The 70363-nt window shown below is 39.9% G+C and overlaps 9 protein-coding genes, 1 long non-coding RNA gene and 1 other non-coding gene across 18 annotated transcripts; 5 read left to right on the top strand and 6 right to left on the bottom strand.

Moving 5' to 3' along the window:
* Window positions 1-9838: 9838 nt before the first annotated feature.
* Window positions 9839-20898, bottom strand: LOC108657066 (uncharacterized). Of its 2 annotated transcripts, XR_016197492.1 has the most exons (4): window positions 20465-20898; window positions 14023-14084; window positions 12328-13060; window positions 9839-12146 (listed from the first exon to the last, which is right to left on the bottom strand). It is a non-coding gene; the product is annotated as an uncharacterized LOC108657066 (long non-coding RNA). The 2 variants fall into 2 exon arrangements; XR_016197491.1 differs by having other exon boundaries at window positions 9839-13060; window positions 20465-20883.
* A 369-nt stretch (window positions 20899-21267) lies between these two features.
* TRNAR-CCU (transfer RNA arginine (anticodon CCU)) lies at window positions 21268-21340 on the bottom strand. The gene has a single exon. It is a non-coding gene; the product is annotated as a tRNA-Arg (tRNA).
* Window positions 21341-21472: 132 nt separating this feature from the next.
* On the bottom strand, window positions 21473-24512 carry APC7 (anaphase-promoting complex subunit 7). Its single transcript, XM_018109370.3, has 4 exons — window positions 24283-24512; window positions 23617-24112; window positions 22023-22968; window positions 21473-21950 (listed from the first exon to the last, which is right to left on the bottom strand). Exons 1-4 carry the CDS (start codon window positions 24352-24354, stop codon window positions 21611-21613), a joined length of 1854 nt encoding a protein of 617 aa, XP_017964859.1. The 5' UTR covers window positions 24355-24512; the 3' UTR covers window positions 21473-21610.
* Window positions 24513-24579: 67 nt separating this feature from the next.
* Window positions 24580-26155, top strand: LOC108656977 (required for meiotic nuclear division protein 1 homolog). Its single transcript, XM_018109411.3, has one exon. The coding sequence runs from the start codon at window positions 24799-24801 to the stop codon at window positions 26080-26082; it is 1284 nt and encodes a 427-aa protein (XP_017964900.1). The 5' UTR covers window positions 24580-24798; the 3' UTR covers window positions 26083-26155.
* Window positions 26156-26273: 118 nt separating this feature from the next.
* LOC108657040 (large ribosomal subunit protein mL63) lies at window positions 26274-26857 on the top strand. The gene is made up of 2 exons (XM_018109489.3): window positions 26274-26560; window positions 26626-26857. The coding sequence occupies exons 1-2, from the start codon at window positions 26390-26392 to the stop codon at window positions 26773-26775; spliced, it is 321 nt and encodes a 106-aa protein (XP_017964978.1). The 5' UTR covers window positions 26274-26389; the 3' UTR covers window positions 26776-26857.
* A 785-nt stretch (window positions 26858-27642) lies between these two features.
* Vps26 (vacuolar protein sorting 26) lies at window positions 27643-30644 on the bottom strand. Its single transcript, XM_018109382.3, has 2 exons — window positions 30112-30644; window positions 27643-29812 (listed from the first exon to the last, which is right to left on the bottom strand). Exons 1-2 carry the CDS (start codon window positions 30256-30258, stop codon window positions 28349-28351), a joined length of 1611 nt encoding a protein of 536 aa, XP_017964871.1. The 5' UTR covers window positions 30259-30644; the 3' UTR covers window positions 27643-28348.
* A 230-nt stretch (window positions 30645-30874) lies between these two features.
* Window positions 30875-32069, bottom strand: LOC108657006 (uncharacterized). Its single transcript, XM_018109450.3, has 4 exons — window positions 31804-32069; window positions 31388-31744; window positions 31194-31327; window positions 30875-31135 (listed from the first exon to the last, which is right to left on the bottom strand). The coding sequence occupies exons 1-4, from the start codon at window positions 31918-31920 to the stop codon at window positions 30916-30918; spliced, it is 828 nt and encodes a 275-aa protein (XP_017964939.2). The 5' UTR covers window positions 31921-32069; the 3' UTR covers window positions 30875-30915.
* Window positions 32070-32528: 459 nt separating this feature from the next.
* LOC108656951 (apoptosis-inducing factor 3) lies at window positions 32529-41429 on the bottom strand. Of its 4 annotated transcripts, none has more exons than XM_030388572.2 (4): window positions 41303-41429; window positions 39596-39664; window positions 39393-39526; window positions 32529-34607 (listed from the first exon to the last, which is right to left on the bottom strand). In XM_030388572.2, coding segments are annotated over exons 1-4 (1899 nt in total). In that variant the 5' UTR covers window positions 41305-41429; the 3' UTR covers window positions 32529-32913. The 4 variants fall into 4 exon arrangements, with proteins under 4 accessions (XP_030244432.1, XP_089121104.1, XP_030244431.1 ...); XM_089264978.1 differs by lacking the exon at window positions 41303-41429 and adding an exon at window positions 40104-40337; XM_030388571.2 differs by lacking the exons at window positions 39393-39526; window positions 39596-39664; window positions 41303-41429 and adding an exon at window positions 38588-38734.
* Window positions 34632-36144, top strand: LOC115564349 (uncharacterized). Its single transcript, XM_089264980.1, has one exon. The coding sequence runs from the start codon at window positions 34960-34962 to the stop codon at window positions 36040-36042; it is 1083 nt and encodes a 360-aa protein (XP_089121106.1). The 5' UTR covers window positions 34632-34959; the 3' UTR covers window positions 36043-36144.
* A 6917-nt stretch (window positions 41430-48346) lies between the features above and the next one.
* Window positions 48347-53121, top strand: Ilp6 (Insulin-like peptide 6). Of its 3 annotated transcripts, none has more exons than XM_089264711.1 (4): window positions 48351-48609; window positions 50166-50358; window positions 52449-52653; window positions 52743-53121. In XM_089264711.1, the coding sequence occupies exons 3-4, from the start codon at window positions 52449-52451 to the stop codon at window positions 52880-52882; spliced, it is 345 nt and encodes a 114-aa protein (XP_089120837.1). In that variant the 5' UTR covers window positions 48351-48609; window positions 50166-50358; the 3' UTR covers window positions 52883-53121. The 3 variants fall into 3 exon arrangements, with proteins under 3 accessions (XP_089120839.1, XP_089120837.1, XP_089120838.1); XM_089264712.1 differs by having other exon boundaries at window positions 48351-48615; XM_089264713.1 differs by lacking the exon at window positions 50166-50358 and having other exon boundaries at window positions 48347-48609.
* An 8326-nt stretch (window positions 53122-61447) lies between these two features.
* On the top strand, window positions 61448-63016 carry LOC115565668 (uncharacterized). 2 transcript variants are annotated; one of them, XM_089263465.1, is made up of 3 exons: window positions 61448-61950; window positions 62096-62137; window positions 62569-63016. In XM_089263465.1, the coding sequence occupies exons 1-3, from the start codon at window positions 61666-61668 to the stop codon at window positions 62977-62979; spliced, it is 738 nt and encodes a 245-aa protein (XP_089119591.1). In that variant the 5' UTR covers window positions 61448-61665; the 3' UTR covers window positions 62980-63016. The 2 variants fall into 2 exon arrangements, with proteins under 2 accessions (XP_089119591.1, XP_089119592.1); XM_089263466.1 differs by lacking the exon at window positions 62096-62137 and having other exon boundaries at window positions 61467-61950; window positions 62569-63011.
* Window positions 63017-70363: the final 7347 nt, after the last annotated feature.

Genomic DNA, 70363 nt, shown 5'->3' with positions numbered 1-70363 from the left:
TTGTTGTTCGCTTGTTAATTAATGCAAAGGCAATACGAAAACAACAAATAAAAAACGCACCACGACAAGTTTCAGTCACTAAATTAAACTTTTCAAATGATTTAAGCCAAATGCCACTTTGCATTCAGGGCCATCGACTTGGCCACACACGCACACACAAACGGACAGACAGAGAGAGAGCGAGAGAGAGAGCGAGAGAGAGAGAGAGAGAGAGAGAGAGACATGTGAGCTGCAGACATGGAAATGGGCGTCTGGGCCCAGATATATCTGTAGCTGTAGCTGTAGCTGTAGCTGTATCTGTATCTGCGTCTCGCTGCTGCGATGCCTTGACAAGTCAATTTTAGTTTTGTCTCTAACGGTAACAAGCTGTTGACAGAGCCAGCCAAACGATGGATGGGGAGCCAAGGGGATGCAGCACGTACATATGTGTCTGCTGCAGTTGCAGATGTTTAAATAATCTTTTAGACATCATTGACTGCCCGCCTAGAAGCCCAAACTCAATCAACGGGCGGTCCATCTCAAGAACTGCAGCTGTAGAGCAGCAAAACTCTAATTTAATGAGCCCCGAGATCTCTGAATCTACCAAACATGGATGATTGATGCATTTAATGATAGAATATAGAATATAGAATATAGAATATAGAATATAGAATATAGAATATAGAATATAGAATATAGAATATAGAATATAGAATATAGAATATAGAATATAGAATATAGAATATAGAATATAGAATATAGAATATAGAATATAGAATATAGTATTATCACTTTTAATAATATATATGCATATAGAACTTAACTGAACAAGTTCAGATACAGAATCCCAGCTTCTGCTTGAACTAGATCAGCTTTATGAACAGCTTTATAAAACTCGTCTGTTCAGTAAAGTTTACTATATTTCAGATAACACTAAAGAGATTATACAAATGAACAAATTTAGAGCAACAAGCAAGTCTATATACTAGAATGAGTTTGACCAAGAAATACCCTAACTGTATTTACTATGAAGGCTTTACTTGCATCAACACAATTTTGGTTTTGATGAATCAATTTGTATGCATTTCAGGTAAATTGATCAATGGTCAATCATTGTGATTTTAATACTACTAGCAACATCTGAGTAGACCTAGATCTTACGACTGTTGAGATTGACGCATTCAACGAACTGTATAAGCTATGCCTTGTGCTAGCTGCGTGCTACTTAAATGGACAATATCCGGCGACTGAAACTATACGTTCTGGATATTACAATGAGAGACAGAGAGAGAGAGAGAGAGAGAGAGAGAGCGAGAGAGAGACAGAGAGAGAGAGAGAGGAAAAGGGGTCTATTAAACACCCCAGAACTCGGGCATTGCGAGCTTAAATAAAATAAATGCAATCGCAAATTGGAATTGAAAATTGTAAACGTAATTGAAATTACGAAGGCCATTGCAATGCGACACTAAGACTAACTACGCAAAAACGGGTCGCTCGCACGCACACTTCAGTGGATGCTGGGGTGACAACACGTGAGTCTCTGCGCCCTGGTGGAAAACCAATAAACTGCATGCTCATCTGGCAGCCAGCATCAAATGGGATATACACTTTTTCCACTGAAATGATTTTCACCAAATTTTCCGCCCTTTTTCACAGACCTGCCGGCGATTTTGGGGTTGGCCATAAAGCTGTCACCTTTTAACAAAGTTTTCGCCACAAATGCGTTGAAGATTTTTACAGACGCTGCCCAAACATGGGCTCAACATGTCTTACATTAGAAACACATTTATACCCATGACAATTGACCAAATGGAATGCAGGGTATATGTGAGCAGGCATCTTAGGTAAAGAAACTTGAATACCGATTTCTGTTGTAAATCGACATATATATCGATGTAGTCTTGTACATAAATGCCTTAATGTACATTTTCATCGATAATAATCGATAACACTCATTAAATATATATCGATAATAGAACAATTTAATAAATATATATAAAACTAATAGCCTAAAATCATACAGAATTGATTAAATGTTAATATATCGATTATTATCGATACAAAGACTGGTATTTGTCGTATTTTTAATAGTTTAAAGAAGGTTCATCGATTCAAGCCCGTCACAGTTGAAATCATTTGATCGATCATTCCGTTTTTAATGCCTTTTCGATATTTATCGAAGCGTCAAGGAAGTTAATACAAGTGTATTACTGAGAACTAAAAGAGAGTTTCACTTAGCAGCAATTCCAAGGGAATCTGTCAGCCTGGCATACCCGAATGAAGAGCTTTTGTTTTCCGTTTCGTTTCGTGAAAAATCATAAAAACGAAAGCAAAGAATTTTCTTCTTTTTTTTTTTGACGGTGCTGAAAGGTAATAAATAAGCGCTAGATGCGCACACGTGTGCTGTTAATCCAACGCACCCCAGTCTGCAGGCTGCAGCATGCACTCGACTCCCCACACCCCCCATTCCACTGCCCCAACACTTTCCCTGCCTTTGCCACATCGAATGAATGGCGAATGCCCCCGCAAGCGATCCACAGCAGCAGCAGCAGCCACGCATGGTACGACGCGTCGTTCCAATTAACGGCACAGCAAAAAAGAGCCGAAAGACGTAGCAGCAACAGAAAGAACCCGAGCCAGAACTGAAAAGAACCATATCGGAACAGAGCAGAGCAGAGCGGATCCAACCCGACCATACCATATCGTAGCATACCATATCTTAACATACCATGCCATAATCAGGCCCTACCGCACCATGCAGCCGAAGGAAAGTGAAAGAGTCGGTTGGAAATCCCAACAAAAGATGAAAGCAACAGGATGGAGGGGGTGGACGGGCTTAGGGGCAGCTACAGCTGCAGATACTTCATCTCTCTCTCTACCTCTCTCTATACATATATATATAAGGTATGCAGACACACACACACTTACAGCAAATGCGTGCTTTGTATTGCAAAATTTACACAAGAAAATGTTTAGTGGGGGTACCACAATTTTAGGGGTAGCAACACACTCCGAGAGAGGGAGAGAGGAAGAGCTAGAGGATGGCTTCATAGAGTCGAGAGGTCCCTGACAGCAATTGACATTCCGTTGGCCGCATTACGTCTTCAATTAGGGGTTCGTTGCGAGTCAAAACAAATGCAATTTCCATTACGAACCAGAGCAATTCAAAACACTTCACCAACTCCAGCCAAAGGCGAACGCCAATGAGGGGAGACCACCAATACTGGAAAGGATGGAGCACTAAAGTACTTCCAGCAGTAAATTTACAGCATGTTCACATTGATTTGTATGCGCGGCATGATCTTTGGAATAGAATAACGTTGCCTCAACATGACAAAGCAAATAAATATTGTCATACAATCGGTTCAAAGACCTCGTGTAAGCTCTCTAGCAAATATTTACTCTCTTTGCTTTCATACTACTATTTGAGCTGGACTAACAAAGTGATCTTTGCTGATCTTTCAACTACTAAGTTTTCAGTGTATTCAACTAGTCACTTCATGTTTGAATGCGTTCAGAGCCGCTTTGACTAAGCGATCTCTTAAGATATCTTTCCAGATACCATCACTGACTGATCATGATCTGCCCTAATTACATTTAGGCATGTAGCCACGATCGTTGTCCTAGTTTAGACTGCATGTACTCCACAATCAACTTAGCCTAATTTGTAGCCGATCTCGTGGCACTCAATTACGGGCAAATGCATTGGCCTAGCCCATAGCTGGAGTGCCTCAACAAGCACGAAGACTGAGACGACGTGTGACGATTGACGATTGATGATCGAGAGTTTAGATGGAGTCTATTCAAGTGGAGTCTGTTTATGAATAGTGCAAGAATCACGCCCTTAAACACACGCAGAGATGCTGTTCGATCTGGGTGTGGGATCTACAAATTGGGCTGGGCCGGGTAGCCTTGACCCAAATCGTTATGTGCTGAAAGCGTGCTAATTGCTAAAAACAAGAGAAAAAGGAACGAAAGAAATCACATTTCAACGATCGCTAACCCTCTCCACAAGAGCTATTAGTGTAAACATAATAAAAACAAAACAATGCCAGAGACCAGACAACTCTATGGCCGTTCCCAAAGATTGGGTAAGCCGAAAGCACGTCTACAATATATAGGTATAGCTACTATATGCTAATGTGCGTATACCCCAAGAGATATTCGTTGATATTTATGTGCTTGAGGTGCATGAAAGGTGAGAAAAGTTGAACTCAATAAACAGACCAGAGACAAAAACACTTTTTTACCATTCGCTTTTTCTTCTTCTGCTCTCGCTCTCTCCCTATTGTTGCGTCTATTGGGTGTTACCATATGGATAAATGCACGTAGAGAGAGAGAAACTGAGTGTGAGCGAGTGTAGAAGTATATGGTCTGACTTACCACATACGTTAGATAAGATAAGAATGAAGCCATGCGGCATTACTATTGACATTCGGTTCAAATACCAATTGTTGTTTGCCTTGTGGCTTGATTGATACGACCAAAATGATTAGTTATTGGATATATGGGCTAACCGGCTATCTATCTATCAATGCTACCTACCACGCACTGTCACACACATGGAGAAAACAATACACCCGACAAAATGAACTCTCAGCCCCATAGACTTTACATAACTGTGATCTATTTGCACTTAACATATGCTATGTTAACAGCAGCTGTTAATATTTAACATTTTTCATATTTATATTTATATTCCAAGAAACTTTAACTCTAGTAGAGCACCAATCTCATTCATATTTGTAGATAATATGTCTATCTCAGCAATATGTCTAGAGTTTTCCATACCTAAACATATGATGTAATAACTTCCAAGTTTGCCCTACTTCTTCAAGCAAAACAACTTCTAGAAATTCAAAGTTTCAAAATGCTTTGATTAGAATTTTCATCATATCAAATAACCGTATAAAATAAAATTAATATTTCATAGACTTCAAGTGAAAACAAACAAAACCGTTAAAAACTTTTAATTGTGATATTTTATAACAGATTCGCTTACGTTTTTGTAAAATAGAAAGTGGGCTAAAAAAAATACAGTCAATCGATCGCCTTCTATGCAAATCTCATTTGCAGCCCTTTTCCATTCCAATTATATATCGGGGTACTAAAAAGAGGCCCATAAATGCCTAAATGAAATGCTCTATCTACACACATATCGCGCATATGCAAATCTGCTCAATTAAGAGTGTCTGAAACAGTGGGCAAAATTCAAACTAATTGCAAAAAAAAAATAAAAAAATAAAATAAAATAAATAAATTCAATGAAACAGCGCAAATAAGGTTAATAATTTAATCAACTTTATTAGTATTAATTTAACTCTATTACATTTTTAGTATTTTCGTATTTTCATTTAGGTATTAAATTAAACAAGATTTTACCATTAAATTGTTTGCTTTGCTCCCATTGTATAACATTGCGTTCCGTTTGGCTACCGTATTGAAGACGCCCAGTCGACACATTAAAACTACCCATAAAAACTGCCCAAAGTGGGCGTGGCACACGTTAGGCAGCCGCACGCTTCGACTTTTATGGGCCCATCATAAGAAATGTGGAAAACAACAACAACAACAAGAAGCGAAGGCAACGAAAAAGAAGAAGAAGAAGCAACAAGACCTGTCCATGTTGGCCCATAAGAAAGGCATCAAGTAATATAACCACACAAACAAAGCGTGGGAGAAGGAGACGCCACATCCTTAAAGGATTATCAATCGAGTTCCAGCTAGTAAATCCGCTAGGGAATTGAAATTCAATTATGTACGCAGGTAATTCTCACAAATTGAAGCCATCTATTGATGGATTAGTTTGGCTGGAATTCAGGCTATGCGAGACTCTAGGGGACAAGTCATTGCAATCGGGTGTAACCGACTGCTGATGATGACGCAGCTCCATAGATATGGATAGGACTATGGCCAGATAGAGGAAGTATATCTATGTATGTATATCTAAAGTTTTACGGTCAGAGAACGAGCATCGGCATGCTAATATACCCTTTGCTATTCAAATGTAAGACTTTGTCTAGAGCCTTTTATGCGTTCTTGAGTTTCGAACAAGATCTCATTTTGTTGGTCATCTCAGTTTATTGTTGTTGTTGTTGTTGTTGTTGTAGCTGTCAGGGTTGCACTTGACATTCAAAAGATGCCGGAAAATTGGCGCAAAACTATGAAAAATGAATGCGAACAGGCACAACAATAAGCTGAATGAAACTTTAGATTGCAAAATATCCAAGAATAGAATGGAAGTTGACTTTGAAGCAAGTCCAACTCACACACACAACAATGTGCTGTGTTAAGTGCAGCGCTGTGTTGTGTTCTGTCTATTCAAATATATGTATATACATATACATTCATATTTACATACATATATATCTTTATACACGTATGAGGTAATTTCAAACACAACAAATTAGATAAATACAGCGCTGAAGAGGTGTGAGAAGCGCAGAGAGCGGCAATGTGTGGAACAGAGGGAGACTACCCAAAAGACCCGCATCGCAAACATGGCAAACTAACAACAATAACAACAACAACAACAATACGAGATGACATTGACATAATGATTCTTAGTTAACGTTTACGATTTCAAAGTTTCTCTGGTTGTTGTTGCTGTCTTTCAATGTGACTGGGTTCCGGCGTGCGTCGCTTGCGAGACTTTTGACAAGTTTTTTGTTTTGTTGTTGTTATTATACCCTGTAGCCATAGGTAAACCTAAACACAAGGTATTCCAGTTGAAATTCAAGTCTAAGAGAAGCTCATCGAGCTAGCTGAGCTTTCATCGATATATATCGATAAAGGCGGAACTGTAGGTTAGACAAAGCACGAAGGCATGTAGGATAGCACCCTTCATCTGGAGATTTGATAAGTCTCTATATATAGCCATTCGATTACATATATATATATCGATAACTGCTTATACGATTCAATTACAAGCTCGATTAATTGGCATATCAATAAATTAATATTTTTATAGCTACTCTCATAAATAGATACATATATCACTATATCAACTGAAAAAAATATAAAGTTAAAAGCAAATTACTATATAGTATATACCAATCGATCACTTGCAATATCGATTAAACATTATATATTTCAAGTTGTGTGTATATCGACTAAAGCGCTCTCCATCTACTTAGTCCAGCCTATCATATATCTCCACTTTGATTGAGCACTATATATTTCAAGTTATGTATCGACTAAGGGCCTCTCCATCTATCCATCCATTCTATCATATATATATCTCCACTTCGATTTAACATTATATATATTCAAGTTATACATATATCGACCAAAGCTCTCTCCATCTATTTAGTCTCGCCTATCATATATCATGCAATTTTGAACATAGAAACTTTCTAGGGTATCCCATGTTGGACTATCGAATCGAATATTTTGTTGATTCTTATATTTGTCTGTTGATTTGAGCTTGATTCTTTGTTTTGTAGTTTTCCTTTTCTGCGGATCGGAGCAGCTTAATGGGCAACAGACTTAACTTGACTTCAGGCTAAGTAGTTTGCTTGCCTGTCGCTCTTTGTTTTTGGTATTAATTTGTAGTCTCGCTGTGCTTTGTTTTCTCTTCTGTTTAGCTGAAACCCCAAGCCGATCGCCCACCCAGCCACCACAACAAATATTACCAAAAGAATTCTTAATTGCAGGCCTTTGGGCAGTTGGTGTTGGTTGGATTTTTTGGTATTTTGCTGCTGTATCTCACATACGTAGCTCTTGGCCAACTGCATGATGTAAGCCGCCCAATTTGTCTTCAAGTCGTATTCATCAGGTTCGTCCGGTTCGGTTCGGCTGGATTCGGATCGAATCGAGCTGTCCGTCGTCCGGTTCACGTCATAATTCATAATCTTTTGCACAATTTTTTTAAAGCGCTGCGATTTGACATTCAACATTTTTGCTTTATCTGCTTCTTCTTCACTATTTTTTTTTGTTCAAAATTTAAGTCATTCATTCCACAGCTCATTCGTCACCTCAAACAGATGACATATGGTATGTTGGCTTCATAAAGTTCAATAGGGTTTATCTCGCTTTACCCCACCAGCCACCCAGCCAAAGGATGCTCGACTGGGAGATACCCTGCTGAGGACGTATTCAAAATAATTTTAGACTATTATCTGATTATATAATTTGGAGAAGCTTTTAAAGTTCTGTGCATTCTGATATAATATCGATATTTATCGAATTCAGGGTACATTTAAAACATGTTGGCGTTGAAAAAGCCTCCAGCAGGTTCTCTAACCTCTGAAACTTCAATACTATACATCGATAATTATCGATAGATTACTATTTTCCTTACATAGGTATATGACAAATGATAGAAAGCTTGGCTTGAGTTTTTCAAGGCATAAAATAACAACAAATGAGAAAATTCTTGAGTTACCAGAGTTATCGATAACGATAAATATCGCTTTAGCGAAAATTAAGTTTCACCGAGAGAACATAGAATATGGTAACACACTAACATAGACAGATCTATCGTCTAGATTCGGTAATAATTCTTATCCCATCCATATAAATTATTCTCTTCCCACTCTATATACCCAGACTCGCATCGGTACAGAGTATGAAACAATCCGTTGATGACTAAACATTATTAAATGTAATGAAATTTAAGCATGCGTCGTTGTCGCTTGGTACCCCTGACCCAGTAACGACTTTGTAATAGGAACACAAGCACACAGACACACTAATCTTCAACTGTCTGTGTGAGTGTGTTATATTCATATATATATATATCATAAATATGCTTTTGATTAGAGCCGCCAGCCGCCCGCATCAGAGTTGATTTTGTTAATAGGCGACAATCGTGGCGCGGCATTTAATCGAACAACCGTTGCCCCGCCTACCCATCGGCGCGGCTTAAATGAGCCTCACAGTGTTAATTCGATAATTGTGACAGCCGCAGGTACTGCACACTGAACAGAGCTACTTACAAAACGTTGAGCAAATGCCCAAAGAGATTAGACAACTGAGAGAGTCATTTCGACAAAGTAGATCATACAAAATGTGCACCAGCTCTAGAAAGATCACTTAGATGGATCAGATCGATTTCTCATTTGCCATTGCCACGATAAGTGTATATAGATCATAAAAGGAATTGGAATTTACAATAGGATTGAAGCCAGATTGAAGCAGTAAGTAGATTACTAAGGACTCAATGTGGAGGGCTTGAGATCCTTGTGAGCTCGGACTAAGTCAGACTGTATATTGGCAAGATTTTGAACATGATCACTAGACAAGAATTAAATCAAACTCAGATATGATCAGTTCGAGGATTTAGATCGAAGCTTGATCAGAATCTAGCAAGATTTTTAACAAGATCTTCAGTAGCTCGCAGAGCAAACTTTAAATATATATTCTGAAATTGAAAACTATCGATATCAGCCAGCTAAAGTCCAAAACTCAACTAAGAAAGCTAAAATTCTCCAGAGATAGACAAGATCTTCTACTAGATCCTGCTCTAATAACATAACACCAAGTCTTAGCTTAAGCCTAAGCTAATTTGAAATTGAAATGAAGTTTGAGCAAAGTTTACGTCAGCCTGAAAGCAGCGATCACAGCCAGATCAACTCCAAAGTTGAGAAAAAAACAAGTAAGAAAGCTCTAGTCGAGACTGCTCGACTACGAGATCCCCTGAACCCTTCGAGCAACTGATATTTCAATAATAATTCGCACATACACACGCACACACACACACACACACACACACACACACACACACACACACACACACACACACCACACACACACACAACAGACACACACACACACACACACACACACACACACACACACACACACACACACACACACGCGCATACAAACAAACACACGCGCACACACACAACACACACACACACACACACACACACACACACACAACACACACACACACACACACACACACACACACACACACACACACACACACACACACACACACACACACACACACACACACACACACACACACACACACACACACACACACGTATGTACATTTAGCTTGGGTTGCGCTGCAGTGTTGGCGATATTATGAGAACTTATTTGTGGAATAATTTAATTTCTAGACGTACGATCGTAATGAAACTTTCAGAACGTAATCATGATGTATAAATGTATGTGTATACCGAAGCTCTCTAGTATTTGATATACGACTTCTACAAAGATGATGGTGAGGGGGTGAATTTGGGGGTGGGGGGTAAATTTTAACAAAAACCGAAATTGTATAAAATACATCTTAATATACATTTTAAATTTGGAGACTCTAGCTTGAAAGATGTAGGAGATATAATTTTTTAAGTGATCTTCGATAAGTTTTTTTTTATCGATAAAAAAGTATCGGAATGAGTTATCGTTTTTTAGTGATAAACTCGATATGCGCGCGATATATACAGACATTTAAAAAAAAGTTGAGGTCTCTAGCTCTTGTATCTTCTGAAATCGACGCGTTTAAACATACGGACGGACGGACGGACGGACAGACAGACGGACAGGGCCAAATCGACTCAGCTCGTCGTGCTGATCAAGAATATATATACTTTGTGGGGTCTGCCACGCCTCCTTCTGCCTGTTACATACATTTCAACAAAACCATTATACCCTGATTTCCCATTTTCAATGGGTTCAGGGTATAAAAAAAAAACAGAGTGAAAAAAACCAAGAAAAAACAATAATAATAATAATAATAATAAAAATAGCTGCCGTTTCACTCTTGAAGTGAAACTTTTGGCATTACATTGTCATACTATATGGCCATTGTCTGTGGAGTGGCGGCAGGCAGCGCGGCATCAAATGATTTTATTTCTTCACCCACAGCCCACATATTATGAGCATCCATCAAGTTGTGCATGGGCCGCATGCCGAGCAGCGAGTCGCCAGATCAACGATGTGAGTGCGGCTGGGCAATTAATAAGCAAATAAAATGCCAACAACAATGCGGGCTTATGACCACAACAACAAAACACACACAGACACACACACACATGTGCACACGCCCCCTTTTTGCCAGGCAAATTGCGTGCGCTCAAACAACTAAATTTACAATGTTGTTTGGGAATCCAGCGTATGATCACAGCGCCGAGCGTCGCAGCGTCTGACATTGCCCTCGATGGAGCAAATGGAGATGATGCTGAAGATATTGAGGAGAGAACCGAATTGACAGACTGGACAGCTGCAAGTGAGAAAGGATGCCCCATTCTTGGCAATGACTAAGTCAAGGCTCCGAGAAACTGCTCAACTGATCGCTACGATGAATAATGAAACATAAGAAGCTGCAGTGATCTGTCAGAAAAATATTCAGCTTTTATAGCCGCCCGCAAGGGGTACGAAGAGGCCAGAATGATCATAAAACGATCTGCCAGCGATGATCAGCTTATTTCTGATCCTTTTCTTTGCAATGTTGCAGAAATGTTATATGATCAGCAGATTTTCTATCTCTGAATGCTTTCATTTATGGAGGACTGAACTGTAAAAGAAACATAAACTCAATCTTAACCTTGAACAGTTTCAGTGAGCTGTTGCTCTATAGATATTTCTTCTAAGGCATTCACTGTAGATATCTCTTTATGAGAATCACTTTTACACACAAAAATTGTGATACGTTCATACTTAAAATTGGCAGAAGTATCAAATATCATATAAAAGACAGTAGGTAGGCAGAGGAAAAGAAACAACACGAGGCATAGAGATAAAGAGCCTTCAAAGCCCACTAAGGCAGCTCCAACTTTAGCCATAGGTTTGTCTATACGAGATTCACTCGAAACCCATTTGAACAACCCGCTCAACTACCATAGCACCCATATTATCACTTTTCGCTTTCATTTTCCGTTGCCTATAATCATTCACTCTCAATTTTCTTAATCATGTGGAAATCTATTAACAAAGATCATCAATAAACTCAAGTTCCGTGGAATTGTGACAAGTGTTTATCCAATTTGGGAAATCTTGAAGCCATTCTGTGCGCCTATTACAACCTTTAGGCACTCACTTGACCCACACACACAAACACAATGAGAGAGAGAGGGGGGGATTTTTTTTTTTTTTTTTTTTTTTTTTTTTTTTTTTTTTTTTTTTTTTTTTGGTACGTCAAGCCCATAAATGATTTGTCCAGGCAAATGGGCAACATGTCGAACTGACGTCGTTTGTCCATTTGGTCGGAGCTGTCGAATCGTGCAATAGATATTAATAAATATTGAAATATGGCCAGAGAAATACATGCGATGGCTCGATTAATGACAAACGACAACAAATCGCTGCCCGGGCCCCGGATTGCCCAATCGATCGATCGATGGATCACTTGGTTAGATCGCTTTGGATCGTCGCATATTGTGCGCTGCTCACCTTTGGCGTCAGTTGCTATCTCTGAATTAATTTGTAGCCACGTTTGACCAATTTGTCTTTAGTTTTTTTTTTCTTTTCTTTTTGTTCCCTTTTTTTGTAATTTTGATATTTGTCATTTTTTTGTTTCTATTTTATTTATGCATTTATATTTTTTTGGTGCTGTCGTGTTTGAATGACAATCGGAGCGGTTTGATAAGCGACTGGGACTGTGCATGGAAAACGGAAACGAAATCGAAAACCCACAATTGACTGACTGAAAAACGAATCCAAATACGAGCGAACGAAGTTATCGAACCGGGTGTGCATGACTAGCTGATACCGTGCACTGTGATCCATTACTCAACGGATGCTTGAGTAGAGGAGATTCGAGATTGTTACTCAGATATACAAATTTGTTCAAGATAGCTCTGTGATGATTAATGGAAGATAAACTGATTTGGAAAGCGCATTTCTAGCGATATAAGGAATAGAGTTGAAGTTTTCGGAAACAATAACTCTAGTGGAACAGAGAGAGAAAGAGACTGACATTAATTAATTGACTCTGTTCTTCGTTATGAATAAGAATATACTATATTTATATTATAAATATTTACAAATATATAAAGAGTGAGTGTGCTCTAGTTGGTAGATATATAGATCGTTCCGTTTATAAGGTCATGGAATACATATATCAGGACTACATATATACATTCATACATGTATACCTCTATATATGCCTCCACTAGAACAGAAACTAAATATAGAAAACCCATTTGATGTCTTTCTTGAACAATTTTACAATTTACTCTTTTTGCCATACTGAAATTCGTATCATCTATAGCTAACAAAGCAACAATATCCTCCCTCCATTGCAGGGTATAGCAGTAAAGTGTAACCGAATTACCTAGCAACGCGAATCCAATCAAAATATTATGCGACAAACTGTGCGTCACTTTTTCTTTTGGCAAACGGCCCAAAAGCCATTTGAAATTCTTGACCTACGACATGCGAGAGTCTACCATATGTGCAACTGTATATATAGACATACATATATATGTATGTCTGCTCTATAGAGCTGTGAGTGTTGCTTATTTGCGGACATCTGCGCAATGTGACATGACGAAACGTTTTTTTTTTTTTTTTTTTCGGTATATAGATAGATATCGGACGCCCTAAAGGCGCGTTGCCTGTGATTCAGATCCGCATTCGTAGAACCAATGATTAGGCATCTATATAGCAACATATTGTGTACATAAATGTGCAAGTGCGTATGTGTGTGTGTGTGTGCTTAGAGAATGACTGTTTGTATTTGTGGGCTGTGAATTTTTGGCGCCACGTAATGCCCGATAAGCCAAATCTGAATGGAACAACATGTTGGGAAAGTGTCAAGAATTTGTCAACGGGAAAAAATTGATAAGTGTTACGCATAGCCTATTTGATAAAACCCGATTAGGCTTTTCTCTGAAAACTAGCCATAGATGTTCCCTTAAGAGTTACTTCTCATATGAGCAGAGTCTTAAGAACATAGAAGACTATATCGTATAGCTATACCGGAAGCATCGATCGCAATCTCGCTTGCTCTATATATTTACGTATGAAACTCGGTCTTTAGACTACTTACTACGACTTTAAGTTGCTATAAAAATTCTGGCTGGTTCTCTTCTTATTCTTCTCCCTATATATTATAGTAGAACATAATTAGTTAAATTAACTTACCGAGTTGATGTTGCGTGTCTACAAAACGTTAATAACTTTTATATTTGTTATTTTAATGGAACCTAGAAGACAGAAGAAGGTGAAGAAACACATTAGCAATATGGTACGAGCTGGAATAAATATAAAACTAAAGGTAAACACTATAATGTGACATCATGTAAGAAAACACCGACTGCGTACTACTCGCTCACGGCAGTATACCAGATCAAAGTGGTTGGAAGGCGTTCGAATAGGTTCAAGCTATAGTTGTAGAGGATGTTAACAGTGTTGGAAAACTTTTGAATTTATACGTGTTTGCCTGATATGAAATACCCCCCAAGGAATTAGTTATAAACTCAAGAGAAACATTTACTTAGGTAAAATTTAAATTATATTTGATGTGTTAAGGAATTGATTGCTTAAAAAAGATAATATCTGTGGGCTATATCGGAGCAGACTACATACATCTTCTATATATGTATGTATATGCCTAACTTTCTAAAACATCTCTAGTTTCTTAAGGACAATAGGGCATTATATAATACATTAATCAATCTCATAAAGCAAATACTTAAAGCGGTAAATGATGTTCTATATACATACATACATATATATGTATATATAGGATATATATGTATATTTATAAGTCAATAAATATAGGCGTTAACGTGGCTTTTATGGCCTACGTAAATAAGCGATGAAATGCGCGAAAAGCTACAAATGCGATTCATTATGAATACACCAGGGAGAGAGAGAGAGAGATGGCTTGAGTTGGAGAGAGAAAGATAGATGGGCAGACAGACAGACAGACAGATAGACTACTCATGTACCAATATACAGATGTACTGATGCATGAGTGCGAATACAACAGATACAACTCGTCAGCTTCGTGTAGGCTTGTTTTGCAATCAAGCATACAAACACACACACGCACACACACACACACACACAAAGTTTTAGCAATAAGCTAAAAGCCGACAAATGTTTGACAAGCGGAAATGGCAAAAAGCACAGCAAACACGCGCAAAGCACAACAAACAACAAAAACATCAAAAACATTTGGCGATAAAGCGACAAACCTATGCGAAAAAAAAAAAATCAAGCAACTAAGAACAGCAAGAAGAACCAACAAAATAAATCCTTAGACTTCCAGGAATGATCTACGAGTAAGAAAAAAAAACTTGAGAACTACGATCATAGGTAAGATTTGCAACTAGCTAATATTTGCTCAATGTTCTTTTCTAGCTTTAAGATGGAATATTAATTTAAGTTTAAGTCCCATACTTTGAAAAGTGAGCTATATCTAAGGAATAAACCTAACCTGTATCACTGAAAAACCCCAATATTGAATGAAAATGAAAATTGTCGTAGCATATCATAAAGTTTTAGACTCAACTAAGCCGTAGTTTCAAAGGTCTATCATCTATAAATATCAATTCATCTATAATAATTCAGCTTCCAGTTTTTACCTCAAGGCCCAACCTAACTTTTCAAACGGCAAACTCAGCCAAGCCCAATTAACACCTTTTCCCTACGAGTATCGTGGGCCTTGAGTGTTTTTGGAACTAATTTCCATTTGTTTTTTTGTTAAATTTTACGCAAAATTCATTCAGTGGCCCATCCTAAGTGTGAACCTAACCTCAAAGCTGACAAAACGATTCCCGTGAAGCGGCGTGACAAAGGTCGATTGATGCGCTTTAGGCTGCTGCAGGTAAACTGCACTGGGCAGGGTCAACACGCACGGTTGGGTGTTAATGAATGACCCTGCATAAGCATTAATGCTTGACCTTTGGCTTGGTCCTTGATTTCACTGTATGACTCTGTGTGTGTGTGTGTGTGTGTGTGTGTGTGTGTATTTACCTGCGCATGCGGTCATCAAGGTCGCAGCCTGAACAGCTGACATGACTCAATCTGCCCATCTGGCCTTTTGACAACAATAACTATACCATATTTTTACTTAGCGCACACGCTAGGCCCATGACTCATCAAAGCTTATTTCTGCCCAAGTAACGCCCAATCACCATATCCCCATGCTACTATATGGGCTAAGCTCTTTTTCCTGTTATGCAGTAAAATGAATTCTTTATATGTATGTACATATATATGTATAATGATTGTAGTTGTAATTGAATTCAAAGTCTTATCAGAGCTATGGGAGTTTTATAGCTATATATAATTATGTAGAGGATATAGTATGTATATATTAAAATGTATATATTTTTAATAGATTATTAGTGGTTTATAGGCATACAATATTATATATTGTATGTAGTATGTATGTAGTAATAATAAGTAGTAGTAGTAGTATGTAGTATGTAGTAATAACAGTATAATACTGTAAAGTCATCATGTAAATAATCCGAGGTCTCTAAAATGAAATCTATATTTTAAATTTGCAGAGTCTAGATCTTTACTACTCTAGCTCTAAGATAAATCATTTTATAGCTGATTTTCAATATGCAACAAAAACAGGAGTTATCAATTTTTAGAAATAAACTCGATCTAGTTGTTATATCTTCTGACAGACGGACTAAATGGATTCAATTTGTCGCCCTGATCAAGATTATATATGTATATACTTTATGGGGTCTCCCACGACTCCTTTCGCCTGTCACATACATTTAAGAAAACCGTTATACCTCGATTTCCCAGTTTTAATGGGCTCAGAGTATAATTACATTACAGTTTCATTTAAGAGAACATTTTACGCTGACGCATGCATTATAAATCATAATATTATATTATCATAATATTAGCTATATAGAAAAATAGATAGATATACATAATCTAATAGAAAAAGCTTTATAAAAAACAAATTAAATAATATTCTTTTATGACCAAAACTCTTAAACTTAAGACTTCTGGTTTAAAATATGCTTTAACTCTAGTGGGGCGTAAACTTCTATGCCCAACTGTTCGTATGTGTGTGTGCGTGTCTGTGCAAGTGCAGCTATAATAGATGCATAAGTAGGTGGGTTTCTGCAGCCTATTGCCCATGCACTTAATGCAGCACATTCCACAGCACACACACACACACACACACAAGCGGAGAGTGAGAGAGACAGAGCTGTAGTACACACACACAGACATACACGTAGCTAGACAGTTATTGGGTGGCCAGGCAAATGGATAATGGGCCAATATAATAATAATAATTTTGGCAGCCAAAAAGGAAGAAAACTGCAAGAAACTATTGGCAATTTTATTGTTCGAAGCATAATCGCGTTTTCCATTTGATTTGTTTGACTGCGCGACACGCAAATCGATGGTTGCCACCCTATAACAGCAGCAACAACAACTATCGAATATAAAAAATATATACATATACATGCATACATATATATGTATGTATAAAAAAAAAAGGAATTACGTTAAATTCTGCGCTTACTTTGCTGCACGCGACGCAGACGACGAAAAATCGCGAAAACTGATGGCAAAAAAAAACACAGCCCAAACACACCGACAAGAGCAGAAAAAAAAACGCACGACACACACACGCACACACACAATAACAGACCTCTATCGACAAGGAAGCACGTTATTATAACGGTAAATGTGCTAAAATTTCGTTTGATTCGCCTAACTAAACTAAAACAATCAAACAAAACCACAGCCGAAATACAAAACAAACAAAAAACAGAAGAAAAAAAACAAAAACAAAAAGCCAAAAACGTAACAACAACAAGATGAAACGGTTAAAGTAACGGCAACGTCGTCCACGACCCGCGACGCTGACGTTGACGCTGGCGACGTCCGTGCAAAGCCGCAGACAAATCGCGAAAACTGCGCCAAGTGCCAGCGACGTCGACAAATCCTAAAGCTGGCCCAGGACGAACTGTAACTGCGACAGCAAAAGCAACGGCAGCGACGACGGCAACGGCGACGCCAACTCTCCCAGATCTCTCTTTTGGCAGAGCTTCACAAGGGTTGGCCTCGGCTCGCGCTCGGCTTCGGCTTGGGCTTGGGCTTGGGCTTCGACTTCGGCCAATGGCCCTCGGAGTTTGACGCTTCGTGAGCCGGCGCTCGTATATAGAGAATGTAAAGAGGCTTACTTCAGCTTCCGCGCAAGTCCTGCCGCACTTGAAACCACCAAATTGAAGCGCACTACAACAGCAGCAACAACAACAGCAATGCCCAAATAGTTTGCGCCAGGCACAGTGGGACGAGCATTGATTAAACTGAACTTTAACTTGTAAATTGCAAATTTAAAAAATATATGAATGCGTAAATAAATTAAATTTGTGATATGTATGATCATTTATATATTATAATATATGTACACATATAAATCACGATTTGCTTTTCCTCTATTAATCATATTACTTACTACACACATACATATATTTTTCCATTATCGCACTTTAGCTTTGGTTTACTTAAGCTCCACTTGCAGCAACTACAGTTACAGTGTATATACATATGTATGTACGTATATATGTGCCACTGTGCAATAGACTTTGTGCTTCTTGTCGAATATTAATGTAATCCATAAAATGCTATCTGTGTTGTTGTTTGGGAAATAGCGGGAATGGGAAAGAATAAAGGGGGAGGGCGATGGATGCATGGCAATGCAAGGCGCATGCGTTACAAATCAAGCAAAACATATGGCAGACAGTGAGCATACTATTGTAACACAGCTACAACTGTGTGTGTGTGTGTGTATTTATCAGCCGCTGTGAATATGTGGCCCGCGGCCCTTTGCTTATCAGCTGCATTCGTTCCGTTCTCAAAAGGAAATTTTAACAGAATTGCCACATTGCGCTCTGCCCAATTACGCTCTCACGCTGGCTGCGTCGCGAGCTGCGACGCGTCGACCCGGTCCTTGGCTCTCGCGAATTGAGACGGCGGCAGCGTCCAACAGGCGTAAACAGCTGTCAAATGTTTGTTGACACTCGCACGCACACCCGCATCCCGTTAGCCCGCTCTCTCACAGTACGCGTCCCCCTCTCATTCGCTCTCTCTATCCATATCTCTCTGCACATCTCCTTCTGTTTTAGCTTGCTGAGCCTTGCAAATTGTAAATATATGCATTACTTTTTGATTATTATTATTCTTTATGCTGGCTATCTCGCTCGTGCACATGTAATTGTATCCTGTCAACATTTGCTTTTGTTTTGCTTTGATTGGTTTTGTTGTGGCTGCTTTGCTTGCTGCGGCTGATGCTGCTGTTTGTTGTTGTTGGTGTTGGTGTTGCTGTTGTTGTTTTTGCTTGTGTCATTTACTGATTGCCGTTTTTCTTTTGTTTTTTAATTAGCTGCGTGTACCGTTTGAGTAGTTTTTAATCAAGCGCAGCTGTAGATCTATATATGAGTGTATGTATGTACGATTCTATATTAATGATTTCTGCTGCATTTGCTGCTCTGTTTTTTTTTTTTTTTTTAGTTAGTGGGCCCTAACGGTAATTTTCAAGCTAAATTGCATTTAATGCTGGCACTTTTGCAAAATTATGGCAACTGTTTTTTCGGCTATTTTCTAGGAAAAGTTTTTTGCATGGGGTCAAACAAAATCGTTCGGAGAAGCAGCAGACAAGAATCTTTGGAAGTAAATACAATAAAGAACGACAAAAAATTTTTTTTTTTTTTTTACTATTTGCACATATTTTTGTAACATTTATATAAAAAATTAAATATTTATTATTTTTACTCTTTATACTCTGACTATAGCTTGATAGATAATCCAATGAAAGCAAAGAGATAAATACGGCTTTTCGATATGCTACGCCGACTGACCTATAGATAAGGCACACAAAGGCCGTTGTATCTTTAACTGCGCAGATCGCGATGTGCGTGACGAACCAGAAGCCCAGAGAACATTGCAAAGACCGGGGTAACACCGACCGTGCAATGCTCTTTATCAATGTTAAAAATGTAATGGGAAAAAAAAAAAAACAATACTAAATTCAATATTTATATATATTTTACAGTTAAATAAATCAAATACCTTTAGCGCATCGACTGTGAAATATTATTATTCAATATATAAATATTATTATAAAATCAACATCGATCTACAGTTCTTTACTCAAACTTTCAGTGTCAGAAATTACTAAAGCTCTTCTACCCAATATACCCGATTACCCGATATATAAGAAAAATTTATTGTTTTTTTGTTGTTTAGTTTTTTGTTTGCTGACAACATCTTCTGCTGCTACACGTGTTCCCAATGTATTTTCGCACAGATGACGCTTATCGAGTGGGCAACAGCAACAACAACGACCCAAAAAAAAAAGGGCAAACAAACAGTTCGGCTTGAACCGCAGCTTCGATTTGCATTTTGCATTTTGCATTTCGCTAATCCAAATCAAATACTGTTTTCTTTGTATTGTAACGGTACATCTGATCGCTCTCCTTTTGTTTCGCAAAACGGCAGCACGATATGTAACGCATAACGGTACTACATTGCCATTTTGAAAGCATCCTCAGCCATCTTTGATCATAAACTTATAATTTACAGTTAGACTCACCTTTATCAATCGCTGTTAGCTCCAAACTCACTGAATGTCAAAACACAAATTTAAATTAAACTTCATTTAATATTTATTTATGCCAATTTTATTTGTGGTTTTATTGTTTCTGCTCTCGCTTTTGCTTTTTTAAGAATTCGCAACTTTTAAATTGATTAATTTCAATTTGCATAAGGCGCGAGGAATTTTCAATTCGTTCCCCTCGCACTCTTATTGTTTTAACTGTTTCAATTTATTAATTATCGTTCACATAAACAACAACAATATCGTCAACAATAAAAAAAAAAAATAATCAACAAAAAAAATGAAAAAACTAACAGATGTCGATCGGTAATTTGCGAACAACGGACACGCACATCCAGCAACGCACGCGATTGATAAACAACTGATGTTTTGGCGCGCGAGTGCATACGCTGTGCGACCAGGCGCTGTTAAATATATAAATACCGAAAAGAAATACCAAGCAACTGGTCTAACAGCTGATCAGTCAGCAGGCTCAACATGTTAATGTACACAGCAAAAGCTGTGCGGCCTAACAGAATTGCTCCACCGGCTGCTGTTAGCCAAACAGGCTCACAATTTTAACACACAGCACAAGCTCACTGTTAAAAGACAGTACTTCGAAATTCTGTGCATCTTAACAGTGCTGCTCCTCACTTAACAGACTGTGGATATCCTAGTAAATCCAAAAGCTATATTATATTAATTTGTGAAATAACTAAATTTCATTTAGTGTTAGTTATTAATACACATATTGGTAACAAAATACAATTCAAAATTTAAAAAAAAAAGTACTTCAACTTTACCCCAGATGGGACTCGAACCCACAATCCCCGGCTTAGGAGGCCGATGCCTTATCCATTAGGCCACTGGGGCTTGTTCACATCACGAACAAAACTCGCCTATAAGCTACGAGCAAGGTATAAAAACAACAAAAAATATACACGCTGCGAAAAATCCCACACAGTTGTGAAAACAAAACGTTTTTTGTGATCCAAAACAAAAGTATTTAAAAAAATTACTAATATTTTATCGTTCATAAATAGATTTTGCTTCTTCAAATAACATTCAAATTAAATAACTAAACCTACACTTGATGGAATTCAGAATCTAGACAAAACGTCTGTAGTTGGCCCTCAATTCCAATTAATTTGTCAACTCGCCATCGACGGCCTGCCAAAAGGGCTCTGAGAACGTATCGGATTCTGCATCCTCTGCTGGCCCAGCTGGTGAGGACAATTCCAGTGACTCTGCCTCATCATAGTCCAGCAGCCAATCGTGATTGGATCTGTTACAGGCTCGATGTAAATTCGGCGCGCTGCAGGCCACGGCGGCTGCAGCAGCAGCAGTTGCTGCAGTAGCATTCCCGCCTGTTGCTACATTTGGTTCGCTGGCCTTGTCGCTGGGTCTGTTGCTGCTGGCCATGCGCGCTGCTTTGGGTAGTGCATTGATGCCATCCAAGGCGCGCTGATACGTGGCATCCAGTCTGTAAAAGTTCACCTTATGAGTAAACCGAGACAGAGAAAACGAGAAAGAAAGAGAAGGAGAGAGAACTGACCTCAATGAAAGCGTAAAGTATTGCAGAGCAGCATCCAGATCTTTCTCCTTGCTTAGCATCTCGCCCAGCATGGCAAAGAGCATGGCATCTGGTCGATACTCCACCTGTTTCTTGAGCAGCGCAATCGCCTTCCTAATGTCCCCCTCGCCCTGGTAGATGCTCGCCAAGAGGGCAATGCCCGGCGCATAGTGCTCATCGATTTGCAAGCCCTTCTCCACAAACCGTTTGGCACTGCGCACGGCATTCGGATTGGCCAGACGGAACAGGGTGCCGGCAAACATGGTGAAGCTGCGCGCAGATGTTGGGAATTGGCGCACGGCCACGGTGCAGGTGGCTTGGGCCTCCTTGATGCACTTCAGGCGCACATAGCAGGCGACCAGGCCCTTGTACACCTCGAAGCGATACGGTGCCAGGCATTGGATACTCTGGAACACATTGACCGCATCTCGCTGGCGCTGCATCATGAAATAGAGTCCGGCACGCAGCAGCAGCGCCTCGATGTTGCGCTCGTCCATGTCCAGGGCGCGCTCCGTGAAGCTCAGGGCACGCTCGTATTTGCCGCTCGAGTAGGTCAACTGTGCGTGCAGGAACCAGTGTGCGGATCGAAACTCTCGGGTGCGTCGCATCTCGAGCGGGGCTATCAGAGTGCTACGCTCCAGCTTCTTCTTGTTGCGATCGTACACAACGGCCAGCGAGGTGAGGGCATTTACATTATACGGATTCTGCATCATAGCCAGGCTTAAATACTGCTCAGCGTGCAGATAGTTGCCGTCATAATAGAGACAGTTGCCAATTTTCGTCAGGATATGCTCATTCTGGTGGAGTTGTTGTGTTTCGTTCAGCTGCTGGAACGTTTGTGATGCCTCTCGGTGCTTGCAGCCGTACATCTGGGCGTGGCCTTTGATCCAGCTGCTCAGCCATTCGATGTTCTTTGGCAAGGCAGCGGCTAGAGAAGAAAAACAATCAAAAAAATAACTTTAGTTCATTTCGAAGGATATCAAGTAATTATTTTGGCGCGAACTAGTTCATATGAACTTCCAAAGGAACTTAACACAATTTGTACCAACAAAGAACTTTAAGATCAAATTGAATTCATGCCTAATTGCTATATTGTTTATTATGTATTTTATATGTAGGAAAAATATCAAACAAGATACAGAAAGTCTATATATAGAGAAGAACCAGTTCTAATGAACTTTAACTAGGAGCTAGTTTAAGAGTTAAGCAAGGATTCTCTCATTATAGGCCAAACTAGTTCACATGAACTGAGAACTGAACCATATATAATACAAATCCTACATTAATACTTGGAACAGTACTGTTATATATAAAGGTGGACTAGTTCTAAGGAACTTTTAAAATGATTCTCAACCAAGATTTACAAATAACTGCTCTAATCAAGAAGATGTGTTACTGCAAGCCGTACTAGTTCATATGAAGCTTGAACAAAGCCAAAAGTACAACTACAACGTTTATATAGTAAGGCCTTAGGTGAATCACAAGTCTGACTGGTTGCAATGAATGACGAACGGTTATTTTACTGGAACAAAAGAAAAGAAACAGATCCGAATCAAATCTATTCGAGAATACGTACCATTCACCACCATGGAATGCACCTCAGTGCCCTCGACGCCCAACTCGAGCAGCGCCTCAATGGAGGTGAGAGACATGGGGCACTCGCGCAGCACATCCTTGTAGGCGAGCGCCTTCTCCTTCTTGCCGACGCCGCGTCCATGATGATGTAGCAGCCGGGCGAGCAACATGTTCAGTCGCGGTGTGCGCGCCTTCACGGCCTGCAGTGTGTTGATTGCCATATTATATTCGCCCATCTCGCGATAACAGACGGCGATCTTGTAGCGCAGCTCTGCATCCTGGAACTGTGGATACGAGCTCTCAATGGCCGTCAGGTAGGTACTCTTGAATCTCAGCATTGTCTTACGCTGCAGGACAACGGCCTCCAGCTGACTGCAGGCTGTGCGATAATTGTGCTCCTTGTAGTTGGCATTGCTGAGGTACATCATAGCCTGGTATTCCATCTCCAGCGTAGCCACATTTCGATCATTTTTCAGTAGTGTGCACAACAGGCTGGCCTGCAATTATCTTTGTATTAGTAACTGAATGGCTATATATGTATATGTGTGTGTCTGTGCCAGTGTGTATGTCAGCAAGCATTTAAAATTGTCGCCTTGATAAGGACTTGGATGCTGCATGTCGGGCATAAAAGCTGCGTGTCCACCGAATTGCAAATGGATCGACTTACCGTTGGTATAACGCATTCATATAGTCCATTGTCGTACAGCTTCTTTATGTTGGTACACAATGCGTTTTCCATTTTATTTTATGCGTTGCCGCCATAGACACTACACAGTTAGACGTACCGTTTATTGTTGATACAATATCGATAGAGTAAACGTCTGTCTGTTATCGTAAGTTTATTTTGGCACAGAGCAATCGATGTATTTTGCTAGATATACCGATTGCTGAAATTGTATAAAATAATTAAAGCTAACTTACACAGCACCAAGTTTAGATTATACAAAATTTCCAAAAGTATATGTATAATATAAATATGACAATAACAAACAAAACAATGTAAACAAATTTAATAAATATGAGCGCGGTTCACTGGACAACAATTATAGTTCATTTAGTTAATTGCGAACCAGCTCGCGCGATTCGATAATAAATACCAAAACATATCGAGCCAATTATTATGGCAATTACCAAGTGTTTTTACTCTTGTAAAATTAAGAATTAAGTAAAACAAATAACTAATATGATATATAGACGCTGTGCCGCCGAAGCGACGCTTCTGTGGAATGCCATGACTAAAATGCACACATACAAGCTGTTGAACAGCGCCAGCCTAAGCCGGCCTAGAATCTACAGACACATGGCCAGCAGCATAACAGCTCCCGGAGACGCCGCCGATGTAGCTGGTGCACCGGCCAAGACGGCCAGAAGTGGAATCGCTGGTGGTGTCAAGACCTTGCCACAGGTGGATGAGCCATTGGAAACGGGCCTCTCACCCAGCCGATCGCGTGCGTTGCGCAAGAAACGTTTGGCCATCGACGAGCTATCTGCCCTGGGGTTCCTCAAGACACGTGGCTATACGACAGCCGATGAATATAATTTGGAGGAGCTGCATGAGGCGCTAAAGCAACAGAATCTATACGAAACGAAACGATTCTTCTCCACCGACAATCTGGGCGTCGAGCAGAATGTGCTCTATGTTACGGCCAAATACCAAACGGGATCGCGCCCACGTGAGATCTTCTTCTTTCGTGAGGGATCAGTGGTGTTCTGGAATTGCAATGACATCGAGACGAACAATGTGCTCAGCTTCCTGCGCAATTTCGAGCGAGAATCGTACGTGAGCACCCTGGTCCATGGAGAGAGCGAGGTCATGCCCTACACCTACATCGCATCGACAGCAGTTGATGTTGAGGGCGACCTGGTGGCCGAATGCAGCGATATGAATGTGGCATCGCGTGCCTTCTTCCAGAACGGCAAGTTCTATGTGACACAGGACAGTGACAATTTCCTCTATAAATACACATTCTCAAATGCGATTGCCCAGTCCATTAAGTTGGGCATTTGGGAGGCGACTCTGGATAGATACATCGACTCGATGGAGTATCTGACAGAGGATCTGAAACGTGGTAGACGGCTGCGCATATCACGCGCTTCGATGCTGCGAAAAACTGGTGAATTGTTTGCACTGCGGCATTCCATTAATCTGTCCTCTGACCTGCTCGATGCGCCGGACTTTTACTGGGATCGCGAGGAGTTGGAGGTGCTCTATCTGCAGGTGTGCTCCTATTTTAGCATTACACGGCGCACCAAGGTGATGAACGAGAAGATCAACCATTGTGTCGAGCTGGCCGAATTGGTCTCCCACAATCTAAACGATGCACATCACATACGGCTTGAATGGATGATCATTATTTTGATTATGGTTGAAGTGGGATTCGAGATATTGCATTTTGTCGAGGGTGCATTGCATCAGGACAAGACAATGCACGCCAGTCCCTATCCCATTTCCGAACATAGTGCATAACCTGAACATTTCTATTGTATTTACAGTCTGTACAATTGTTTTGAAATTAAAAATCACGTTTTTAGTTTGTTAATTGCTTCCACGAGACATGCAATTTTAAAATCGAGCGCTTCAGCGCGATACTATCGGTTCATTTGCTCTGGTTACAAATTTATCGAGCAATGATATGTGTCATGAGTATATATCGATATATTTTGATTCTTCAACGATAACAGCTCTCAGCTGTCACGGCGACTTGTGCAACAACATTGAACGTGCATTGAAAAGAAGTCATTTTTTATTGTTCATAAATTAACAAACACACAATATGCAGCTGACTTTAGTCAATTTCTTTAAGAAAACTGTGCCCGGCCACATATTCCGTGGCAAGCGACGTCTCGTCAAGCCGGTGAGCAAACGTTCAATGGAAACGCTGACCCGCGAATACGAAAGACAGGAGCAGATCATGTTCCTTCTGCGGCATCCCTACCTCACCCTGGTATGTACTACATATTATATCTAATATTTGCTAACTGCTAATGTCAAACACTGTGCACATTTTAGGAGCAATCGTCGGGCCACGCCAAGGAGCTGCAAAAGCGTGAAAAGCTGGTGGCCAAGTGGACAGACGAGCAAACACGCAGCAAACTAAAGCCGCATGTGACCATTGAGGAGCGTCTACAGCATTTGCGAGTGAAGGAGGCCTGGGATTAGACTAACCTGTTGTTGCATTAATCAAACACACACACTAAAACCATTAAAAGTTATAGAATAAACGTTACGCTGTAGAAACTTATGTAAATGTAATTGAAGCGTGAAAAATATGGATTGCTGGATATCTTGACTGAAGCATATATATTCTTAGATACCTTATGGATCTTGCGGCTGGATGAAGTGTGAAGCATATAGAGAACTAGATATATAGTTAATTGCAGCAGCTTAGAGTGAACCACGGCTGGAATTAATCAGCAGAAATTTATTCAGCTCAGCTATATCTCTTTATATATATATATATACATATATAGATATATCATTGTCATAAACTGATTATGTGAATAGTCTATAATATTATATAGACTATATGATTCGACTGATGTTTGTTCGACTAAAAGCTCTTTCTTTGGTATGAGGAGTTGATTCTAACTGAAATATCTCTCCATATGAAGGCTGATGGAGTTTGTATAGATTGATCGCTTCACCCAGTCTGCGTCTCTCTCACTCCCTCTCATTCTTTTTAAACTGCCCACTTTTTAAAGCTTTTCGCTCGTTTTCATGCTTTGGAACGGTTGAGAATCAAGTTGTTTTTTTTTTCGTTTTCATTTTTATTAATTTGATAAATTTTAATATTTATATATTATAATACATATGTATACATAAATAAATGTACGTGTGTATATATATATGATGAATTATGTTATGTACATATATATAAACATAAATACATGCAAATGTATGTTTATATATATTATACAATATTAGAATATACCTGCATTTAACATGCTTTCTGTCTGCATATATATATACACATATTTACTTGTATATACATAGGTATATTATAATATATACATATGTATATATATATATATATTCTCTAAACTGTATATTAAACTTAGGTTATGCCTACGCATTGTTTTCATTTAATTTCAATTTACTTTTAAAAAGCATTTTGTTTTTGTTTTCAACAGGTTTTTGCTAATTGAAAAATCAAATTTTCCAAAAGGGAATGAGATGTTACAATTGGTGTTGATTGGGCCTTCGAATGGGGCGTGGTAGTGGGCGTGGCTCAGCTGAGTTTCACAACAAAATTATAAATATATGTTCACATTTCTCTTATTTGTTTCGTTTCGTTATTTGTTTAGTTTTTGTGTTTTTTTTTTTTTTTTCTTGCTTTTTCATTATATAAATATTTCGTATTGCAAATATACAAAGATTTCTCTGACTGCCTAATGCACATCGATCGAGCCTAAAGAGCGTGCGAGAGGAAAGTGTATTAATAGCGTCTGTGTACATTGAAATTTTTTTATAGGGCATCAAGTACATCTGTGTGTATATATATGTGTGTGTATGTGGGTGTGTCTGTGTATTTGTGTGTTTGCTAGTGGATAAAGTGGATATTAAGTTGCGCGCATAACTTCAATAAAATATTTTTGCCTTTAACAACTTTAAATTAGATATTAAAAAAATAGATGTAAATATATATATAAATATATATATTTTAGCTAACGCTAGCCATTGAGTTGTTGTTGTTCTTGTTGCGGAAATCGTGTAAACGCATTCCGTTTGGCATTCAATCCGCACTCAGAGGAGATGCGTTGACCTTCTTGCCCGTTGCCGTGGCCGCAGCCGCAGCCGCAGCTGGAGGCGTGGGCAACGCCACGTCCGTCAGTTCATCATCTGGCACCAGTTGTAACCGCTGCTGCGGCTGGGGCTGCTGCTGCTGCTGCTCTTCTTGTACGTCTTGCTCATTCTGCAGCGGCTGTTCCTCGTTCAGATCCAAGTCCACATTGCCATCGCCCGCTGCATGCTGTACAGGCTCCATCGCTCCAGATCCTGCGCCAACGTCAGTTAAGCTGCCACTTGCTGGGCCAGCGTTATGCAGCGGCGGCGGCGTGCTGGACAGCATGGCCACTGGCGAGGCACTTGTTGTGGCTGCCGCAGCGCCATCGCCCATCCCTCGTTCCCGTTCGCCAGCAGCGGCTGCACCAATCCCATGACTCTCGTTGCTCGGCGTCATCGGCGAGTTGGGCAGCGGAGAGTCGAGCTGTTGCTGGCTGAACTCCTGGTTGGGGCTCTCCCGCGTAAACAGTCCCATTTTGGACTCAGCCTGGGCGCCCGTGCTGCCAATGGCCGCGCCCTCGCTGTCCGTGCTGCTGCTGATCAGCGAGTGGGCGACGGTGGGTGCAGCGGGCCCACTGACCAGATGCGGCGGCGCATGAAGGGGCACGTGCTGATGCTGATGGTGGGACTGCTGCTGATGCTGCTGCTGGGTCACGTGGTAGCGCGGTATGTCGGCCTTGCGCCACAGCGTAATCTCCTGCTGCTTGAAGTACCGCCGGTCCTCGGTGTCCATCAGCACCAGATTGAGGAAATACTTGACCGAGAACTTCTTGTTGATGTCCCGCATGGTCGGCGTTAGATTATAGCCAGCCAGGAATACTCGTATGGGTATGCTTTCGCCTTTCACCGGCGCCCCATCCATGATCTCGTACTTGGCAATCGTTTCGTTCTCGTTGAAGATGTTGGGGCCCGTGCCGGTCGTCTCTCTCTTGATGATCGCGATCTCCATGTGCTTGATCTTGATCCGGACGAGCAGAAAGTAGATTTTCCCAATGATTGTATCCTTCAGATGGTATTTGCTCTTGTTGTACTCGAATTCAATGTGCAGACAGTCCTCGATGCCAACTTCCATTTTGATGGGATTATTCATTTCTGGATAGCTGCAGAGCGTGTGCACCGCAATGTCCACCTCCCGCGTGATATCGCTAATCCTTCGCACAATTGTCGCCCGCAGAAAATAGCGCAGGCGCACATTGGAGCCGGCATAAACCTCGAACTGTTTCTCCACATTGGGAAAATCGAAGGGATAGCTGTTGTTCTGAATCAGATCGCCGGGGCGGGCTAACGCCTTCGCAAGGCACTTGAACTCATGATGATTACCCCGATCATAGAACAGTTCAATTTGTCCAATAAACTCGATCTTAATGCCCTGATGCTCCAGTTTGCTGCCGGGCTTCTTCAGCGTCACATTTACCTAAAATGCAAAGCGAAATAAATATACATATAAGTAATAATAATTAAAACGATGATACAATGGATATAATCACAAAATAACTTGCTACAATTTGCCTCTCTTAATCACAGCAGCTGCTTCAGCTGCTGATAACCGACTCGATGGGCGGCAACGGAACGGAAGCCACGCCTACCGCCTACAGCCTACAACGGTCGCTCTGCCTGCACCCACAATCAAGACTCGCTCGTGTATAGTCTGCAATATCTGCTTCCGCCTCCGCCTGCGCCTGTCCCTATGTCTCCGTCACTAGTGCTGCTTACCTTGCCGGAGACGGTTTCGCCATCGTAGAAGAGCAACATCTTTTCCACCTTGCCATCCTCGCCTTTGACCTCGGCAGTCTTCCTGTTCTCCGCTCCATCGAAAACAATTTCAATTTCGGCTGATTGGCCAAAGCCCAAGAAATTCATTATTGATAAATGTGTTTCGGCGGCGATTTTTTTTTTTTATTTTTATTAATTTATTTTTTCGTTTTATTTTTCTACACTTTGGTTACACTGCAAGAGCGCAGCAGCAGCAAGGTTGTAACTCTGTTATTTTGGAATGTTTTTGTTTGCTTGTACTTAAACGCTTTAATAGGCCCTAATTTCTTCTATATGTATATATATTTATTTATATATATACATATGCCCGTGTTTATATATTTGTATGTTATTTATTTTGCTTTTTGTTATAAAACTTTTATGTGTACGCTGCCTGCAACTGTAATTTATTGGGCGTTTTTATGTGTGTGTGTGTTTGTGTGCGACACCGTATGTGTATGTGTATGCATGCTTGTATGTGTGTGCTGGCTGATATTGGTGTGTCAAAAAAAAAATTGTCGGCGATTAATCGCAGAAAAAAGAACAACAAATACGGCAAATAAATGCAAATCGAAATATCGTTAACAAGCAACACTGTTAAAGCCGGCCTTTCAACAGTGTTGCTTTCAACGATATTTACTTTATGTTGCTGCTGCAGCCCTGGTAATTTGAATTTAAAATATTTATTTTTGTTCATCTGGATCAGAAGTCTTACAAATATAATTTTTAGTAAACAAATTTTTATTGAACGCACGTCGCTTATATTTAGACAAGAGCCCACTCACAGCGTCTACCAGGTCCCTGCATTTTAGGACACTGAGCCAGGCTCGACATGCAATTCCACAGAAAGTTCAAATAATGAAGACCCGTTTCGAAAATATTACGGGCTCCATTTACCGTATCTATATGACTTTTATCTGGAGACATACGCTTTGTAAACTTCTTCATAAGTATTCTCTGACGCAATTGCAACTGTCTGTTTTTACTAAAATAAAAGTATCCATGTGGTTGGATTGTTATATATACATAATTGTTCTGCTTACCATTTCAGGTCCTCACTGGCATCCTCATAGGCCTTTGACTTGGTTTTGGCAACAATCAGCTCCTGAGCCATTCCAATTAGTTTAAAAACAAACATAAGAGCCCGCATTCTGTAGACCTCCAACATTTCCAGGGACTATTGCAAGCAAACGGACAATTTACATAGATATCGATATATCGATAAATTGATATTTACCCGCGAGTTCAATTTGCTGTTCCGTTGCAAAAGCTTTTCGGCTAGTAATTTGTCATGTTTCAATCGTGCCGACATCTGATTCGTTTTTAATGTCTGCTGTCGCAGCCGTTGACGCAAGAAATGCAACTCCAACTTGAACTTGACCAGAGTATTATTCCGCTCGGACAACTGTAGCTTAAGGCCAACCAGTTGGCCGAGTATTGCCTGATGCTCGCTCCTCAGTTTGCAGCTCCTAGTCAGACGCTTGTTGGATATCTCGCCAGCATCCGAGATACATTTGATAAATTTATTGTTCAAAATCTTACGCTCCAGCAATATCAGTTCGTAGCAATTTATTTGCTGGACAGCTAAAATGATCTGTGAAGCAGTTTCATTTCAATATTAACACCAACTGATGATTTGATGATTGCACTTACCAACTTCTTCAATCTGGACGCCGTTTTGGTTACCTGGACGCAATCCTTGTTGAGGGATCGCCACGCCTCCAGCCAGTTACGCATCATACACTCCATGGGTACCAGCATTAGGGCCATGCATATATATGTATATATTAATTTATTACTATATCTTTCTTTGTGCTACGAACATTGAAAGTAAATTTTGTTTCAAACTTTGAATTTTTAACGACTTTCAAAATACTTTGGATTTGTGAGTAGTCTTAAAATCAAGGCCAATTTATAGTTCAAAATAGATTTGAAGTTGGTGCTTCCAAACTTTGGCAGATATTGTGAGCATGGATAGGGCAGTTTGTTCGTAGAGCTATAGATGGCACTCAAAATTAGTCGTTCACTTTTCAAACTGTAGTTTTAGCTTTACATAGATATATCTCATGGATCTTATGGTTAAATCTTGGATCAGTTCCGAGCTTAACCTTTAGATTCGCCACGCCCCTAGTAGGTGTAGCGGAAAAATCGGGATATGCTCCAAATACAAAGTAGCTTAACGTATAGTGATTTCTGTTATACAAGATATATATATAGTATATTCCGATTTGAAACGGATAGACAAACGAAACGGCGGACAGACATTGTATAAAACTAATATACTCTCTATACTCGTACTATGTGAAAGAGTACAAATTTAGATCCAAACAAGAAAAGAAAAACCTCGATGGATAGAAGAGCCCACAAATTATTATAATATATAGTCAGCATAGATTTGAGCTTTCCTTTATTTAAGTTTATGTTCAATACAAATATTGTTTCTTTACTTATAATATCAGAATAAGAAAGGCTGTGATAAAAAAAATATATATATTTTTTTATACATACATACATACTATTTTTTCAATTTTGTCACGATACAATTTTGGATGATATCAATATCAATATGTATATATACAGGGGTTACAAAATATTTATATATATGCGGGCGTATTTGAAGAACAGTTACGAGTCAATCCGTTCACACATAATAATACTAGGATACACACCTATACATAAATATATGTATATGTATATATATAGCTATAGATATAAGCATGAATCTCTTGTTGCTGGCATCGGGGTCGATGATCTCGGTGGTGTCTAGCGCACCTTGGACACGGGCTGCAGCAGCTGGGCCGTCCAGGCCTGGCGATTCGATGGGTCTTCGATTTGATTGCGCCCCAGGCACTTGCCCTGTGAGATGAGCTCGGCGAACTGGGCGACGATGGGATCCCGATTGCAGGAGGCGACGGCGGTGACGGTGTCCGCATGATTCACATAGTATGCAACAAATTTCATGTCCTCCAGGCTGCCATCGATGATGACCTCCTTGTAGCTGCCATAGCCCGCATACCGTATGCCCTTGCCGAAGAGCAGGGTGAAGAAGAAGGGCACCGCCTCCATTTTCTTGATGCTGCCGCACATGTTGATCGCCGCAATCCGGCCGTGGTACTGGGCCAGCTGGTAGTGTCCGATGTTGACGCGCGACTGGGCCAGCCCATAGATGTGGGCGTTGGCAATATCGCCGCCCACATAGACATCGGGCACGTTCGTCTCCAGAAAGTCGGTGACATCGATGGTGCCGTTCTCATTGACGCGCACACCGGAATCGACCAGGAATTCGGTGTTCGGCCTGGAGCCGGTGCCCATCACTAGTAGATCGCATGGTATGGTCGACTCGTCCAGCAGATCCACCTCGATCAGCTCGCCCTCCTCGTCGCCAATGATGTTCGTGATGCCGCTCTCCATCAGCATGGTCACATTGTTGTCCCGGAACAGCTTCAAGACACGGGCGCCAATCTCCTCGCCGAAGGCCGCCTTCAATGGGACGGTGTCGCGCCCGACTACCGTAACGCTGGCCACCTTCGAGACCAGCGCCGCGGCCACCTCCAACGATATGAAACTGGCGCCAAGGCAGACGACTCGCATCTGTGGCGTTACTAGCTTGAATAGGTCCTGGGCATCCTGAAAGTCGCGCACCGTCCTCACCATCTCCAGGTCGGCACCAGGAATGGGCGGCTTTACAGCCGTACCGCCGGTGGCTATGTAGATCTTATCATACTTCACCACATACCCATTGGAGCAGTGAAGCTCCTTCTGTGAGGTGACCAGCTTCTCGGCGCTGACGCCCTGCCACACCTCGATGTTGTTATCCTTGTAGAACTGCTCATCACGGAACTGTATGCTAGCGATGGGTATGCCCACCACCTTGCACACCTTGACGCGATCGTACGGCAAATAGGGTTCGCGGCACACCAGGATCAGGCGGCCGGTGAAGCCCTCCTGGCGCAGCGTCTCCACGCAAACGGCACCCGATGGCCCGCCGCCGACAACAATATAGCAGCGTTCGTCCTTGGGATTACGCTTGGCCATGCTCTTCAGACGCTTGGACTTCTCCAGATCGGTGCGCTTCATGCGCACCATCACCTGGCCCTCGTCGCTGACGTTCACCTTGTAGCAGGGCAGCGAATCGAGGCCGGGAAAGTCCTCAATGTCGCCCGTCTCCAGATTGAAGCAGGCGCCATGCCACGGACAACGGATGCGCCCCATGCCCAGTGCGCCGGTGTGCATCGGTGCCCCATAATGGGTGCACTTGGAGCCAATGGCATGGAGTTTGCCACGCTGCTTCACCAGCAGCACGCTGGTATCCTCATCAAAGTCCACCTGCTTCATGCTATTCTCGGCCACCTCGCTGGCCTTGCAGACGGCCACCGCCTCGGTGTACTCCGATTCTTTCTCCACATCGCTGACGGCGAACATCTTCTCGCACTTGGATTGATAGGAGCCGGCGGCACCTGTGAAACAGATTAGCAATCAATTTGTATTCTCTGTAATGGCAGCGTGGGCAAGGGCGTGGCGAGGGCGTGGCGACGGTTTAGTGTTACGGCTTAACGAGTTTGACGAAATCAACAACATTTAATATGACTTTTTCCCGTTTTCCCAATTGCTTTTCTTTTTTTTGTGCGGGTTTTCTTCTTGTTTTTGTTTTTGTCTTTTTTTTGTAATTTTATTTTTATAGATCAACTTAAATATTCGAGAGAGAAAGTGTCGCCTGCTGCTTCGGCTGGCATAGAAAGCAGCCGCCCAGGTGAACAGGTGAGCAGGTGAGCAGGTGAACAGGTGAACAGGTGTCTGTCAGTTGTTAATATGTCGTCACTGCATTCAGAACTCTATGCAACGCTGCTCTGCCTGTCGCTGCTGCTGGCCGCAGCTGCCGCAGGAGACAAGCAGGAGCAGCAGCAGCAGCAGGAGCAGGAGCAGCAGCAGCAGCTGGAGCTAAAGCTGAGCACGCTGCGTGGACACAAGCAGCTGCTGCAGGCGGAGATTGCCCGTCTGTATATGGGCGCATATACGCCGGAGATGCCGCTGCTGGTGGAGGAGCTGCAGCAGCGTCAGCTAGACATACAACGGCAAATCGACAAGCTGGAGGGCAAGGCCCAGCAGCAGGATGCACAGCAGCTGGCGCTCAATCTGGCAGCCGACTTTGAGTTTCTGCAGCACAAACTGAACGAGCTCAAACTTCAACTGGATGCCATGCAGGCCAACAGCAGCAGGAGCAGCAGCACCACCAGTAGAACCACCAGTAGAACCACTACCAGCAGCACCACCACCAAAGACGATCTAACTCGCGAGGTGACGCCCAGCAGCACGCCTCGAGCGCCAGTTGGCTCGTACTTCTTTACGCCGCTGATGGCCATGCCGGAGTCTGGACCCAGCAGTGGCATCGCCACGCCCTCGCTCATCAAGCGGGTGCTGGCCATGCTGCGACCCAATGCAGCCAGCGCGAACTCCTCCAGCCCAGCCAGCTTGCTGCGTGGCAGCCAATGGCCAGAGTCAACGAACAAGGAGAAGCAGCAGAAGCAGAAGCAGGAGCAGCAGCAGAAGCAGCAGCAGCAGGAGAAGCAGCAGGAGAAGCAGCACGAGAAGCAGCAGCAGCAGCAGGAGAAGCAGCAGCAGCAGAAGCAGAAGCAGCAGCAGCAGCAGCAGAAGCAGCAGCAGCAGCAGCAGAAGCAGCAGCAGGAGAAGCAGGAGAAGCAGCAGCAGCAGGAGAAGCAGCAGCAGCAGGAGAAGCAGCAGCAGCAGGAGAAGCAGCAGCAGCAGGAGAAGCATCAGCAGCAGCTGCACAGTGCGGAGGAGCTGCTCGCGGAGCTAAAGCTGCAGCGCCGATTCCTGGACGATGCCATTAAGCGCATGGAGCTGGTGTCCGTCAAGCGGAGCAACAAGTTCTAATTGGAATCACATAAGATTACCATTACCATAGCTATAAGTTGAAATTTTTTTTTTGTCTGCATGCGTTTTTTTTTCATCACTCAATAAAACTATATTTTGAACCACTTATGGAACCACTTTGACTTACAAGTTGGAACTAGCTGTGGAACTAGTTCCGTGCTACTACAAATCTACGGCGGAACTAGCTAAGAACCTATACCGTATAGGTATACCACTATTGGTATACGTGAACTAGAAGCTCTCTATAGAGCTATCCACGGAACAATGTTGGAACCACAACTGGGAATGTAGAACTAGGAACTAAGCAGACATTAGTTTTGGAAACAGTCAAGAAGACGGCTCATACCAGTTGGAACTAAAAGATCTATGAAAACAGTATATTCTATTCTATATTGCTGCATTAGACTATTTGGAACCAGTTTTTGAACCACTTGGGAACAAATATTGAGAGGTTCGCTGAAGATGTTGAAAGAGAACTGAAAAAATGGAACAATACTTTTGTTGGGGGGTACAAAATTGGAACTAAATTATGGAACTAGTTCAGCTTGAACTAAATTGAGATAAATTGAAGAAATGTACTCAAATAATATTTTCATTGAAAATTCAACAGTGTTTTCAGCGAACCGGAACAAGTTCCTAATCGCAAAGCTTTTCATTCAACAATATATATGGGCTCTACAACGGTTAGAACAATAGATCGACAGGATTCGACTGGACGCTATTGAAACTTTCAACTCCATCAAACGAAGTGAGTTTTATGATTTCAATTTGATTTCTTCGCTGATTAACAAGATGATTTGCAAATTTTTCAAGTGCCAGACATGGGTTTACTGATAAGAACTGAACAATTACCAGTGTTAGATAAAAAATTGGACGTGCCGCATGTGAACCGAACTGCTACATGTGTATGTATGCATGTAGTTGTCGAGGCTGATCGGAATGATGATTATTTGCATAATAGAATCCGCCGTAAAGCAAATCGAAAGGGCTTTCACTTTTTTTGGGCCGTCTTTTATAATGGATTTTGCAATGAGCACAGATAAATCGATATGTCTTCAAGGGCAAAGCAAAGTTAAAAATGCGCTGCGTCATGTTGGCATGTAAAGACGCCTATGTATTTCCATGTCGAGCCAAATAATCAATAGGGCGGAGCCCAAAACTGGATGACGGCTAACAATGTGACAAGCAAGCGACGATGACTTATAGCCTAGGCAATTGAAATGGTTATTGGAAAGGCATTAGAGGGGTATAGCTGAATAATGAACAGAGATTGACCTACAGATCTGGGTAGATCTGAATATGTATATGGATAAAGATATAGCTGGGCGATATACATATATATGTGGATAGAATTAAATTCAATTGGAGCTTAAGTCCGAGCGTCGAAGCTATATTAATCTCTAAATATCAGAAAAAAATCAAGCTAAAGCAAAATTTATCATTCAAGATTTAAAGCTAAAAAAATCCCCACTCGAATTCATCGTAACAATTATCTAACTTGGATTATCTATCTTGGATTTTTAAAGGAGCTAGAACTAGAACTAGTTGTAAAGTTCTTGAGCTGAAGCCAACAAAATAAACCTAATTAAACCAAACTATTTCTACGGGACTACCTAGGACAATTGGGCTATAATAATTATGTGATAAATAGCAGCTGGCGTGCCTATACATACATATATAAAACATCTAGTAAAAGGTCTATAGACCTTAGAGGTTTATAGGCGTGCCTACAGCACATTTAAAATTCATAATTACCGATTACTTTCAATTACTTTAATCGATCCTGAGCTTTGTATGTAATATTTTATAGAGCTGCCTTGAAAAATTGATATATCTCATCAAAATTGAACTTTGATCGATAAGAAAAACTGTAAGTTTGGGTTTGTGAGCAGGTAAAAATAACCTTTAATTAATTCCAGTTTTTTTTTTTTTTTTTTAATATTCAACTCAATCGAAAATTCCAAATGTGCGTCATGAGAGTTTGGGTTCGACTAGCAGATGCCCTAACTGTGGTTAGAGGAAAATGGGGTACTACTATTGGTATATCAGAGATATAGCTAAAAGTATATCTATATATTTATATATATTCTCATTCTTAGACATATTGATGAGTCGAATCGATCTAAACAGATGCGCACCTGTTTTTAGTACTACCATGCTTACCTGTTGCATGAGTAAGCAAAAAAACTGTATGCCTGTTTTATATACATTTTATGAGTATATTCATAAGAAAAACAAACCAAATGACGTCATGAGTTTAAAGTAAAATAAAATAGGAAAAAAAAAACCCGAAATGCAAGGGAAAAGAACAAGTTAATGAATCAGAGCTCAGCAAGAAATCGTAATAAGTTAGTGTAATTAACATGAGTAGAGCGTGAATTCAGAGTAAAATCACACACACACACACACACACAGAAACACGTCTTGGCCTTGTCATACATATGCTCAAAACAATTGTAATAGTAAATGTATAAAAACAAAACAAAACCAAACAAAACTATGCAAAATGTGTTTCTGTTTCTTGGTCTTAGCCTGGTTTACCCACAAGCAACAATCCGTTTGACGGCTTTTTCAGCTGTTTTTGTTGCTGCTGTTATTGTTATGAAGTCTATAAAAAAACAGAAAAAAAGCCACTCGAAAGCTTAAATTCGAGATAAACAAAAATTGCCGCCGTTCCAGCGTAAACCGAGAGATATCTATGCTGAGTGGGCAGATGAAGAACGACTGGTGCCAAGCAGAACTATTTAACAGAGCTCTCTCACACTCTCTCTCTCTCTCTCTTCCGACTAGCCGGTGCTCTTTCACTACTATTGATTCATAATTAAACAATTGCCGATTGGAAAATGGAAAATTTGATTGCGTGTCGAAGAGCAATTAGAGACGATTAGAAAGGTAAACGAAACTCATTACGAGACGAGAGAGAGAGAGACAAAGAAATAGAAATGATAAAGTTATGATATATATGTTGATATATACATACATGTATATATAGACATACATATATACATAAACATATGTAGATACACTTCTGGAATAGGAAGCAAACGCTCTTTCCCCCTCATTCTCTCTCCTTCTCCCTCTCGCGCTCTCGCTCGCAGTTTCACATTTCTTTTCATGGAGCAAAGCTCTAAACATAATCGATCATTGCGGAATATATGTATATGTATGTTGATATTTACAAATATAAACACATATATCTCATTTCGTTCTCCCGCTCTCTCATTCTCAGACTCACATAACTTTCCACGGAACAAAGCCTAGCTCTAGTTATAATTGATCAGTTCAGGGATTCGTGCAGTTGTCTTTTGTCGGCTAGTTTGCTTTAAATTCGTTCTTCAGCCTGATAATACCTGAATTGTGATCCGGATTGGGCGTAATTTTGCCAGTAGTTTTGTATTCCTTACAGAGCATGGAACCCATTGTGTGTATTTGTTTATAATTCGAATATTTCGGTGTGTTCTCCAAGCACTTCAAATGCCTTAATCTACACAGAAGATAATAGTAACGGTAAAGAATCTGATCAAAACTTCGATAATCTATAATATGTACATACCTATGTGTTGCCAATGAATATTGAATTGGTTTCTTTAGCGTATGCGCTAGGCGATAACTGTTTGGTAACCTGAAATAGAAAAATTGAACAGAATGTAAAATTAGTTATTTTTTTAATTTTTTAATTTTTTTTTTTTTCAAATTTGTTTACTTAGTAAATTATCAAAAGTGCATCAAACAAAATCACAAAAAAAAAATTTAATTAAAAAATATCTCTCTTGATGAACTGTTCATGTAGAGCATGCACTCTTCGCTCATTGCGGCGCATCTCTAGAAAGAGTGTGTCAGTAACTGTTTTCTTCGATTACGACATATTGCCGCCCGCTCTCCTGCTCTCGCGCTCCCACACTCTCCCATTCACGCCGTCTTAGAGCACTTGCGCACGCTCTCTCACTCACTCTCTCGCCAGACGTTCGGCTTTTTTCCGTTCACAAACCAAAACAGAAAAGAACAAAAAAAAAGGCGAAAAAAAACTGTAACGTTTATGGCAAAGAATGTGTAAAACAAACCCGGCACAGCAGACAGATGCAACAGGTAACAAAAGCGAAAGACGTAAACGCGCTCCCGTGGACAGAATCTTGCGTCGCCTTAACACACGCACTGGACGAATCTACGGGCTTTTCTTATTACTACTATTACGATTATTTGCTTTATGGAGAACAGGCACGTCCGTGCTCTGCGAGCTGCGAATCGAGTATGCGGCACAAACAAATACAAATTTTTTTAGTATGTAGAAATAGCGACTTCGATAGTAAGCGACGCGACGCCGTCGAGCGTTTACATGTGTATTGATTGTGCTGCCGCCGTACATGCACACACACACACACACACACACACAGCTGTGCGTGTGTATGAGACATTTGGTTTTGGTCAAAATTGGAGCCCATACAAGCGGCGAAGCAAACGCTTCGACCTTGTCGCCGCTCTCCACGCAACAACAACAACAACAGCAACAACAATAAGAACAAGCACATTGCACAGGCAACAAGCGGTTAATACGCCCCTTCGCCCTACCCTACCCGCCACAGCCCAGCATTTACCGGTTTGGAGCAACAGCAACCACAGCGACCGCAGCAATTGCCAATTAAGTGAGAACCACAACAGCCAGGTGTTTAGCCTTCAAGTGATTTGGCCATATCAACGTTAGTCAGCGTTCACTGTAGCGAGCAATTTGTAAGCTATGCGTAAACTACTTAGCCTAGCGTATCTAATAAACAAAAGACAAATGCAACAAATAATTAATTATCAAATGCAATCACCAATTAATTACAAGTACTCTAACAACTTAGTCAACGTAATGTAGATTTCTGCAAGCTTAGCTGTTTGTCTTAATGATCTTTCACTGTCTTCGTCATAGAACATTTACTGGTTCATTCATCTCTCTATCTCTCTCCCTCTGCTTTTAACGAATTTACACTATTCATATAAATGTGTATGTATGTATGTATTTAAAGCAGTTTGTCAATCTGACTGCCAATTTTAATTAACATTAAACTAAGTGCTGTTAGCTGATTTAATTCGTTTTGCTTTTGTTTGAGGCATTTGTGGGTTTTTTTATTTTGTGCATTCAGTCGGCACGTCGCTGATAAGGCGGCTTTACGAAATAAGTATGAGGAATATGCGCAAGTCAATGGTATTCGTAATTATCTATACAAATAAATACAACATGTGCATTATTTAATATATGTAGTTGTTGCTACTGACTTACATGTTTTTTGTTAAGCATATTAGTGGCCAACGTTTGTTTACATATGTCCAGAGCTTTTCTTGTTGTTTGTTAATTATCGGTAGAAAATGAATAAATCGAATTACAGCAATAACATCGATAATTGAGCACACCAGCTGTTCAATTCTGTTAAGTTAACAGCAGCATGTCGATAGTACACAATCTATGCGACAGATGGCGCATCAACATTCAAAGGCGCCAAATTCAAAAAGTAGCTTTTGCACTAATATCAAGCTAATTCAACTAGAGCACAAATATGTATATATGTATATATATATACAGCTATATACAAATTGATTAAATTAAGCTTTAATGTACGTTATACGCGAGGTTAGCTGTGAAAAGTGTGCTGCCACACAGATTTTGCTTCTTCAACAACTTGCCATTGCCTTTGGCTATGCGTTTGCTAAACAATAAACAAGCGAATTAATTAAAATTAATTGATATTATTATTGCAACTATTTGTAAGTGCTGCTAATATATTGTACAAAGGTCAGCCGCATGTCCACCAACATTATTCCATATATTATTATAATGTCAATGATTAATTGATTAATACTTCTGATTAAAATTGCGGTTTATTGTAGTCCTAATCTAAATATGTATATATATTAATAGGTGATCTACATATGTATGTATATATATACTATATACATATATATAGAGGTATATACATATGTACATTAAGCAGTTGTTATTTGTTTACAACTGGCTCCACGCGTTGCCCAAGTGATTGCCGTGTGCCGATTACAGATGTTGATTTCCACACACACACACACACACACACGCACACATACACGCAGAGCGCCAATTCATGGAGCCATGCAACAACTGAATCTCTCTAGATTAGGTTCAAAGGTCACAGCCTGACACACACACACACACACGTAGATAGAGAGCGGCTCCCTGCCAGGCCATTCTCTTACTTTTATTAACATGATTTCTATTCACGTTTCAATTTTCTTCGCTTTTTTTTCGGCTGCTGGTGCATTGTCCCCAATTGCGTGGCAACTCTGGCCAAGGTCGCGCTTGGAGACGGGGCGACAACCTTTCGCAGTTCAAATGCCTAATTCACAGTTAGGTGCTGGCAGCCAAGTACCGATATATTATATATGTATATATTATATTGTGTGTGTGTGTGTGAGTGTGTGGATGTGGGTGTGTGTGTGCATATTTTTTTGCACTGCATGTGCGCTGCGTAGCTCTGTTCCGTTAGGCACAATTTCGTTTGTCTGCTTCTTCTGCGTCCTCTTCTTCGTGCTGTTGCTCTTTTTTCTTTGGGGAACATGTTGACCTTGGAAGCGTGCACCGTGGTACAAGAGTGGCACATATGTACATACATATCTATGTAAATGTAGTTACTTTGCTGTATGTATATGTTGTATAGATACAAGTTTTAAAATAAGTTTATAGCGTTAACAACTTAGTTTATGATATATAAAAATCGAAATTTTTACTATAAAAAATTGTCTGAAATTGTTCAATAGTTGTTTGATGTTAACCAAATTTAAATAAAAATAAAATTAAACTACATAAATTGTATATGTGTATGTGTATGTGTGCATACATAATATTCATAAAATTATTTGTTGCTCAGAATTAAAAAATAATAATAATAATAAATAAATAATTATACGAACAAATGTGACTAATATAATCATTTTTTTGTCATGCTAGAAACTTTATAAGCTATAAAATTGTTGCATATTTTCAAAGTTTATTCTGCAAATTCAATTGACGCTTTTGTGCCACTGTGCAATGGCTCTTGCAGTTCATTGGCAGCTGCCTAACATGGCTTACGCATCCTGGCCATGAACTTCAGTCTTCCCTCTATCTCTCTTTCCCTTCATCTATCTATCTCTCTCTCTCTCTTTCTCTCTCTTTCGTCTCGCAGCAGCCAAATGTGTGTCTATGCTCGTTGGCGGCATTTTCTGTGGCTTAAGGTCGAATCCCATTGCGGCTGTTGTTGTTGTTGTTGTTCTTGGCACAGGTCAAGCGGTCGTTCGTCAGTTTATTGACTCACGCGATAATTTCGCATTGTTTCAGATATTTTTGTCAACGCTTTAAAAATTTAATAATAAGAAATTCGCTCTAGGCGGGATTGAAACACTAACAGATACTCTGGATGTACAAGCATAGAGAGTGTGAGTGAAAGAGAGAAATAGAGGGTGAGAAGAAAGGAGAGTGGAAAGGAGAGCCAGACGTAAGAGAGAGAGAGAGAAAGAGAGTCCCAGAGAGAGAGAGAGAGAGCGAAGAAGGGCGATCGTGAAAGCTAGAAGAGAGTAAGAGCGGGATGGAGCCAGGCAAGGAGCGAGCAAGTTACAGACAGAGTGAGAGAGAGAGAGAGAGAGAAAGGCGTCTTCTATGAATAACTCCCAAACTATACTCAGAATAAAAAGTTGAAAATAAATTTCTAGTCACAATTAAGCAAACTAACTAAAAATCTCTTCACATACACAGTAAATATTTTTAATCTGGGCCAGGCGCCATCTAGCGACGACCAAGTTTAACCATAGTTTGGAGGATAGAACAACTGAAATTGGTCAAACGTTTCAACTCGAAAAACTACATACATATGTATATACATATGTATGTATGTATGTACACTCATGCCTTTTTCGCTTTCAAAAACTTTGTCGAATAGAAAGAAGAAGAAAAAAGTCGAATAGAAACAGTTGTCTTAGTAGGTAAAGACATTGAAATCATTAGGCCTATAGACTAAAGACAGTTAGGGCTCGCACAAATCATAATCGAAACCAAACTCGTACAGTAAAGTTAGAGAAAAATTGTTCCTAATTTTTGTATAATTTCGGCTTCATTTTATATTTTCGAAACTCGCGAATTTCAATCCATTTAACTGGACAAAAGCGGAGTTTAATAGCGGAAAAGAAAACGAAGTTGAAGAAGACGAAGACGAAGAAGAAGGAGTGGAAGAAGAAGAAGTGAAGAAATTGGAACTATGCCGGAGATACCAGTTGTTCTGTATGATGAAGGTGTGGACATTTACCCACTCTTCAATATAGAGATCACTGTGGAGCATGAAGATCCCGCTGAGCCCGTCGCCCCCAATGGGCCCGGCGTCCCCAATGAGCCGGTGGTAATCACATTGTACGACGGCGGAATGCCGTACGAAGTATTCGCGCAGATGATGGACGACGTGGAGAATCGCACAGATGAAAATACAGCCGTCATCTATGTAGCACTACATTTTATGTTATAATCGATTCGCAGATCGAGATCGTTTTGGGAATCGACACACACACTGCAAATGGCCATCCGAAGCATGTACCCACACACACACTCACACACACATACACACAGACATACATATGTATATACCCTGTAATCCTGTTTGAAGAACTGTTGCTATGCATCTTTTGAATAACAATCGAATTGCTTAGCGAAAATGCAAAGTTCAATTAATTTGATAATGTTTTGTTATTTGTTTACATTTGTTGTGATTGTTGTTGTTATTATTATTGATATTTGTTTTTATTGTAGCTGCGAGCATGTCGGGAATGGACTCTCGTCTAGGCTCGAGTATCGCACCGCCCGCCAGCATCCCAGGCACCCGCTTTTCGCTTCTGGGTCAATAATCTGCGTCGGAGTCGCCGTCGTGTTGCACTGGCGCCCACTTGTCGCTCATGTCAATCAATGAAGATCCAATTTTAGCACAAGTAAACAATATAGACGTATTGCCCCCGCTGGGCAGCCTCTGGCCGATCCGTCATCTCCTCAGCGGCGACAGCATCAAATAGTAGATGCGAATTCCATCTATACTCCAGCTGGGGTAGCCGCCCACAAATCTTATCAGCTCCACCTCCAACTTCTCATCTCTCTCTCTCTCTCACTCCCTCTCTCTCTGTTATCTTTGTCTCACTGCTGTCTATATATATATTTCAATATATATATATCTGTCTGTGATACATTTTTTAATATTAGACTGGACAGTCCCTATGGCTCGCTAGACTCTCTGATTCTAGAACTGAATTCTGTAGGAAAAATTCATTGTATTTCGAATGTATTCCATTACTTTTTTCCTATTCCTCATTAGATTTCTCTTAACTTTCTGTATATCTCATATTAATATCATCATTTACCATTATTCTATATGCTGAAGGCTTATAGAATAGCCCAGTGTCTAAAAGATTTTCCTCGATTTGTAACTTATGCTATTATCCTCAAGTTCCAGGAAATTTTATTTTTAGTTTTATTTTTAGAAATACTTGTCAAAATTTCCCCACTATTTTACATAATTTCCCATTATTTTTTAATAATCTGTCCTATACAGAAGTTTGTATGCTTTTCTTCTTTGGAATGGTCTTATAAATCAATTTAATGTAATTGAATTGATGTACATTCAAAGCATTTTTCCGTTTAGAAGTTCCCCTGTTTATTCAATGTTTCCGCAGGCAACATGAAATTCCCATTATTTTGAGTTAAGCAATTTCCTAGAACCGAATGCATTATTCCATATGCAACTTCAGCAAATGACAAATTCCCTTTATTAGTTGATTCAACTGATTCACCCGATTATCCAATTTCCATCCCTTAATTCCCCCAGCTAGGCTGAGCCGCGTTTGCAGTCGAAATAGTCGCTGCTGCCATTCAGTCAGTCCGTCAATTCGCCGAGTCTTGCTCATCGCTCAGACTTTGAACCCCGTTGCGTACACAGCACCAGACCCCAAGACCCAAGACCCCAGACCTAACACCCAAGAGCCGACGCGCTCCAGACACGACAAGCGCCGACAGCCGACAGCCGACAGCCGACGAGACCCAACCCTCTGCTTATCAACAACAGCAACAAACAACAACAAGTTGTCAATGTTTCTCAGAGAATAGATCGCCTTCTCCTTCGCCCGCTCTCACTCGCACTCTCTCTCTCTCTCTCTCTCTCGCTCGCTCGCTCGCTCTCTTTCTCTCTCGCACTGCAGCGCTTTGTCTCTCGGATAGATTGTGCTAAAAATAGGGAGGTCTACGATTGGGCGCGCGCTGTTATTTTTAATGGAAACTAGATCACGTTGAATTCACGTTGCGTTGTTTACGTTTTTACTGCCGTTACGCTCGCAGGCTGCGCCTGTTGTTGCTGTTGTTGCTGTTGTTGCTGCGACTGCTGCGGCTGCTGCTGTTGTTGTCGCGGGTTTCCGCTCTTATACGGCTGGCTGCAACAAACAACAACAGCAAAAGCAACAGCAGCTCAAGCAACCAAAACATCAACATGCCTTATCGGAGAGCATTACCGTTATCAAAGCAGAGCTCGCACACACACACACACACACTTATTTGTGTGCGTAATAGTAGATGCTCCACAACAAGCCAAGGACCCAATGCGTACTACGCACCAAAATAAAAGAGGAAAAAATTGTAAAAGTAAAAAAAAAAAACAAAAAAAAAAAACAAAAAAGAAAATCTTGCTCAATGTTATATAAGCAATCCTGTTGGGAAAGCCCAGCTTTAAAAAGAAGAAAACAACAATAGCAACAAGCACAACAGCAACAACGACAATTATAACTAAAACAAATAATAAACAAGTCTTATCTGCCTGCCCTCTATGCCAATTATAGGCACCAAAACAAATATTTAACTTTAAATTGCTTCAAAATTACTTGATAACATAAATACATAAATAGGCATGCACACATAAACACACATTCATATGTATGTACATCAAATATACATTGGGCTTTAGCTCGATAGCAGTGCCAATTGAGTATTATCTCTGCAAGCACAACTTACCGCTTACTGTAGCTGCATTCCCCGCCCGCCGACCGCAACGCCTAACAGCTGATAATCGGCAAGGCATTCGGCTCAACTGGTTTGCCCAACTAGAATTCCCAGAACAGCAACAACAGCAACAGCAATAACAGCAACAACAACAGCAGCAATATCAATAAGAGTGCACAGGTTAAACAGTGTTGCTGCTTGTCGACCCCAAACAATGTAGAGTGTGGAGAGAGGTATAGTACGAACGTTAGCGAGAGAGTGGCAAACGGAGAGAGCGAGAGTGTGGAAGAGGTTGATGCTGCTGTCACTGTGATGGATTCACTCTACATACATATGTATGTACATACATACATACATACATAGTTGTTCTTTTTGTTTGCATTGTTATTCGTCGTGTACCCAAGCCGATAACTCACACAAAATGCACTTGCAATATACATACACACATATATCTATGTATGTATGTATGTGTGTGTGCATGAGTGCGTGCGTGTGTGTACTTTGTTCAACAGCAAATATTATTAATATTGTCATTGTTATTGTTATTAATGCTGAATACAGCACAAACACACACACACACACACACACACACATGCACTTTCACACTCACGCTGGTCGTGTATACAGTGACCTCTCGATATTTGCTTTCATGAGCAATACATTTTAGGGGGAGGATTTTAAGAATATTTCTTTCTTTGCATTAAAAATAATACTAAACGAAAATTTTGAGACACAAAGCAAAAAATAAATAAAAATAATATAAAATAATAATAAATAAACACGCATATTAAATAAAAAATAAATTTGTTTCATTGTATAAATTTTTAAATGAAATACATCCCAATGTAATACTTGTATTTTATATAACAATATACTATTAACTATTCCCCACGCTTCAATTAAATTTATTTAGCTTTTTGTAGAGTTTTTTTTGACAGTCTTAAGCCCAATGTGCGTGCACAGTGCAAAGCACAGTTAGGGCAGCGTAATGCGAATTATGTAGCCATACATACAGACGTGCATGCATACCTACATGCACGTACATAGTACATACATATACATATGTATATGTATTAATGCATGTGTAGAGCTTATGAATATCAATGCAGAGATCGACAAAACCGTTACTCGGGTGCTCTGCTCAGTTCGGGTAGCAATCCGATGGATGTTTCAAGAGGCGCTTGCAGCACACAAAAGAATTCTTTTTAAATTCGGCTGTGAAACAACGAGCAACGAGTGCCTCAAAAAAATATTACATTCATACACACACACACACACACATTCATACAACAGACGCTGTTTATAGATGTAACTGTTACTGGAAATGTGCAATTAGTGCAAGTACTAAAAAAGGAACGTAGAAATAGCACAAGTTGATCAACACTGAAAAGCGGAACTAAACTCCACTCGCCATCAAAAACCAATCGACTTTGGTGCGAAACACTTGATGAAGGTTCGTTCGCAGGAAACGATGAAAATAAATAAAGACAAGCAGACGGAAAAGCCAAAGGAAAGTCAATCAGACGACAAAGCAAGCGAACAAATAAATCTTGCAAGTGCCTTGAGTGAGTGTAAGTGTGTGTGCGTAAGTGTATGTACATATGTAACTGTGTGTGTGCGTGCTAGTAGTAGCCTCTGTACATGTGTGTGCGTGTGCGTATGCATGCGTGTATGTTGATTCGTTGAAAATGAGATAACAACAAAACGCACAGCAGTCACAGCCGCAGTCGCAGCCGCAGTCACAGCCGCAGTCTGAGTCGGACGTCTGTGTCTAATTATAGAACACTGGTCGCTAAAAATACAATTCACATCGGTTCGCCCCGTTGACTGACGCTGTGCGGCACAGCCACAGTCACAGCCACAGTCACAAACACTGGCAAACACACAAATCATTGACAGGCAAACCACAGCTAACTTAACGAAACGGGAGAGCGCGTGCCAAAAACTGCCGCTCAGAGAGAAGGAGGAGCAGAGCCGAGCAGTGAGCGTGAGTGTGAGTGTGAGTGTGAGAGAGAGAGAGAGGCAAAGAGATAGAGAGCGCGTGCAAGAGGTTACAATTTCGTAATAAGTGTGCGGGCCAAGCAGCTGATTGTTTATTTGATATTACCGATAGCAAGACACACACACACAAACAGCCGATGGCTTGAGTAGAGGCGTATACCGATCGTCGAGCAAACAAAAGGAATCAAAGAACGGGGAGGGCTGCAAGGGCAACAGCACGAAAGCTTAGTCAGCGAAAGCCCCCAACAACAGCAGCAGCAGCAATAACAACAACAAGAACTACAGTAAAAGCAGGAGTCAACGCAGGAACACAACTGTTACTACGTTTTGCTGTGTGACTGGCCGAGGCAGCCGCCGCCAGAGAGTGTGAGTGAGGGAGAGAGAGCGAGCCGAAGCAACAGAGCAGCTCAGCGCAGCTTGTTATTGGAAAAGAGAGGGGAAGCGAGAGAGAGAGAGAGAGAGAGAGAGTGAGATAGAGTGAGAGTGAGAGAGAGAGAGAGAGTGTCTGTCTGGTCTGTCTGTGCAAGTCGCTTGATCAACGATCAGCGAGACGCCGAGCCTGTTCATCAAAGCGCGTTCCAAATCCAAGCCAGACGCATCGTTGGGTCGTGCGCTCCAACGCAAAAAAAAAAAAAGAACGAAAGAAAATAAGAAACAAAAAGCACTCAAACAGTCTGCAGCAGTCGGCGATTGGTCGCGGCGTATCAGGACCCCACCGAAACTTCATACTTGGAGCCGAAAGCGAAAACAAAAGCAACTGCAACGGGGACAACAACAAGAACGAAATGCAACAAAATCGCCAAACTGCGCGCGAGCTATACAAGAATCGTACTCCAAAGACACGCCCGAACACACTAGCCCGACTCTCTTAGCCAGGCTCTCAACTCCCACTGAAGTTTATAAATTTTTTTTTTTTTTTTTTCATCCTATATCTCAATAAGAAACTTTTTTTTTGCTCGTGTTTGCGTGATTCTCCAAGCGATCCTATATACATCTATCTATAATTAATATCTAGAACTATATAAATATATGTGCGTAACTGTTATTTAATTAATTTTTTTCGTGACAAAAAAAAAAAAAAAAACAATTGTGATTTTTGAAACTGTGTGATGGCAAAAAGAAACGATAACAAAAAGAAAGTTCCTTAAGAAAGTGATAAAGCTCCAAAAAGAAAGACAACAACAACAATAACCGCAACAAAAGTATCTGCATTACTTATATACATCTATCCATATATATGTATATAAATTGATATACCTTTATATATATTTCCGATATATCATCAAGGATCAGCCATAAATTGATATGCAAAAGTAAGTGAAGCAATTTGGTATTCCTCTATGGAATATATGAAATTAATATTTGATATATGTATGTACATATATAACATATAGAGTTTACCTCGAAATTATCTCATCGAAATCTTATGTAATACAAATTAAACCTGAATCGTCAAGTCCAACTGTAAAATGTGTTTCAAATAAGTATGCTACATGAAATCAAGCCAAGTGTATAGACATATGTATATATGTATGTGTATATATCTTCATATTGGTATATACATATATAAACTTTACATGTATAATTCGAGCTGTGCTCTAAGCCCTCCCTCTACTGTGAGCCCGCCACGTGGATGTCAGAATTCTTAGAATCCTAACTAAATTCCGCTTGCATTATCTAGCGTAAACAAGTTTTGACAGTCAAAACACGCATAACCTTGGGTTCGTCGGCTGCCCTATGAAATATGGGAGTATATACATAGTATATACCCTACATAATATTTAAATATGTCATATAAAACTTCCATATGCTAATATCTGCCTAGCACTCGCTCGCTCTCCCCCCCCCCCCCCCCCCCCTCTCCAACTCTTTAATTTTTTGAAATTTTAATTTGTTTTCTCTTTGATTAAAAAAAAAAAAAAAACAACAACAACAGCAATTAAATTTGTAGGTTCCAGATGATAAGCTGAACTCGAGCTTATTTTTAACCATTGAAGTTTATGTATATACTATATACGTATATATGTATATATGTATATACTATGTATATATATTTACAAAAACACAATAACAAGAAGAAGAAGAATGATTCTTCAGTAGGGAAACACAATAATATTTGATATTGATAAGAAGCAGAGGCGGAGGCGGAGGCAGAGGGAGAGGCAGAGGCAAATGCGAATGACTCCGACTGTTTTGTTATTTTTAGACTTGGCATGCTATAAAAATAAAAACACATTTTATCAAACAGAAATGATATTACATAGACGATATGGGTAATACTTTGGAAGCATACATATATATGTATATGTACGTATATGTATATATACGTATATGTATGTATAAATAGGAAAGAGCTAAGCTAAAAGGCTAAATCTAATTTGAGTGTAGGAATGGGTTATATCTCATATAAAACTATATATATGTATATACTAATATGTTAACATACATATTTACATATATATATATATATATATATATATATATATATATATATATATATATATATATATATATATATATAATATATAATCATATTGAATTTGATATTAGGATGTTCCTCAATTCATCATCAGATATAGCCTTTTTTGCTTAGCTCTTTCCCGCATACAAATTTCGACCTAGGTAATACTCATATGGTAATGTAGTGCCACTTCTCTGTTATCAAGTTATATAGCTCGTTGAATTACAGTAGAATCCGGCTATAACGACGATCCGAGCAGATTCGGATTATGAAGACCTTCCCTGCAGCAGAAAGCTCTCTACAACCCTATAACTTTGTTCATATAAGTTTGTCTGGGTAACCAGAATTTTCTGCGCTATTAGTGGAGTCTAATGTATTTAGTTTGCTTTCTTATTGGGCTTTCAGCTCAACCAAATTCTTTGTTTTTATAGCATTTTTCTTATGGGGCTCTATCAAATCTTTTCATTCTTGGCTTCAAAGCTTCTATAAGTTGTTCTTATACAGTTTTTAGCCCTACCAAATGCATAATTTCTTGGCTTCCAGGTAACCAACTTTAGGTCTTCTAGAAGCTATACACTTTATGGTTCTATTTCCTGTGAGTTCCTATGAGTTGAACTCTCGTTTTCGAGCCTTTATCAAGTTGCCCCATCAATATATTATATAAGTATTTGTTATGCCCATATCAAGAGAGTTGAAATTCGATTTATAAGACTCGATTTAAATATTCTTACGCGTTAATAATATATGAGATAAGTTCTAAATAATAATAGCTTATAATATTCCACAAATAAATATCTATATAACACACCAGCAAGCGGAGAAAAACTTCTATATTCCCTATACATATAAACTTCCATATTCCCTATATAATTTAATATATTTTAATAAATGATAAACAATATAATATATATAATATTGATTTTCATATTGCATTGGCTTTAGATGATTTTCATCGCATCCAGTTCACGTATTCGCTCCCTGCTCGCCATGGTAGTGTGTCTGACAGTCGGTCTGTCCCTGGTGGCCAGCACACCGATCGCCTTTACGCCCGAGGAGCTGGAGGTGAAGCATCGATGCAGCAAAGATCTGGATGAGACCATACACTATATATGCAAGGGTCGCACCGTATCGCTAGCCGAGCTCTATCGTAAGTCAAGCAAGCATCAGCATTATTATCATCAAAATATAGAGCTCAAATTGATCACTAATTCGAAACTCTACCATTGTCGTGTACAGCCCAAAGCTTTGGCAGTCGGAGCAAGCGTTACGCCCCCGACGGCACCTACTACAGACCCCTCCAGAACGGACCCATCCACGAATGCTGTTTGCGGCCCTGCGGCTATCCCGAGATACGTCAATATTGTGCGCCCGACTAAGGCACGAGAGATGTGCACGCATATACATAAATATACATATATATATATATATATATATTAGGCAATGCCCACACACACACACACACACACACACACACACACATACACATACACACACATTATATTTGAATAGACACACACATACACACACACCCATACATTAAGTATATTGTACTAATTTAAGCTATGCACTAATAAAAATTTATACAATTATGAGAGCGCAATGCGATCCATTAAAATTCACTCCGATGCGAGACTATATATTATATATATACATATATATATATATATATATATATAAATATTATATATATAAACCCCATTAATGCATTCTTTTCACTTGACTGCTTGAGTCTTATCCAGTTTGGTTTGGTCCCACTTGATGAGTGTGGGCAATAGATTTTTGTATACCCTTTAATGTAGCAGCGGCATATGGGCTAGCTCAGCTCCACATATATGTTATACACATACATCTTGATAAACATCCATTATACAGTTATCTAGTGTCTCTCCCCCAATAGGGTTTCACTTTAGCTCTAGACAGGGCATCGGCTAGTCGAGCATGCCCAGCTGTCGCACATTCACGTGCTTGCTAACACAGCTTCCACAGCGTCTTCCGACTGCTTGATTAAGATAAGCTCTCCTCCTCCATCTTGATTATCAACTAGCTAAATATATCTTTAACAGAACATTCCAGGCGCTATCGCATCAGCACATTCATTCTCTGATCAAGTTTTTCGCAATTCCAGATTCTCTAATTGCCCTATCTTGGGTCTAACACTTTTCTAAATATAGAAATGATCTATATACAAATGTTTATGCGACATAGAATATAAACCAATACAGATAGACGAAATACGAAGAGGCCGGAACGATTTTGTTTATGGGCCCCAAAGCTGTTGGTTCTCATGGAATTGTTAAGTGAATGGGAATACCTTGTTATGGTTTAGACTTCTTATCATAACTGTCTCACGAATCGGTTTACTGCCGTTTTGTTATATTGACATTCATTCAATTAGGAAAGCTGATAAGCGTCTATATGGCTTTTGCTTTTAAGTTCGAATGCTTATATAGACTGTTATGGTCTTGTATGGAGGTTTAAATGATTTGTTATACACTTTTATTCATTATTTTCCCAAAACTATCCATGTTATTCTTATTGGAACAGTTTCAATTTGCTCAATTTGAGTTTTATACAAACTGTTATACATTTCTATTCATTATTTTTCCAAAACTATCTAATTCATTCTTATTGGTACTGTTTCAATTTGCTCAATTTGAGTTTTATACAAACTGTTATACACTTTTATTCATTATATTTCCAAAACTATCTTTTTCATTCTTATTGGCACTGTTTTAATGTGCTCAATTTGAGTTTTATACAAACTGTTATACACTTTTATTCATTATTTTTCCAAAACTATCTAATTCATTCTTATTGGCACTGTTTCAATTTGCTCAATTTGAGTTTTATACAAACTGTTATACACTTTTATGCATTATTTTTCCAAAACTATCTAGTTTACTCTTATTGGCACTGTTTCAATGTGCTCGATTTTGAGTGTTATACAAACTGTTATACAGTCCACTCTATACATATTTTCTGATGCATTAAGTGGCCAATTCGTATAAACTGTTATAACCTGTAATTTGTCCATATTTCACTTTTATATAAACTGTTATACACTCGAGCCCATTTATTTAGTACATTTCAATTTATATAATTATTGTGTAAACTGTTATACTATTTAAGCTCTTTGCCGATTATTAATACAAAATGTCATTCAACTTTTATTGTTGTATAACTGAATATGCTAAAACTGTTCTATTCCCATGATTCCCCACATATTTAGTGTATGTCTGGTTCCTTTCACATTCGTATATTCGCACGTCCCTAGTTCTTGTATCAGCTGCTATACGGCTCTACTTATATTTCATTGAGCTACCATCATTTAATTCCCTTTTTAGCTGTTATACAATTTTTATACGTGTATGCAAATTTATGGAGTTACATTAACTGACTTCCTTCACACAATTTACTTCCACTTTATCCGCTTTAGTTTTCTTGAATTTAATTATTGCTCCTTAATTCACTATTTAGCGCCTTCTCTTTCAGCTCGCTCTCTCTCTCCCTCTCTCTCTCCTTCTTTCTCTAACTCAACCCCTTATTTTTGCTCCTGCTCTTCCGCTCACACACACACACAGAGGGTTCCTTCGAGTCCTTTAGCTTTTTAACCTACAAACAAGTCGGTTAGAGAGAGAGAGAGAGAGAGAGAGAGAGAGAGAGAGAGAGAGAGAGAGAGAGAGAGACAGTGAGAGTGGCATTTAACATTATTGCTATGGGTGGGTTTCCCTTTTTTCCCAACTTATTTTTTTCAATCTATTCATAAAATACGCTTCGTTGACCTTTTCGGGCAACGGGAAAGTGTGTGTGAGGGCGGGTGAAACGAAGAGCGAGTGGGAGAGGGAGGGGGCTGTGGACATTGGACACTGAATGGGGTCAGATGACTGCAAATTATGTCACAAGCGGCAATTCAGATGATTTTAATGATGGCGAAATCAGCTACACATGGGAATTGACCAAGACACAAATACAAATACAAATACATATAGAGGTATAGAAAACACCCTGCCCACAGTTACACACACACACACACACACACACACACGCATTATTGTAGCTAAGCTTGCGCCTCAGTAAAGCATTTGAAACAAATTCGAACCGAGCTGAATTTGCAATTGCGGCACGAATTTGAGCTAGAACTGGAACTGGAACTAGAACTGAAACTAGAACTGGAACTCAAATTGCAGGCAATTAGGGGATCTGAAGCAGCTCAGCAGAGAGCCAGTGAAGAAGCTCAGTGAACGCTAGAGATGCCATCGATCAGCTGTATGCCAGCGCAAGCAAGCAACAGGCGCTTTACAACACTACAACACCAATATAGATCTCGATCGATCGTCAGCTGATTATGGATTTCACGGCAGATTTATTCAAAATTATTTAAGAACTTCAGCAAGGCATATGAAAAGCAAGCAGATGCCCCAAAGGCAAGCTGCTTACAGGATCTATTTTGCATAGATAAAGCAACTGTTTCGCACGCCCACTCTCACACACACACACGCACACATACAAACGCACACACACACATGGGGAATCGCATTCAAATTTAGTCAAATGATTTTGTACTCAAGCGTCGCAACGGACACTCAACAGAGCCATAAAATCAAGTTGAGCTGGAGGGGCAGATCGCAGCGAGCCGAAGCCGCAAATACCCTAAAGTCGAGGTAAGACTATGTAATGTATACAAAAGTATGATATATGTATGTATGTATGTATCTCTTTTTAGATAGTTAGCATGGACACTGGCGAGGCATATCAAGCCATAGGTAATACGATTTTCAATTATCGGATATTATGATATGTATGTATGACACGGATGGCATGAGAGTATGAGAGAGAGAGAGAGAGAGAGAGAGAGAGAGAGAGAGAGAGAGAGAGAGAGAGAGAGATGAAGAGAAGCAGAGAGAGAGAGAGAGAGAGAGAGAGAGATGAAGAGAAGCAGAGATCAAGAGAAGAAAAGAGAGAAAGGAAATGCTTTTTGTGAGTATTTCCTCTGAGAGACAATTCCATCAGTAACTCTGTCACACACAATCTGTCTGTTTCTCTTTACCTCTCTCTCTCTCTCTCTATCTCTCTTTATCATTATCTTTCTCTCTCTCTCTCTCTCTCTCTCTCGCGCTGTCCCTCCCTCTTTCCATGTGAGTTCAAAATCTCTATTTAATTCCTCTCTTTCAGATAACTTTCAAGGCCCTTCGATTTCTCGCTGCTTTTTCTTGCCTTGCTCAACCTGCCTTCAACTGGATATCTAATGGGCTATACCCACTTAACCTCAGAGTATTTACAGGCCGTAATAAGAGCGCAGCCCGAAACGTTTCGATGTGCCAAAGCAAGGAGGGGACGACTGATTCGAGCGAAGGACTTTCTTACTCTACATACATATATTTGTATATGTATATATATGTATGTGTGTGTGTGTATTGCCGGCCTTTGTGCTTCAGACGGAAATCGTGGCTAGGCACAGAGAGAGAGAAAGAGAGAGAGAGACAGATAGACAGGGAGTGAGCGAGAGCGAACTATGGAGGGAGAGTGAGGACGAAGTTGTTTGCTCTGGTGTTGAGAAGTTTGCGTTTACTTTTTTGTCATGCGGCAAGCGCGGCATGTGGCATGTGGCATGAGGCATGAGGCGTGCGGCATGCGACAACTGTGTGTGTGTAGGTGGCCGTGGGAGGGCGTGCAAGGGGCGAGGCAAGTGACATTGATGAAACGGGCCGTAGAACATTAGCCAAATACTGCAGAAATTTTGCACTAGACTCGGTTTACATGGGGGTGGCTAGAGCTATACACAGTTAGATATATGTATATATGTGTGTGTGGGTGGGTGGGTGGTTGTGTGAGTGGTTGGTATGAAGCAACAGAAGTCGTACAAGGACAAAATTGCGAAAGCAACTCAAAAGCAAATCGAGAAGCAACAGCGAGACCCAAAGGAGTGTCACAGAATACTCTGACAACGGCTCCAACTGGCTTCAAAGCCAGCCAGGTGGGCGTGACTGGTGGGCGTATGGCATAATGACAACTGTACTAGGGCATACATATATACATCGTATAAAAGCTATATTATCTAGACATGCTCCAAAAGGTTAAGCTACAAGTGAGATATTCAATTTCCTGTTGAACGGAAATCGAATCAAATGTTATCCAAAGCTATATAATCCAACAAACACACACATACATACATAGTTATACAAATTGAATAAATAAATCAAATAAAAGCAATGCTTTTCGGTTTTCTTGACTATAAATATTTCATAATATGCCAGTGTCAATCAATCAATCAATCAATATAAAGTTAACCAGCTTATTGGCCAAAGAATTAGAAGATCGCCTTTCAATCAGCTCGATCAATCTGCAAGTCAAGCAGCTAATCAACAATTTACTCTGTAAATCAATCAATCAATCAATCAATCAGTCAGTCAGACAAGATTTTAGTAAATGAATGAAAATGAACAAGTCTATCCACCACTTGATGAATGCATTTGTCAGCTAATCAATCAGTTAGAATATTGTTCAGTTAGTCAGTCAGTCAATCATACAACTGTTGAATCATTTTATCAATCAATATTCAATCATTTAGGCAGTCATTCATTCATACAATCTTTCTATCTGTCTATCAGTCATACTGTCCATCAAATTACATGATTTGTAAGTGCTCAATCAATCAGTGCGTCAATCATTCAGATCAGACAATCTGTTATTCAAACAATCCGTGCGTCAATCATTCAGACAATCCATCATTCAATCAGACAATCTGTTAGCCAATCAATCAATCTAGCGATCTATTAGTCAATCATCGATCATTCATCGACAAGCTGTAAGTCAATCAATCAATCAATCGCTCTGCCAAGCACTCCAACTGTCCGTCAATCATGCAATCAGACAATCTGTTAGTCAATCAATCAGTCTAGCGATCTATTAGTCAATCATCGATCAATCATCGACAAGCTGTAAGTCAATCAATCAATCAATCGCTCTGCCAAGCACTCCAACTGTCCGTCAATCAGTCAATCAGACAATCTGTTAGTCAATCAATCAGTCTAGCAATCTATTAGTCAATCATCGATCAATCATCGACAATCAATCGTTCTGCCAAGCACTCCCACTGTCCATCAATCAGTCAGCTAATCAATCAGATTGACAATCAGTTTGCCTTTCTTTGCAAAGCATTCTGTGTAAAGCTTTCTTTGTTAACATTACTGAAAACAGTCATGTGTAACACCCCTCAGTTTTTCAACTGAGCTCAACAACTCTCGCCTAAGGCAGCTTGTCAAAAGCGAACTGAAATTCATTCAACATAGAGCACACACCGTTCAGGCAATTTCCAAATTTTCTCGAAAAGTTTTCATTCTCAAGAAGTTTTCGTTTCTTGGTCAGTTTCTTGTGCCTTTATAGTCTTGACATCAACAGCTCTACAGCTAAGAAGAACACCAAAAAAATGAATGACGATAAGGTCAAGAACCCGAGGCTTAGTATCCAGAAAAATGTGAATTGGACTCTAACTCTTCTTAACGCCCTTGTCGAAATTGTACAAAACAATGAGAATATATGGAATCCGGGAAATAGCTTGTACAAGGATCGCATTGAATCTTGGAGGACTTGGGAGAAGGTGGCCAACGTATTATCGGTGCCGAAAAATGAGGCTATACTTAAATGGAGCTCCATTCGCTCCGGATATCGCGTGAGTCGAACCAAATGATAAATCTACCTACTAGCTCTGGGAGTATTTATGTTAAAGTTCTGGAAATAGCTAACTATCTATAATATAGTCTATATTGATAGATGAGATATAGTGTTTTAATTTATACCTGGAAGGAATCTAGGCATCTAGATATATCTTATTAATGTACATTAATTAATATAGAATAAGTTACGAGAATTTTCTTCATTCCCGCCTTGAACTCTAGAACCATCTGAAGTGCATTCAGGAAAACCAAACATCCATGAACAGACGAACTTTCAAGAACACGATATGGAAATCATTGTATGAAAGAATGGGTTTCTTGGATGCTGTGTTGATTCCGGGTCTTCGCGCCAAAGAACCCGTAAGTTGATGTTAATGGAGCTGTTAATGAACAGGCATCGGATATACTTTATATCTATATATACATATATAGGTATATAAGATAATGAATACTTTAAATTATTTGCAGGTTGAGTCTGAGAATGACAATATTGATAGTAATGTCGTTGATGATGATAACAACGTAACTTCCACTTCGGTTCCAGGTGAATCCGAGCCAATGGTAAGTGCACATATACATACATACATATCTAGACATTAGCATATGCGCATACAAACACTCAATTACATTGTACATACATACATACATACACATACATTATATATAATACTTTTATAATAAAATTCTAACTGTTGGACTCATAGATAAGTATATAGTTATAAGTTTATATAAATATCTATCTATACGAATATGTACATAGGTGTTGAAGCATCATCAAAATGATTATTCCTATTCGGGAACAAAGTTCAATTTAATTTTTGTTTTTTTTTATCTAATCGTAAGAGACTAGACTAGACTAGACTAAGTCAAACATTACTATGCCCTTTGCATTCAATGCGAACTCGAAAACCTCTTTAATAAAACTTGACAGAGGACTACCAAGTACATGTAGTGTACCAATAAAATATCCGTACAGCAGTAACTTGTATATATATACTTATATTCCTATATCTAAAATAAAAATGAAATAGTTCTTAGTTTTAAAAGTTTTTTTAAAGTAGTTTGCTAAGTACTTCATGAGAATCATTAAGTAAAGCTAATAAATCATTATTATAAATGCTTGTATTAGAAACATTCTGCTCTACGAATACCTTATTGGTGCACTATATGTAGGTATTTTTATAAAGACATGAATATTAATAAAACTCAACCAAAAATAGTTTTTCAATTTATTTCCACATACATTTAATGAAAATACTTTTATGTTGCCAAATATATATAAAATGAAACACATTTCACGTTTTGCTGATTTAAGCACTTTTTAATAGACAGTAAAATTTAATTGTTTACTCTAGCTTTAATTGCCGCCAGTTGTTAATTCACAATTTCAGCTGTCTTATGTGTTTGCAAAACGCCAAAATTGACGGGAAAATAGCTAAATTTGGCAACACTACACGGAACAGCAATCGTGTACTTTGCATATTCGTATGTGTATGTGTGAGTGTCGTTAGCAATAAGTTCAATTGAACATCTTAATGATTTGCAAGCGAAAACAGAACGAAAACAATACACACACACACAAATATGCATACATATGCATTCACAAGCCGCTCTTCAGCGCCGGTTCGACCCAATGCCTCTCTCTCTCACTCTCTTAAAATCGAATTGAGTACGATGTTAAGCAGGATAGTGCCATAGCTTTAATCAGCTGTTTGGCTACTTAGCTTTGTTTCAATTGCGTGCGAATTTTGTAATGTTGTTGTTGTTTTTTCAAATAAAAGTTCGACTGGCTGAGCAACAACCACAAGGCATTGAGTAAGAAACAAACACATAAATGACCCTCAGATTCCATAACGTGTTTAAGCGCACAACGCCAACAATAACAACAGTAGGCAGCAGCAGCAGTGGCAGCGACGCGTCGCCGTCAACGGCAGCAGCAATAACAACAGCAAAATGCAAGCACAACAACAAGCAGAAACCGTTTCAAACCGGTTCGACGTTTCGTTTACTCTCAACGTGCTCTTCGCTTGCAAGTGTATTTGTGAGTGTGCGCTGGTTTCTTACGCTTTGTGTATACAGACTCGTGTGAACCAGTGTGTGTGTGCTCCAACTACGAACCATTTGCTCTGAACCGCACACAGAGCGCTCTTTTTTTATTTTTTTTTTTTTTTAGCAGATTTTCGCGTTGCGACAGCCACACTGGAGTGCGAGCGAGCGAGAAGAGGCTACTAGAGCTACCAGCTCTTCTATGTATTTTGCGTGCCTGGCACCGGTTCATGAATTGGTTCCTACTCTGGTTTGGCTCTCTCGCAGCTCGTTCAGTAAACGAACGATACTCAAGTACGACGCACGCTTTTCTGTTGTTTATTTTGGAACTTGTCGTCGTCGTCGTTGTTGCTGTTACTTAAATAATATTTGTCGTCGTTTGCCGCTTGTTATTGTTATTGTTATTATTGTTGATACTATTACTGACGTTGTTGGGCATAATGTCGCCTAAGCGTTGCAAAAATCCAGTTAACAATCATTTCATTTACAACGACGAGACACACAAAAGCACATGCAAAGTATGCCTGTTCGATATGGCCGGCAGGCACTCGGAGAACCTGATGCGCCATCTAAAGCGCAAACACCCGGCCACGTACGCCGAGGTGATGCTAGAGAAGCAGCGCCGTCGATCAGCCAATACGAACCGATCCGGTTCAGCGGATACGGGTCCATTGTCATCCTTGCTTAAATTTGAGACGCAGCCACACAAACTGTTTATCAAATCGGTAAGACGTAATACTCATGCGAACTCTCCTCTATATGAATATATTTCCATTCAGTTTATAATATTTATTATATATGCTTTATCTTTCACATATGTACATATATATATGTATGTATATATTCATATAAATATTACGAAAACAAAAGGAAGAATTGGTATTTAGACTTGATGAGCTGGGTCAACCACAGGTGAGATCAGTTAAACCCTCTCACGCTCACTCACTCTTATTTTCCTCCCACTGTATCTGTTTCCTCTCCTCTTACTCTATTCTCTCACCCTTTAAACCAATTAGGCCAACTGTTTTGCAGTTGGTTTTTACTACCTCTCCGTATGACAGTTATACAACAACTCGATTCCAGAAATCTGAACTTGACTGTACATATACATACATATATCCCACACTTCCATCATTCCATTTGAATGCATATATAGTTAAAGATCTGTAGCTATGTAGATATATCCATATACCATTCCAAGAAACAATTCATCTCAATACTTTGAACACTATAATCGATCTAAACTGAATCTCCAACACTTAAGAGAAACCCCCCTATAGTTTCCCATCTAGGTTGTACTTGAATCCCATCATATATACTGATCCAACTTTCTTACATTCTAGGTATCCATGCCGGAGGCATCCCCCAATGACGACGACGCCTCCAGTGGCAATGGCCAATTCGAGACTGTGCACGTTGACAAGGAGGAGCTGTGCGAAGTGGTCCACTCACCGGATGGCGGAAACGATTCCAACGAAGACTACATGTATGCCGACAGCCAGCAGCTCGGCGAGGATCCCTTTCACCCAACATCATCGATCCAGAGCCAATGCAATGCGAATGTATCGACCAATTCGCTGGAAGCGGCCAACGATAATGCCAGCTTCTTGCAGTACCTCAACTCCAAGCTGAACAAGTATAGCAGAAATACCAAATGCACTATCCAATATGAGATAAATCGCATATTGTATAAGGCCGATATGGGTTGCTATGACAACGCCGATGCCTCCAAGTTGCCCGAATTCTTGCCCTAAGGCAGCCAAACTCTCTATTGAGTCTAATATAGAATGCCAATTATATTTAGAATATATTTATGTATTTATCTATGTACATATATAAATTATAGTGAAAATGATAAACCTGAATAATAAAAATCTGTCTGTCATTTATATTCTAGAATTATTTACCTTAAGATTTAACAACAGCAAACTCTATGTGCGCTGTAAGGTCCTATCAATTTCTTGTATTTAATTAGGCAATACTACTATGCTTAGATATATGTATATACATATGTATGTAGATAAATCGCATCTTAATTAGTTTTGAATATCCGTTAACCTTGACAGTCCATTGGTCCCGTTATTGACATGGGTCAATCAATTAGCAAAGTTCATTCGTTTAGCCACATAATCCCACGCTTTGGCGACTCCATACCCATATCCCTAACCCCATCCCCTCCCCATCCCTGCTTTACCTGGACTCAACAGCTGCTGTCCAAGCATAATGAGAGACGCTCGCTAATGAAAGTAATACCTTTTTTCTACCTCTCGCCCAGTTCCTCGCTCTCCGTGACGTACTCTACCTACCTCCCTCCATCCCTTGCTCTATGGCTGTTTAGTATTTACAGAGGCTCTCAGGTTTGTCATCAAACTGAACAAGTAAATTGTAAATCCAAGTTTTTATTGAGTTTGTATACATGTTTTAACCGGAAGCTCTATATGTTAGCTTTATGTTACCAGAATGGATGAATATCTGCAATGCAATTTTTATGAAATCGTTGAATATATATGTATATATGTATGTGTGTATCTACATAGTCTCGGGGCTTGCTAAAAGTTGTTATTTTAAGATATTTTAAGATATTATAAATTTGGATCAACTTTATAAATAAATTTTAGATCAAAGCTTAATACACCTATATTTTTATAGAATTTTGTACGGAAACGTTATAGAGTCTGAGCACCTCAGAACATATACTAAATTTATACATATGTATACTCAATAGAGAGAAATCTGTATGCCAAACTTATATCTAGTATGGTTATCCAAACATTTCCGTTCAAATGGGCCCATGGGTGTCTGGCAAATAGGATAAGCCTAGCATTACGAATGCTTTGAAGGTAGAACACCGACATTAGATGGCTAGCCAATTGTAACTAGCACTACCAAGCCTATTTTTATTGCCTTCGATTTGTAAAAGGGTCAACATGGATAAATTAAAGCCCACTAAGGGGGCGTGGCAAATGAAAAGGTGATCTATAAGTGTGTCAATCTTATATGTAAATAAAATCATGAAATTTTGCAATTGCGACGCGATTGAGCTACGCCTCTGATAAATGCATATATAGGGGCGTAACTAATCTTCAAATATATTGATATACAGTAGAATCCGGCTATAACGACTCCGCTTAAAGCGTCCAGCCGGTTATGTCGACGAAAATTCGATGTCTTGTCTTATATGAAAGAAACCTTCTGGCTAAAGCGTCCGTCGGTCCCTTGAGTGTCGCTATAACCGGATTCTACTGTATATTGATTTATATAGTTTAAACAGATTTACGCAGTTTCTGCCTGTTGTTTCTCAGACTTACCGATAAATCTATTTACTCTATTTATAAACAATAATTGGAAAACACATTGGGCTAATTAATGTGTTTTCCGTTGTCTAGCTTTCCAAATACAAATATATTTAAATAAGAGAAACAACAACAAGAACAAGATACGATGCGAAAATCTCATTAAACAACAAATTCGATATAATTCGCAGTGATTAAAGTGTATACAAAATTCGTTGTAGGCAGAGAGACAAACACACACACACACACATACATGTGAACGTACACATACACATCTATATATATACACACACACACATATAGATTTTGCTCTTCAAAACTCTGGGCGTGGCATGAAAAAAATAATAGTAGGAGTTGACGCTGGGCGAGGGGCGCAGGGCGGAGAGGCTGCATTGATGCGCTGCTTTGCGGCTAAGCGGGCGCAATGAATGAAAAGGGCCTCTCTCTCAGCTCGCCCTTCTCTCACTCTCTTACACGCGCTCTCCCACACTATGCGTGCGTGTGTATGTGTGTGTGTGTGTGTGAAAGAGAGTAACTGTGTGATGCCACCGGCCGGCAACACGGGGCTTCGTCTCTGTCAGGCTTCGGCGAATTTTGAACCTGCCTGACTGTCTGTGTGTGTGTGTGTGCTTGGTTCGCTTAGTTAGCCCGATAGGGGCGCTTTGTGCCTCCAACCCCCTGTGTCGCTTGTTCGGCAATCGCTGTGCGCTCCCATCCTTTAGTTGATTATTAAAGGTTCATTAACAAATGTGCCGCATGCTGCATGCCGCATGCTGGATGCGACACGGACACGGCTAGACAGTTCCAGCACCAGCGCCAGTTCCGGTTCCAGTTCCAGTTCCAGTTGCAGTTGTAATTTCAGTCGCCAGGCATTTCAGTTCATTTTTGTGTTGCGGCTGAAATGCAAACAAAATACAAAAACAAGCACACATACATACGCACATACAGACAGACGTGCACACACACACACACACACGCTTGGCAAACGTTGGAGTAGTGGAAGTGGAACGTTATTAATACCAAAGTCGTTTACTTAGCTGCACTCAGAGCATCACACAAGCACAAACACACACACACAAACACACACACACACACACACACACACACACACACACACACACCTAACGCCTTTTGTTATTGTTGTTTTATGCATCACACACACACACACACACACACACACGTGCTTGCTCTCTGTGTGCACAGGCCAATGTCCCGTGCTGAACCATTTTTTGAAAGTTCATGAGGAGCTCAGCATTAAGTGGAGGCTCATGAAATTGAAATGGAAATGAGAACCGGAACTGGAACTAGTGCCAATGTTGTCGCCCAAATAGTTGTGGGCGTGGCAGACAATGTGTATGTGTATATGTGTACACATATATACATATGTACATATAGGTATAGCTGATAAGAGCTATGAGCCAAGTAGACTTTGTTATGGCTGTCCATTCGTCCTTCCGCGCGTCTGGAGCTCGTCAATGATTGACCTGGTCAACATTGGTAAAGGATGACTGATGGATTGACGCATTGACGCACTTAGTTGATGAAATGATTAGCTAATTGAAAGCATTTTATAGTCAACTTAACTTGCTTTTTGTTTGATTAGTGTAGATTAACTAGTAACTGACTAATTGGCTGATTGAACCGTTAACTTGCTAATCAACTGTATGACTGACACAGGCTTGCTGCATCAACTGATTGACCGATTGATTGATTTACTCACTTCTCAAAGATTGATTGAGCGAGTGCCTTAGCTACATATCCAAATGATTGAGCAAGCAATTACTTTGTCAATCAGTTCAATCACTCAATCAGCAAGTTAAAAATCATGAAATTTGCCAATTAAATAAAATCCCAATTCATTAGCGAAGCCATCAATGCAAATTTATTGGCCCAGATTCCAGATAGACATCATTTACTCAAATACAACACATGTTTGTATACATACATACATACGTATATGATTTTATCTAACACTAATATACATACATACAATATTTATGTATATATGTACATGTATACATATGTAGCTTTTTACTTTCATTGTGCCCATATTTGCTTTCACTTGATTGTCCCTCGATGCGCATTCCTGACATATGTTAAAAGGTTAATCAGTCGTAATCTGCTTGATTGATAAGGATGCTGTTGCTGATTGATATGTGTATGTGTGTGTGTGTGTAACGCTTGAAGGCGTTGGGCGAGGTTTTAAAAAGGCAGCCATAAACTGAAGACCCACACACACACATGCACACACACACACGCACCCATACACATGTAAATGTAACCAAAACTTCTATCAAATCTGAGCTCAGAGACAATTGCAATTCGAACACAGATGCAAACTAGACGCGCGCGTGTGTGTGTGTGTGTGACTGTATAGATGTAAACACATTTATGACTGCCTTTAAGGGATGTAGCCATAAAGCACACACGCTCGCAATCACACACACACACACACACACACACACACACATACGCCACGCATACACCGACACTCGCTTTGGCTGAGCTAAACGAAATGTCGCCGCTGCTTCCATGTAATGCGCCTTAGTTCGTTTCGTTTTCTAGCCGAGTTTTGTTCTTGTTGCTGTTGTTGCTGTTTTCGTGTAAATAAAATAGATGAAAATCAATTTGACGTGTCTTGAATTCTGTTTAAGGTTTTAAGAACTCGTTTCACACAAAAAGATAAAAACGAGCAAGCGACAGGCGACAGCGACAAGGGACAACCGGAGCGAAGGGGCGAGGGACGGCTGGCGACGGGGGCAGCAGGGCGCAATGAGAGCGAACGAATGCGTTTGTGCGTGTGAGGCAGAGCGAGAGAGAGAGAGCGAAGAGAGAGGGCGAGCGAGAGCGGCAACAGAATGGAAATAAACTCAAAACTCGAACTCGATTTGTCTGCAAGTGAGTGAGTGCGGAGCAGGAGTTGGGGAGAGGGAGAGGGAGAGGGAGAGCTGACAGGCCGAAGCAGCGGCGAGGAGTAGGGCGAAAATAAAAAACATAACATCACATCACATCACACACACACGCACACATGCATAAGCGTATGTTATGTTTCCGTTGGGTCGCGGCGAGGCTTTTCATTATTTTTATTTTATTTTGATGTATTTTAAATAAAAAATATATGGGATTTACCTAGCATTAAGGGCGACTCATAATTGCATCAATCTTGTTGCCATTTACAAGCATATTTCACAACCACGTATGTATGTGTGTATGTATGTGAGTGAGCGAGTGTGACTGTGTGAATGCTTAAGAATGACAGGGAAATGAAGAAGTTGTAAAAAGAGAAAGATAACGAAGAGGTCCTTGTTCGATTTGTGACATAATTTAAGATTGGTTTTCCATTTAAGGAAAACACAGCTGCCAACAAATAATACAGTTTATGCGAGAGGAAAAGAAAGAGAGAGAGAGAGAGAGTGAGCGGGATGGTGCGAGATGTAGAGACAAATAGAAAATATTTGTAGAAAATATTTAATCATAATTTGAGTTAATAACAAAATTTAAAATATGCAATATATTTGTATATATGTGTGTACATATGTACATATGAATGTACATACATATGTACATACATATATATATGTACATAAACTAAGACAAACGCCGAAGAGACTTTTGTTAACTAAACTCTACGAATATGTGAATGTATGTATGTATGTATGTACGTATGTGCATGCACAATGTACGCACATACATACGTATGTATATATGTATGTATGTATGTATGTTAAATACTTAACTTTAAACAATAAGGCCAGCCCACACACAAAGAAATAAACATACATACATACATATATACATATGCATACATACATATACATACATACATATATATTTATAGCCATGTACTAAGGTAAAACAAAAGAGACAGAGAGAAGTGAAAACAATTGAATTTCCGCGCTTTATCTGTCCGAGTAAATTCATATTTTCCCCCCCTAGCTACGCTGTATTAATTGAATTCGCTTTGAAAAAGCAAATGCCAAGAGTTAAGTCAATCAATATTTCTCCACTGATTGATCGAATTTGAATGATAAATGCAGCAGCAGCAGCAGCAGCAGCGCAAGGACAATGCAAATGCAAAGGATGAGTGGGAGGAGAGTGGGAGTAGAGAGAAATAGTGAGTTTATGTTGTGATATGACAAAGACAGAAGCTGTGCAGCACTTAATCAGTCAGTCAGTCAGTCAATCAGCCAACGGCAGTCAAAGTCAAAGCATCATAATGAACAAATCATCATCAACTAACAGCAAACAGAAAACAACAGCAACAACAAAAACAAAAGCAATAGCAAAGGACAAACATCGCCTTGCATTTGCCCAGATGTCGAGCAGGGCATTTGTATATGTATGTATATACACGCACACACATGCATAGCTGTAAAACAATAAAGCGTCGATGGTCGACTGCAGCAGCGAGGCGAACACGAGCTAGCACGAAGAGCAGGAGAGAAAGAGACAGAGAGCGCGCAGCGAGGAATGAGCACGGCGAATATCTCAAGCAGCACAAAAGGCAAAAGCAGCAGCAACAACAACAACAACAAAGACAGGCTCAACTCACACGACGAAATGCACCGCAGGCAACCAGCAAAACTATTTGCTGAGCGGCTTACCCTACACGCAAATAAATAGCAGTGGGCATGACAAATGACAGAGCAGGCAGGCAACAGACTGGCGATAAAAATCAATTAACAAACTAAGCAATTGGCAGCTCATAAATGTAATACATATATGTACATACATACATAATTTACTAAATGTTCATTCAAGAGCATTCATGACTGCGCATCACCTGAACAAGTTCAGCGGCTCTGAACTGGTAGTTCATCAAGTTGAATAACAACAATAAGAATTTATTGGGAATTTGACTTAGACTACGCACATTTTACAGGGTGTCTATCTGTGCATGCACTCACATTTCACTTGTGCATTTCAGCTTGATTTTTTTTTCTCTTTTTCTTTCTTTCAATTTCTTTGCTTTTTATTCGTTTCATAGAGCATCTGCCACCAAACCAAATGCAGCCAAGCAGTTGCTCGATTTCGATTTCGATGTTAGCTGAAATTGAGCTTATTGTAGAGTGTATATGTATGTAAGTACATACATACATACAGATGTACATATGTAAATTCGTACTTATAACAATATTTTATATATAATTATGAAATAACTCCATTAGGAGTTTGTTCACAAATTGTTAAACTGTCCAATTTTTAGCTATATACATATATGAATAAAATAATAATGAAAACCAAAATAGCTATATATTTTAAATGTATAAAACATTTAGAATTCTAGCTGTGATTTTGGTTTCCTAACCTCTAAATAATTAAGGTATTTTCTCTCTTTCAGTTTAAACTTATATTTTGGCTATTCGTTTCTTAGCCTATAACTAACTAAGATCTTTTCACTTTTTCTTCTGTTGATAATCAACTACATATGTACATACATATATCTGATTTAACCTCAATCGCAGTTCTGTTGTGCGGAATTTTACCTGCAACGGCCTTTGGAATTTTACCTGTTATTGCAAGCAAGTGAACTGGAACCAGTTCCGAAAAGAAAAACAAAGATTTGATAATACAATTTTCGAAAAGAATTATCGCAATGGAAGTGAGTTAATAGAGTGAAATCTAGGAGACTGAAGAAAGTAAGAGAGAGAGAGAGAGAGGGAGAAGGTGACACGAGGCGTTGCAGAGAGCTTGTGCGAGTGAGATGGCAGATGTTGAGTGGATTCAGAGTAATTAAGGCGATTTAGAATAAGTATGTGTTGATTCTTTACACTCCAACGCACACACACACACACACACGCACGCATACTCGTGCACATTAACTGGCCAAGCCAGGCCAGACTTC

The sequence above is a fragment of the Drosophila navojoa genome, chromosome X, assembly GCF_054131105.1.
Source record: "Drosophila navojoa isolate 15081-1374.11 chromosome X, UAZ_NAV_1.0, whole genome shotgun sequence".
NCBI lineage: Eukaryota > Metazoa > Arthropoda > Insecta > Diptera > Drosophilidae > Drosophila > Drosophila navojoa.
This window is presented reverse-complemented; position numbering and strand designations above follow the sequence as displayed.

Excerpts from the sequence above, each read along its gene's own strand:
- APC7 (XM_018109370.3), bottom strand. The coding sequence starts at position 24,354 with ATGGAAAACGCATTGTGTACCAACATAAAGAAGCTGTACGACAATGGA. Across the intron at positions 22,969-23,616 it reads GCATTCCATGGTGGTGAATG|CCGCTGCCTTGCCAAAGAAC; the intron begins GTACGTATTCTC and ends TTTCTTCTCTAG. Across the intron at positions 21,951-22,022 it reads TACTTTACGCTTTCATTGAG|ACTGGATGCCACGTATCAGC; the intron begins GTCAGTTCTCTC and ends GAACTTTTACAG.
- LOC108656977 (XM_018109411.3), top strand. The coding sequence starts at position 24,799 with ATGATATATAGACGCTGTGCCGCCGAAGCGACGCTTCTGTGGAATGCC.
- LOC108657040 (XM_018109489.3), top strand. The coding sequence starts at position 26,390 with ATGCAGCTGACTTTAGTCAATTTCTTTAAGAAAACTGTGCCCGGCCAC. Across the intron at positions 26,561-26,625 it reads GGCATCCCTACCTCACCCTG|GAGCAATCGTCGGGCCACGC; the intron begins GTATGTACTACA and ends TGCACATTTTAG.
- Vps26 (XM_018109382.3), bottom strand. The coding sequence starts at position 30,258 with ATGAATTTCTTGGGCTTTGGCCAATCAGCCGAAATTGAAATTGTTTTC. Across the intron at positions 29,813-30,111 it reads GCGAAACCGTCTCCGGCAAG|GTAAATGTGACGCTGAAGAA; the intron begins GTAAGCAGCACT and ends TTTGCATTTTAG.
- LOC108657006 (XM_018109450.3), bottom strand. The coding sequence starts at position 31,920 with ATGGCCCTAATGCTGGTACCCATGGAGTGTATGATGCGTAACTGGCTG. Across the intron at positions 31,745-31,803 it reads CGTCCAGATTGAAGAAGTTG|ATCATTTTAGCTGTCCAGCA; the intron begins GTAAGTGCAATC and ends ACTGCTTCACAG. Across the intron at positions 31,136-31,193 it reads GCCAGTGAGGACCTGAAATG|TAAAAACAGACAGTTGCAAT; the intron begins GTAAGCAGAACA and ends CTTTTATTTTAG.
- LOC115564349 (XM_089264980.1), top strand. The coding sequence starts at position 34,960 with ATGTCGTCACTGCATTCAGAACTCTATGCAACGCTGCTCTGCCTGTCG.
- LOC108656951 (XM_030388572.2), bottom strand. Across the intron at positions 39,527-39,595 it reads TATTCATTGGCAACACATAG|ATTAAGGCATTTGAAGTGCT; the intron begins GTATGTACATAT and ends TCTTCTGTGTAG. Across the intron at positions 34,608-39,392 it reads CAATCCGGATCACAATTCAG|GTGCCGCCGGCTCCTATCAA; the intron begins GTATTATCAGGC and ends TCTGTTTCACAG.
- Ilp6 (XM_089264713.1), top strand. The coding sequence starts at position 52,449 with ATGATTTTCATCGCATCCAGTTCACGTATTCGCTCCCTGCTCGCCATG. Across the intron at positions 52,654-52,742 it reads ATCGCTAGCCGAGCTCTATC|CCCAAAGCTTTGGCAGTCGG; the intron begins GTAAGTCAAGCA and ends TGTCGTGTACAG.
- LOC115565668 (XM_089263465.1), top strand. The coding sequence starts at position 61,666 with ATGTCGCCTAAGCGTTGCAAAAATCCAGTTAACAATCATTTCATTTAC. Across the intron at positions 61,951-62,095 it reads ACAAACTGTTTATCAAATCG|GAAGAATTGGTATTTAGACT; the intron begins GTAAGACGTAAT and ends CGAAAACAAAAG. Across the intron at positions 62,138-62,568 it reads ATGAGCTGGGTCAACCACAG|GTATCCATGCCGGAGGCATC; the intron begins GTGAGATCAGTT and ends CTTACATTCTAG.